This window comes from Leptosomus discolor, chromosome 6 (assembly GCF_034619465.1).
Source record: "Leptosomus discolor isolate bLepDis1 chromosome 6, bLepDis1.hap2, whole genome shotgun sequence".
NCBI lineage: Eukaryota > Metazoa > Chordata > Aves > Leptosomiformes > Leptosomidae > Leptosomus > Leptosomus discolor.
In genome coordinates, this window is record NC_141396.1 from 12,237 (window position 1) to 73,488 (window position 61,252).

General features: G+C 46.3%; 2 protein-coding genes across 4 annotated transcripts; both read right to left on the reverse strand.

Moving 5' to 3' along the window:
* Positions 1-7,673: 7,673 nt before the first annotated feature.
* On the reverse strand, positions 7,674-8,713 carry LOC147415308 (endogenous retrovirus group K member 8 Gag polyprotein-like). The gene is given in 3 exon segments (XM_086466731.1): positions 7,674-7,753; positions 7,830-8,125; positions 8,127-8,713. Coding segments are annotated over 3 exon segments (963 nt in total).
* A 15,737-nt stretch (positions 8,714-24,450) lies between these two features.
* On the reverse strand, positions 24,451-60,715 carry ALDH18A1 (aldehyde dehydrogenase 18 family member A1). Of its 3 annotated transcripts, XM_086467156.1 has the most exons (18): positions 60,685-60,715; positions 57,101-57,224; positions 51,778-52,001; positions 49,972-50,121; positions 49,777-49,881; positions 48,213-48,371; positions 47,567-47,657; positions 45,870-45,994; positions 42,249-42,393; positions 39,084-39,157; positions 38,326-38,425; positions 36,984-37,204; positions 32,424-32,561; positions 32,119-32,314; positions 31,845-31,966; positions 29,386-29,572; positions 27,755-27,850; positions 24,451-25,364 (listed from the first exon to the last, which is right to left on the reverse strand). In XM_086467156.1, exons 2-18 carry the CDS (start codon positions 57,192-57,194, stop codon positions 25,183-25,185), a joined length of 2,409 nt encoding a protein of 802 aa, XP_086323282.1. In that variant the 5' UTR covers positions 57,195-57,224; positions 60,685-60,715; the 3' UTR covers positions 24,451-25,182. The 3 variants fall into 3 exon arrangements, with proteins under 3 accessions (XP_086323282.1, XP_086323281.1, XP_086323283.1); XM_086467155.1 differs by lacking the exon at positions 60,685-60,715 and having other exon boundaries at positions 57,107-57,220; XM_086467157.1 differs by lacking the exons at positions 57,101-57,224; positions 60,685-60,715 and adding an exon at positions 53,995-54,005.
* Between the last annotated feature and the right edge of the window lie 537 nt (positions 60,716-61,252).

The following is a 61,252-nucleotide window of genomic DNA, read 5'->3' on the forward strand; positions in this document are numbered from 1 at the left end:
TTAAATTACCTGGCTCCAAAATACACCGTTCCCATCTGACTAGGGGGTTTCCTGTGCATTACACCATTATGAGGGACGTCTAGCCAGCTGCACCGCCCAGAAGAGATGACACCGAACGGCCAGGGAAACGCATCATCAAGACCCAGACAGAAATAAAGTACTTCGGAGCACTCCGTCCAAACATGGGGAAAAACACCCCTAAAATTCAGCGGCCTCTCTTTTTTTGTTTTATTTAGAACAAATACCGAACTGCTTAAACACCCCTCATAAACCACACACTGCGGCTATTTGGCAGTTACAGTTTAAACAACACAAGTCCATTTGTAAGTTACACAATTTTAACTTTTTTTTTTTCCTGTCAAACTTATAAAAAGTCAGTGAGATGAGAGATCCCCCATATGGTTTCACTTTATTGGAAAAAAAAAAAATAGAATCGTGGAATCATTGTGGTTGGAAAAGACCTTTAAGGTCATCACGTCCAACCGTTATCCTAACACTGCCAAGCCCACCACTGAACCATGTCCCTCAGCACCACACCTATAAGTCTTTGAACACCTCCAGGGATGGTGACTCCACCACCTCCCTGGGCAGCCTGTTCCCATGTCTAACCACTCTTTCGGTAAAGAAATTCTTCCTAATATCCAGTCTAAATCTCCCCTGGTGCAGCTTGAGGCCATTACCTCTTGTCCTGTCATTAGTTACTTGGGAGAAGAGACCAACACCAGCCTCACTACAACTTCCTTTGAGGTAGCTGTAGAGAACAATAGGGTCTCCTCTCAGCCCCCTCTTCTCTCGGCTAATCAATCCCAGTTCCCTCAGGAGCCCCTCATAACACACGTTTTCATGACCCCTCTGCTTCATTCCCCTTCTCTGGGCCTGCTCCAGGACCTCAACGTCTTTCCTACACGGTGGTGCCCAAAATTGCACGCAGCACTCAAGGTGGGGTCTCACCAGTGCTGAGTACAGGGGCACGATCACTCCCCTGCTCCTGCTGGCCACACCATTGCTGATACAGGCCAGAATGCTGTTGGCCTTCTCGGCCACCCGGGCACACTGACAGCTCACGTTCAGCCGACTGTCAACTAGCACCCCTGAGTCCTTTTCTGCTGGGCAGCTTTCCAGCCACACTTTCCAAAGCCTGTAGCGCTGCATGGGGCTGTTGTGACCGAAGCGCAGGACCCGGCACTTAGACTTGTAAACTTCATGCAACTGATCTCAGCCCATCGATCCAGCCTGTCCAGATCCCTCTGCAGAGCCTCTCTACCCTCAAGCAGATCAACAGCCCCTTAAATTCGTCATCTGCAAACTTGCTGAGGTTGCACTCGATCCCCTCATCCAGGTCGTTGATAAAGATATTAAACAAGACCAGCCCAATACTGTGCAAGTTCCTCCACCAGCTCCCTCAGCACTCTCGAGTGTATTTCATCCGGCCCCATAGACTTGTGAGTGTCCAAATGGCAGAGCAGTTCATTAACTACTACTTCCTGGATTATGACGGAATTCTCCTGGTCTCCATCCCTGTCCTCCTGCTCAGGGGAATGATTACCTTGAGGGTAACTACTCTGACTATTAAAGACTGAGGCAAAGAAGGCTTTAAGTACCTCAGCCTTTTCCTCACCCTAATAACAAATCCCCAGTGCTGCAATACCTAAGGCTACCAAACACGACTGGCAGATGTGCCAGGAAAAAAAAATTAAAAAAAAAAAAAAAGAAAAAATAACCTTGATCATTCTTAGTATAGATGTCAGTGTCTCAGTCAGGTTTTCACATACCCCTAAAAGATATCTTAAAAGTTTGCAGACTGCAAAAGCATAAAGCTTATAATGTGAAAACAGTCCGTTTCTTCAGAACACCCGATCTCTTATGCACAGTTTTTCCTCTTTGAGAACAATACAATTCTCACAGAATCATTTCTTAGTAAGTGCACAGAAACAGAACAATACACACGCTCTCAGGAAGAGAAAATAAACAGAGGCAAGTACGTTTCTCATAGGCCTAACATGCTCCGGGATAGACATTATTTTATTTGTTCAGTCATGACGGAGCAGTGGGGAAAGCGGCAAAAGCGAAGACAAACAGCAGCAATGTTAAGTGAAATCCAGCTTTAATTCTGATCACATCTTTAAGAGACTCTCCAAGTCTACACCTCAGTCCTACGAACGACTAGTCCTTTTTTTGGAAGGACAAGCTTCTTTTTTTATGTAAAAGTCCTAGACTGAGGACTCCACAGAACAGAACGTGGACTGAACCACAGGACAAGCAGTCATCAACGCTGTAACAAAAAAAACAAATCAATTATAAACCAATTTAAACATCACTTTCCATCCTGTTTCTTTGGTTACATTTCTACGGGCATCTAGGTGCTCAAAACTTCACTGTCCTGACACCACAGGTTACTGACAATGTATTCGGGCATCTAAAAATAAAAGGCCATCTCCGTCTCATTGATAAAATTAGGGTGAACCAACAGAAGAGAAACAGACAAGGTAACAAGCAGCTCTTACTTTATCACAGATGAGTCTCTTCCTTTACCTGGAATGAAAACATTTCAAACTCCCAAAGGCCCCCTTGGGGAACAAACCGTGCTCTGTTAATGGCACTTTGTCACCAGCTTTTCTGCCCTGGCAGCAGATGGGCCGTTTTCCAGGCTTGAGTGGGGAGGGGCGGGGTGTGGTCGCGCAAGGACGGACTCTGCATACCAACCAATATGGTTTCAAGCAAAAGCCGTTTATTGAATGTTTGGCTGCGTCTTATATACTGTTTTATTTCCGTACATGTGATCATGCATTTTCAGATTGGCTATCTCGCTTTGTCCACCCGCCCAGCATGCAGTTACCTTACTTATGCGATTGGTTACAAGTTCTATGTGACAGTGTCTGTTAGTACCTACTATTCACCCCTTATTTCCTCTATGTCCATATTAAGTATGCTCTCTCTCTGCTAGATAGTCTCCTACAATTCCCCCTTCTTTTGTTTGTAAAGCAAATACAGAAGCTACAACGTGCTCGAGCACTTTTCCTACACAGCTTAAAATCACAGGTATTAATGATAATATTAAAAGTACAACGATTAATAAAACAAGCCCTCGCACCAGTAACCCTTTAAGCCAACCTGGAAGATTTATTCCCCATTTGCCCCATATTTCGTCCCACCATGTTGATTGTCCACTGTTTCGCAGATATACACTTGGAACAGTTCCCAGTTGCTTCGCCCGTCTTCAGCTGGGCCCCTCGTAGGGTTACGGAACTGCAGATCAGGACTCCACACTCGCTTCACAGTAACACTGCATCTCACTCACTCACACATTCAAATACTGATAACCGGTTTTTATGCTATCACACAAGGAGTTCCTTTACACCATTCACACAAAGGACATAAGGGGACACTTGCAACTATGATTACTACAATAGCAACTACAGCATTAAACAGACTAAAATCCAGTATCATACATGTGTCAGACAAGTTCCAATTCATGTAGTCAAATATCAATGTCAGTGATCAAAGTACATGTTAACATCAATGCCGACCCAGTTCACAGTGCGAGGACTGAGCAAATTACAGAACCAGACCAGAGCACGTTCCAGATCAAGTGCTATGCATTATCTTGCCAGATGTACGGTGCCCATCATAGGACGTCTCCTACGTTTTACGGACACCTTCCAGAGGGTATATCTGAACCAGAACCAGAAAGAATACCTTTTTCCGTAGGTGGTCCTTGTCTGCCCCTGCAGTGAGCCAGATGAGTCAGGGAGTCCCTCCGAGAAAAGGTCCCAGGGCGCACCTAGGGAGTTCCTGTCCTCAGCGGCTTCTGCAGCCGGACAGAGATTGTCGCATCTGGGTTGTCAACCGAACCTGAGAAAACTCAATAAAAACTCAGTGTTATTAAGCAGGTATTCTTTATTGCAGCATGGGGCAGCACGGGGGATAGCTCCTTCCACACATGTGCCAACCAGATAAGTATGCCTGGGATTAATTTGATGAATGGCTGAGCTACCAACTACTCCTAAAATGCCCCATATTACAAACTTTAAGATCCTCATCTTTGATAGACCTGTTGTTGCTTCTCGCATTTTCGTTGTTTTTCCTTCTGTTTCTGCTCCTGCCTATGCTTCCAAACAAGCCATCTTTCCTTTTCTACCTTTTCCCACTGTTAAGGTCACACCGACCATAATAGCGGAACCTTGATATGACTTCCACACTCTACCCCACACAGTCCACATGCAACCAATACCCAAGGTCAACACTGTCCTTTATGTTCGGGGCATGTAGATGGCTTTGTCAATGGTGACCAATGGTGTTGAACCGCCGGGTTGTTCTTCTTCTGAATTTGATTCTTTCTCCATGCGATTCTTCCACGGCCGGACGCACTTAGCAGGTATCCATCGTGGACCGCTATTTGTAGAAACACAAGCATATCCCCTTCCCCACGTCAATAAATCATCAGGTCCTTGCCAAGCATTCGTGTTAACGTCCTTCCACAAGACTTTCAGTTTCTCCTGACCCCAATGCTGCTTTTCTCCCATTAACCCTTGTATATGTATTATTGCTGGTGGAAATTCCCTCTCATTTGCTAATCTTAAATAATTTAATACATATAACGCCTTATCTATTCGAGCTAATGGCGATAATCCTCCACCCTTCCCCTTCTTTTGTTTTTCGAGGAGGGATTTCAAGGTTTTATGGGCTCTCTCTTAATTGCCTGTCCAGTTGAATTACCTGGTATGCCAGTAATGTGTTTAACTCCCGAAGTTTGCAAAAAACATTGCGCAGATACAGCAACATAACCTGTCCCATTATCAGTCTTTATAGCCTGCGGGACGCCCATCACCACAAAGCATTGTCGCCAGTGTCTTATAACTGCTTTAACATTCGTGGATGTTAAAGGGGTAGCCCAAATCATTGCTGAGAAGGTGTCAACAGTAACACGCACATGGTGCAAACGGCCAAATTCTGGGACAACAGTGATGTCAGATTGCCATAATTGTAATGAGTGTAATCCCCGCGGGTTAACTCCTGGGCCTGCTAGGACTGATCGTCCTTGGCAGTCAGGGCACATGGTCACTATTGCCCGTGCATCAGACAAAGGAATCTTATATTGCCGGGATAGTACTTTAGCAGACTGATGAAAAAAGGCATGTGAACTTTTGGCTTGAGTGAGAACATCTACTGATGGAGATACCGTTGCCCATGCTGGTGCTACTAGTTGGTCGGCTTGCTCATTTCCTTCTGCCAAACCCTCCATGATGCCAGAGTGACTGCGAATATGCACTACATAATACAACTGTTTTCTCTGAGCCAAAAGCTCCCATAGTGTTGTTAACAAGTCCCAAAGATTCACATTAAGCACTGCTCGTAATAAAGAACCCTCAAGTTGGGAAATTACTCCCGCCACATAAGTGGAGTCTGTAACAATATTGAGTGGATGGTGAGGCCATTTTTGAATAGCTCGAACCACAGCTCGCAATTCCAATGTTTGCAAAGAACCTTCCCCCACCACCAGCTCCTGATGCCATTGTTCCTCAAACCATACTAGACCCGCACGTTGTCGTCAGCGGCAGGCGTCTGTAAAAATTGTGAGTCCAGAGACAGGTATTGGAGATAGCCGCGGTGATCGCTGGATAATAAGGTTAATATTGAACAGGTGGTGTTTAGGATAATGGTTATCTATGTGTCCAGAAAATCCTGCCAACGCTATTTGAAAGCTTTTTTCATGTTGCAATAATTGTGACAATTGTTCCATGTCATATGGGCAATTAATACATGCGGGATCATTTCCACTGATATCTACAAGGTGCTTGGGGCCTTTAGCGATACACATTGCGATGGCTGCTATTCTGGTGGTAACAGTTCGAGGGAGCTGAGTTAGTAAAAAGACCCATTTCAGGACTACCAAAGGCTCTGATAGCTCACTATTCCATTGATATAATATTCCTGTAATGAACTTAGCCGAATTTAATACATCCAATTTTATTGACAAATCTGGATAAACTCGACCAGAATAAGCCACCGCAATTTTTTCACTAATAATTTGTATTGCTTGGTCCTGTTCCTTTGTTAAACTCCTTGGCTCATTAGCTTGAGTGCCTCCCTTCAACAAACTCAACAATGGTTCTATATCTTCGTTCATGATACCACACAAAGAACGCACCCATTGTATATCTCCCACTAATTTCTGTGCATCAGCTAACGTTTTAATGTCTGTCTTTATTTGAAGTTTCTGAGGGCGGACCTTAGCGTCCGTAATCGTCATGCCAAGATATCGATATGGTGCCTGGCGTTGAATTTTTTTGGGCGCAATTATCAAACCACCGCGACCTAATTCACGTTGTAAGATGACGATCCTTTCATTTATATCCATACGCTTTCCAGCTATCAAGATATCATCCATATAATGATAAATTATCATGTTCGGTAACTGAGCCCTAATTGGTTTCAAAGCCCATGCCACATAAAGTTGACATATGGTAGGTGAGCTTTTCAGCCCTTGAGGTAGCACACGCCACTGAAACCTTAGCGCTGGTGCTTGCTTATTCCTAGAGGAAATTTCTCCTTATCATCAGGATGTAATGGGACAGTAAAAAAGCAATCCTTTAAATCTATTATCAAAAGTTCCCAATGAGCCGGCAGCATGACAGGCGATGGCAACTCCAGTTGTAAGGGTCCCATATCCTGCATGACTGCGTTGATTGCTCTTAAGTCATGTAAAAGCTGCCACTTCCCTGATTTTTTCGGGATTGCAAAAATAGGTGTGTTCCACGGACTAACAGAGGATTCTATATGGCCCTGATCCAATTGTTCCTGTACCAATTCTTCTACACGGGCGAGCTTTTCATCTGATAGTGGCCATTGATCAATCCAGACTAGCTTTTTAGACACCCATGATAATTTCAGGATTGGTCGCCTCTCAATGGCCGCCCCACAAAACCCTCATTAGACATTTGAATGCCCCATTGCAACAACACATCGCGCCCAATTAACCATATTGAAGTGTTCATAATGTAAGGGCGAACCTTAGCCCTGTTCGAGGGTTCCTCTCAGGCCATACCATTACAAACTCATCACTGATGCAAGTCAGCTGTGCTCTGCCCACTCCCGTTATTGGTGTATTCAAACTGGCCAGGGGCCAATTATGGGGCCATGCCAACCTGGGAACAATGGCTACATCTGCCCTGGTATCCAGTAAAGCCGCATTACAGTGCATGGTGTTTCCATCCGGCCCCTTAAATGCTACCGCTTTTACAGGCCTCTTTTCGGTAATTGGCACGGTCAAATATACCTGAGGAGATCCCATCGAACCAAATGCTCCATCCCCTCTAGTGTCCACTCCCGGGTGAGGCACACAAGTGCAGAAAGGCACAAGTTGCGCTAGTCTCGTCTGCTCGGGAACGTGAACTGGAGGTTGTATCGCCTGTACTATGATTCCTATATTTCCGGTATAGTCTGCATCGATTACACCGGGGATTACTAAGATACCTTGCCTGGAAGTAGAAGATCGTCCCAATAACAAAGCGCTCAATCCATTACCTAATGGCCCATTAGCTGTGGATGGAACTACATGAACTTGTTTGTCTTCTATGGTGATTGGGACGGCAGTGACCACGTCCACTCCGGCACTTCCGGCCGTTGCGGATCGCATACCGGCCAGGCAGCCTGCCCTTGAGAGGGTATTGGTGTCATCGCACTCCCTCTCCCTGCGCTCGTTTTCCAGTTTCCCGCCCCCGAAGCTCGCGGGGCGAAGGGGGTCCCATCCCTTCTAAAACGCGACCAACATTCATTCTCCCTATGCTCAAGTCTTTGACACGGATGACACGCCCCAGCAAGGCCTGTACCTGCCGATGGTCCCCCGTTGTTGCTGTTAATTGTTGGTTCCTTTTTCTCTTTATTATTGGGACACTCTCGCCTAAAATGACCTCTTTGTCCACAAAGAAAGCGATTTGGTGACCTCAGTCCCTTATCCCCTTTTTCTTTCATTATAAACTGCTTGAGAGCAATGGCCAATGCCTGCGCCTGAGCCTTCACATGCACCATTGCTCTTCCTTCCTCTTCTACCAATGAAGCCTTAGAGCAGGCTTCTATCATGTCTATTAATGTAGCAGTTTTGGGAAGGGCCGCAATTAACTTTCGACGTGCTATTTGCATTGTGGGTTGCAAATTCCATGTCAAGTGTAGCCTTCATGTCTGCAGTTAGCCCAGGCACCGCATCTAATGCTGCCCTCAAGCGATCCAAAAATTCTACAAATGACTCCTGATCCCCCTGTTTAACGGTTGTATATGGTGGCCGTGGTTTTCCCATTTGTGGGACCTGTTTTATCGCAGCTGTGGCCAGAGCTTGTGACTGTTGCAAAATGGCAGGGTCGAGTTGTGCCTGTATCTGGGGGTCAGTAAATGGACCCTTTCCTAACAGCATATCCTTTGTGGCTACAAACAAGGGGTCGTTTGGATTGCGGTCAAGATTTCATAATATTGTAAGATCGACTCGAGACTCCCAATCTGCCTGCCACAACAACCGTTGCGTAGGGGTTAAGAGCATTTCAGTCAGCTTATTACAGTCAAAGGGTGTCAACAACTGGCCTGAAAATATAGAATCCACTATGGCTTGTACATATGGATTTTGTAAACCCCACTGTTGAATTGACTTTTGTGCCTCGCGAACAAGTTTCCAATCCAACGGAGCCCACTGCCGATGTTGAGAGCGAGCTCTCCGGGAAAGCATTAGGAACAAATTCGCCCTCAATTATGGCTTCTCTTATTATCCCTTGCCATTTCTGAGCAGGATCATGGTTCAGGAGGGCCACTCCTGCTTTCCGTGTCATGTCCCCCCCCATCCCCCCGGTGTGTCGGTGTGTTGTCCCGTCGTCATCCGTCCGTGTGTCGTGTCCCCCCCCCCCCCGCCAACCCTCTGGCTGCTCTTTCCTGGGCGGAGCAGTTAAGCGGCACATTCCTGAGAACTTAGTTGTTTCTAAATCTAAGTGTCTGCTTGTCGCTCTCCCCACACCTTTCCCAGACAGATCAGTTAAGCGGCACATTTCTGAAAACTTAGTTATTTCTAAATCTAAAGGTCTGCTTGTCGCTCCCCCCGCACCTCCCGCTCCCCCAACTAATTGTTGCACCATCTGCATTATATGCTTTAGTTGTTCCTTCTGCTGTAAAAACTCCTCATGTAGCTCATGGTTAGTAGGAGAAGCAGGAGAAGACAATTCAGGCTCCTCTCGTATCAGTGGTAGCTTAAACTCCTCAGGCTTTGTTTCCATCGGTGCATTCTCCACGGGGGAGTCGTCTAGCAGCGGCACGAATGGTAAAGGTGGTGCAGGCGCGGACGGTAAAGGTGGTGCAGTAGGAATTATTTCATAACCCTCCCCCCCCCCACCCCAACCGAAAAATCATCAAGCATCCACAGGATACGCTCGCAACTCATTAGGACCCTCGGCTTCTGGGGTCAAAGCCTGCTGGGCCGAAAGCACTACTCGTTTTTCTGTTTTAATATCCTCCAAAACGGTCTTAATCTGTCTCCAGATGGGAGCGAGATTAGCTGCTTCCTTCGAGCCAGCACTGACAGAGTCCCACAAGTCCCAACCCATATCGGCCCATATTCCAGATTCAAAGACATTGTTCGGGGTTTTGAAAAATCTTTGTCTTTGTCCCCAATGCAACAATTTAGTCACAGTTTGTTTATCAATCTTCACATCTCTCTTAGAGAGTATAAGTAGCAGTATTTCCCGAACTTTATCTTCCTCTTTACTTAGAGGGATTCCCATTCTTGCCGGTCACCCACCTGAAATTTCCCAGGTGATTCGTGTGCACACTTCCCATCTCTCGGATGCCCGGAGAAGTTCGTCTTCTCCCGGCTGACCGGCCCCTTGCCTGCTTCCGATGTGCAATCAAGCCTCCTTAATCGTTATCACGTCGTGGTCACCAATTGTGGTCGCGCAAGGACGGACTCTGCATACCAACCAATATGGTTTCAAGCAAAAGCCGTTTATTGAACGTTTGGCTGCGTCTTATATACTGTTTTATTTCCATATATGTGATCATGCATTTTCAGATTGGCTATCTCACTTTGTACACCGGCCCAGCATGCAGTTACCTTACTTATGCGATTGGTTACAAGTTCTATGCGACACTGTCTGTTAGTACCTACTATTCACCCCTTATTTCCTCTATGTCCATATTAAGTATGCTCTCTCTCTGCTAGATAGTCTCCTACAGCAAGGGAACCCTTCCACTCGCCCCGGTGCCTCCACACACACTCTCCCAGCCCCACATGGGCCATCGCCCGAGCAACAACCGCAGCCGCTTGCACAGGATTTCCCTTGTGGGACGTGGAAGGTGACACTGGGAAGAGGCGGTGGAACAGGAACCTCTTAGTCAGGATGCCCGGCCAGCAGCGAGAAGACCAGGCAGGGGAAAAGCCTCACATGGGCAAAAACCTCACGGAGGCATGGACAGGTGGATAGGGAGGGGTGCGGAGACGGGAGTTGGAGAATTCACAAATGACTCAATATGAGTTATATCAGGAAAACTCCTTTTATTGTGCAGATGCACTTCCTTATATAGCATAATTTTCCAAAGTCATCATGACTTGCAGTTTTTAATAAACTCCAATTGTGCTATACATACATCAGTCATCTGCTTCTACCTATCACTTTACTATTAATACTAATGCATTCCGCCTCATATGGATGTTAGCTTCTAATTCTTCTATTCTGACCCTCAAGGTCGAAGCGTCCTTGAGGCCTACTATATTAGTTTAGACAAACTGTTCAACAGAGTTTTCCCTGTGCAGGCCCTCTAGCATTCCATGCCTGTTTTCAGCGAGCTACGCTCCCACAGAGGGGCATATACAGGTGCATACATGTTGCACTTTCTAATACCTAATAATCTCACCTTCAGTCATATTAAGGGAAAAGCTGTCAGCCAAACTAGGGAAAAAAACAAGGTTCCATCCTGCATGAAGTCCAGAGTTCCAGGAAAATCCAGTGCAGCTAGAAAAAAAAAAAATTCAGTTAACAAAAATTCTGTGTTTTTAAAGTATCTTGCCACCCCTGAACACTCAGTATAAAATTGCTGACATCAAAAACAACAAACCAGCATCCAATGGCACTCTCTATGTGCTGCTGGACCTTGCCCAGTCCCACGACTCTTACCTCACTCAGATGCTTCCGCTTCTCTCCATGACCAAACCCTAATACCCACACAGCCCAGCCAGCTCCTGAGCTGCCACCACTGACAGCACCAACAGAGCACGCACACCACAGCAACCCCAGAGCAGAATGAGCTCCCTGAGCAGAGCCCAGGACACAAATAACCCAGACCCCGACCACCACCCTTCCCACAATCACAGGGAACTGGTTAAACAGAGACACGGGAAGGGGGAGACCTAGAAATGCCATTGTCACAAGCAACGAGGAAGAATGAAATCAGAGCTGGTGGGGTGCCAGAAAGGAAGAGACATAGAAAGGAAAGGTAGAAGGTGACACTTTACAGGGTAATGCTAGCAGAAGAGCAAAAAGCCTTGGGGAACCAGACAGCCTGAAAGGCAGACAGAGGCAGGGAAAGGCAAGGAGGCAGGCAGAGATCTGGAGAACCAGGGCAGGGATGGGCCCGGACACACACGAGGGGACACGTGGCTCCTGGTGCCAACGGCAGACCTTCACCGCCCCAAGGCTTTTCTCTCTGTCTCTGCCCCTTCCTCCTCCACAGTACCAGCTGCCTGACCTTAGGAGTAGGCAGTGGGTGACTCAACACACTTCTCCCTCGAGGTTTCCTGGACATGCAGCAGCTCACACTTGCAGCCAACAGAGCTGCCAAGGTCCTGGTGCCATGTGCTGGTGGCATGCTCTGTTGGGGACGGCTGGGAGGGATCCTTCCTTGCCACAGGGACCATCTGGAGACAGCTGCCTGTGGAAGCCCCTTGGTTTGACTCCTCAGCCAGCTCCTGCAGTTGGGCATGCCCAGGCAGCCCCCTTCATAGCCCAAAGCAGGGCCAGCCCCATCATTAGCCTCACTGGCCACACCTGCCCCAGCTGGAGCCCGTCAGGAACAGGGGCCTGGCCAGAGCCCCACAGCATATGGCCCCCTCCCTGGCACCTGCCCACAGCCACGAGCTCTGCACCCAGGGGCTTGAATACCATCCAGGGGCACAGAGGAGGCAGGAAAAGTTTACTTACTCCTGCCCAGAACAAGTCCTGGCACTGAGCTGGCTACCAGGCTCAGTGCCCAAACGCAGCAGGACAGCAGGAGACAAAGGAAGAGAAAAGCAGGAGGAAGGTAGAGAAGAGATGGGGGACAGGCAGTAAGCAAACAGGATGCTGTGAACAGGAGAGGGACAGGGAGCAGAACAATGGTGTAGAGAGAGAAGAGATGAAAGACTTAGCAAAAAACCCAGGGAGAGATGGAGGAATACATAAGAGAGAGAGGGGGAGCAGGAGAGAGACATAGAAGGGACCAGCAGGACAACAAGACAAGGGACAAAGAAAGATTCTACAGCAGTAAGGGAAAAGAATCAGAAGCAAGAACTAACACATAGGGTCAGGAAGATAGAAAGACGGTGACTTAGAAAGAAAATGTAGAAAAACGTGACACTACTTTTCCACCCTTCCACCCCATCTTGACTGCCACATTTTCCCCGATTTTGCACTCCATCCCAGACTCCCCTTTTTTCCAGCCCTACTATCCCCTCCTCGACTTGAGCAGAAGCCCCAGCACCCTCAGGAAAGTGGCAGGGTGCCTGGCAGGCTCCAGCACCAAAGGGGGCAGGACAGAAAGCCATTGCTGGCCCTCCCCATCCCTGGGCAGCCCTTTCCCAGGCAGGGTGGAAGAGATAGACCAGGATGCACATGGGAGAACCCTCAACTCACCCCAACCTCTGGCACCAGCTCAGACCTTCACCTCCTCGAAGCTTTTCTCTCAACACCCCTCCACTGCCGGGCTCACCAGTAGCTCATATGCATGGCCGACACAGGCACTGAGCTCCCAGCACCACGTGCTGGTGGTCTGCTCCATCATGGACAGCTCAGGGGGATCCTTCCTCACCACAGGGATCAGCCATTCCATGCTGGAGGCACCTCCAGTTCCCTCCTCAGACAGTTCCCCTTTACCAGCTCCCTCGGGCAGCCCCTTTACAGTCCACAGCAGGGCCAGCCCTGTCATTAGCCCCACTGGCCACACCTGGGCCCATCGGGAACAGGGGCCACAGGCAAGAACAAACACCCAGGGACAAGGAGCTCAGAAGAGGGAGATGTAGGAAGAAAATTAAAAAAAGTAATGCTGCTTTTCCATTCTCCCACGCACCCCTGCTCTTGGGAAAGCCAAATGAAAGCCATGAGACTTCAGGGTATCCCTGCTGGGTGCCCCCCATTCCCCCTGACATCTACTGGTGATGGCATTTTGGGGTAATCTTAGGGATTTGGGGCCCAAGGAAGTGCCAGAGCAAAGTTCTGAATGCAAACAGTTTATTGGTGCTGTGCATCTGGAGCAGCAGTACTTGGAGAGGTGGGGGCAAGGCAGGTGCATGGAGAAGGGACAAGGGGGGGCACAAAGCACGCTCATGGGAGGCAGGTGCAAGGCACACCCATGGGGGGGGGGGCAAGGCAGGTGCACAGGGCGAGGACAAGGGCTTGAGGTATGTACACCCAGAAAGTGGGTACAAAAAGCTGTCGGGGATAACCTGACTGAGGAAGATGAAGTTGACCTTGACAGCATTCCAGTATACCCTTGAAAAGATGGAAGAAGTGGATGAAGAATGTTGTAAACAAGTTTGAGGAAGTGATAAGAGACTGAGCAAGAAGTGACTGAACAAGTAAGTACCACACAGCAGAAACTTGGCAAGAGAATAGTAGATACAGTGGGAAATACAGCAAGAGCTCCAGCCAATCAGTATGCGAATAGAGGCAAATGGACAGAGGTATTGAGTGAATCATTTTAGCAGCCGTAGTGCGTGAACCGGTAGACAGATAAGAAAGGTTATAAAAGGGTATGTTTTTTCTGCTGCGCCATCTTGGCCATCTTGGCTTTTGCAACTTAATAAAGACTGCCTTCTTACATATACTCTTGTCATTGTCTGTCCCTACCGCAACAAAAAGCAGGCAAGGCACACCCATGGGAGGCAGGGACACGAGAAGTAGGGCCAGGCACACCCACCCTTGGCAAGGCCACCAAGTTGGGGGTGGCATGGGAAAAACCCCACCTGGAGGCACGGACAGGGGGATGGGGGGGCATAGACAGAGGCAGATGTGGTGCACATCCTCACGGCTGCTCAATAATCTCTCCTTCAGTCCTAGGAAGGGAAATGGGGTCACAAACACTCCTCACAAAAAGCAAGTTGCCATTCTGCAGGAAGTTCAGAGTTTCAGGAAAATCCAGTGCACCTAGAACAAAACAACAGCAAAACTATCAGTTAAAAAAGCTGTGTGCTTTAAAAACCTCTTGTCACCCCTGAACACCCCCTAGGAAACTGATGTCAAAAAAAAAAAAAAAAAAAGCCCAAGCTGCATCCCAGGGCGCTCTCTACTGTGGGTGCTGCTGGACCCTGCCCAGTCCCACAGCTCTCGCCTCGCCCAGAAGGAGCTCCCTGGGCAGAACCCGGGGCTCATCTACACCATCCCCCGGGAAAGGGTCGGCCACGGGGCACTAGGGAGAGAGCGTGCAGCGCGCAGCCCACCCACTGTAGGCGGTAGCAGGAGAGAGCGCGGCGCCTGGGCTGCAGTACCGCAGTTCGGTCACAGGGTGACAGCAGGGAGCTCGGCAGCGCCGCCAGGGCTGAAGTACCGCTTTTCGGTCACACGGCGGCAGCAGCGAGGGCGACAGCGCCGGCGGGGCTGCAGTACCGCTTTTCGGTCACAGGGTGGCAGCAGAGGACGCGGCAGCAGAGAGCGCAGCAGCGCCACTGGGGCTGCAGTACCACTTTTCGGTCACAGGGTGGCAGCAAAGAGCGGGACAGCGCCGCCGGGGCTGCAGTACCGCTTCTCGGTCACACGATGGTAGCAGAGAGCGCGGAAAGCGCCGCCGGGGATGCAGTACCGCTTTTCGGTCACAGGGTGGCAGCAGGGAGCCCGACCGCGCCGGCGGGGCTGCAGTACCGCTTCTCGGTCACAGGGTGACAGCAGAGAGAGCGTAAAGCGCCGTCGGGGCTGCAGTACCGCATTTTGGCCACACGACGGCAGCAGAGAACGCGGCAGCGCCGTCGGGGGTGCAGTACCGCTTTTCGGTCACAGGGTGGCAGCAGAGAGCGCGGCAGCAGAGAGCGCGGCAGCAGAGAGCGCGGCAGCAGAGAGCGCGGCAGCAGAGAGCGCGGCAGCAGAGAGCGCGGCAGCGCCGCCGGGGCTGCAGTACCGCTTTTCGGCCACACGGCGGCAGCAGAGAGCTGGACAGCGCCACCAGGGCTGCAGTACCACTTTTCGGTCACAGGGTGGCAGCAGAGAGCAGCACAAATCAGCGCCACGGCACACGCGCGTGTAACGAAGCTCCAGCACCCAATCCTAGTTAACTGGTGACAGCAGAGCGCCGCAACGGGCCGCCAGCGCGCATGCGCGTATCCCGGGCTGCAATACTGCAGCCCCCCACGCGGAGGCAGCACAAAGCACCGTTTAACGCAGCACCCCTGGGCGGTCACAGCGGGGCAGCAGCACCTGGGTCTTTCTCTGCCGCTGGGGTTACAAGGGGACCCGGAGAGGAGTTGGGGGATTACCGACAGCCAGAGCTCCCCCCGGCCTAACCCACAGCCGAGCACTCACCTGCCACAGCCCGCGAGACAGAATCCACGCTCGATGCCTGACCCACGCCGGATCATTGACGCCAGCTGCTGCATAGCAGAGGGGAGGGGGGCATCCGCCAAAGGACGGTGCCCTGGCTCTTGCTGGTGCTTGGCTCTACCACGTTCCCCTCCCAGACGAGCCCCCCGGAGCAGCAACTGCCCCTTTCCCAACTGTACAGCCACGGCTGCTGCACTTGCGGGACAGCCCCAGGATGGAGGCAGAGCTGGCCCCACAGGGCGAGAGCGCTGAGTGACTGGCGGGCAAACCTGGGGGGGGGGGAGCTGCTGCACAGCACTGGACACTCACAGCAAGACATCGGGAAACAAAGAGCCTCAACCATAGTTCAGCACATGAGAAGAACAACACAGAAGAAAGGAGAGGAATTCAATAGAACGAGGGACAGGAGAGCTGTCGAACTGAAGGAGACCAGCCCAAAATAGACACATCCTCTACAAACCAGTGATTTGAATACTTACACTCCATAGTAAGACAAACAGATACGTTTTCCAACACACTCTTAGCAGAAAAGCAAACGCTCTTGCTCGTGTTTGATGCCCTTCCTTACAGTGCTGCTGCAGGACAAGGCTGTACACCCTCATCTAAATCTATGCTTACACCTTTCTCCAAAATACACAGTTGTTATTTGACTCTGCTCCTCCCCTCCTTGTTCTATTCTGTCACATAATTAGAAACAAAAGTACTTCAGAGCGCTCTGTCAAAACATGGGGAAGAAACCCAGTAACAATGCAGCTGGAAGAGTCAGAGAAACCCCTGACCGCTTAAGTACACCTCATAAATTACACGCTGTACTGATTCGGCAGCAAGTTTAAACTGCGTTAGTCATTCTGCCAATTATACAATTTTAACTTTCTCTAGAGTTTCATGTATGATAGGAAGAGACCAGTGAAATAATAGATCCCCCACATGGTTTTACTCATTAAAAAGAGATTCAAATCCCCAGGGCTGCAATAGGTAAGGCTACCAAACAGGACTGGCAGATGTGCTAAGGCTTCTGGCTGTACCAAAGCACGCAGAGGAACATTTTTTAATCATATCTTGACCGCTGCAACCAAGAATGCAAAGACCAGCGACGCCATCCACTTTTGGAACACCTGCAGTGCTTCGGTCTTCGGAAACAAACTGACTTCTCTGTTGTTTTGTTTTTCAAAAGAGGGCAAAAAGTCTCGCTGCTGACAACTTCTACGGCCAAGCACACAGACTCTGACAGGCAGCTCGTACAACGCAATTTCTTTGAAGGAGAAAGATTTCCATTCCGGGAAAATCTCTTTTCCAACTGAAATCAAAGTTATGCACTGCATGACAACAGTCCCTGGTCCCTCAGCTTCGCTTCCAGAAGACGGCCGGGGACCCGCGTCCATCCTCAACAGAAACCACATCAACTAACCCGATTACTCCTGCAGTTGCCACATTCCTCCTCGCCACCTGCAGAAAAAAACAACCCCACACACCGCTGACAGCGGTAGTTGTCACACGGGTCAACACAGACCTCCTCCAAACACCCTCCTCCTCAAAAGGAATGTGGTCTTCCGCTCAACTGCTCCGCACCAATTCCCGTGTTGGACTCTGCAGCCGTCATCGCTTGTGGCACCTAAGACAGAGAAATACCGTCACGCTTGGGAGAAATCACCAGCCCCACGCTCCTCCTTGTTGCTCCTTAGCTCACCACCTCAAAAGCTCACCCAACTCCAAAGGCAGCTGCGTAACACCTGGACAACCAAACAGAAATGCTTGACCGAGCTGCCGCAAGACGCTCTGCTCTCGGACGCCAGCCCGGCTGACAACCACCTCGCCTCCTCAGGCCGCTGGTTGGCGCGTGGCTTTGCCCCTCCAAGGCTACGTGCGTGACCCACGAAAGCCAGAACAAAAGGCACGTGCTGAGATACCGCCCGAAACCACAGCCTGCCCGGGCCCATTCCCCTCTCCTCCTCCTCCTTTACCTCAGCCGCCCACCCACCCTACCTCTGCCGGCTGCCGTGTTGAGGCTCGGGTACCACCTGTAAAACACAAACAGTAAGGGATGCTTATAAACTTCACTTTGTGCCTTCGGGATACAACAAACCTACCAAGACCTGTCAGCTGCTCACACAGCCACCGGCCACACCTGTCTGCCGACACCGCGCACCGACCCACCTTCTTACAGCCGCTCTCCCGCCCCTCCTCTAACCCTTTTGCACGTGGCTCGTCTCTCCGCATCTGAAAACGGCATCGAACAAGGCGTGAAGCGGCGAGTGAAGCGGGGTATCGGCACTGCAGGTGGCTGGCGTGAGGCGAGCTGGCAGTGGTGGGCTGCAGCAGAGCAGTTACTTTTCAGGCATTGTGTTGTTCGTGAAGTTTATAAGCATCCCTTATTGTTTGTGTTTTACAGACACAGTCAGCAACATCCCCAGGGGAGGAACCGGCAACCAAGTCCTCAGCACTGCCCCCAGGAGACATAAAGAACGGCCAACTGTTGTCCCCAGCAACGGCCACCCCTCTCCCCAGGCAGGAACCCCTCCTTCTGCAGGAGCTCCTGGGGACGCTCCCAGTGTGACACACGCAAGAAGCACAGCAACAGCTGGAGGGCAGAGAGGGAAGAATTAAAACACAGGGACAGGGCGCCAGAGGTGGGGTGGGGAGACAGATAAAGGGGGGGAAGGGGCGGACAGAAAGACAGGCTACACGGAGAAGCAGGAGGAATTAAAAAACTGGGATCCAGAGCCGGACAAAGAGATGGAGAAAGCAGCACAATCACCACAGGCTATAGGGCCAATGTCCTGGTTTGGACTAAATCAGAACTAATTCTGTTTTAGTGCTTGTGGTGGGTTGACCCTGGCCAAAATGCCAGGTGCCCACCAAAGCCACTCTATCACTCCTCCTCCTTAACTGGACAGGAGAGAGAAAAAAAAAATAACAACAGGCTTGTGGGGTTGAGATAAGGACAGGGAGATCACTCAGCATTTACCGTCACGTGCAAAACAGACTCAACTGAAAGGAAATGTGATTTATTACCAATTAACTCAGAGAGGAGTAATGAGAAATAAAACCAAATCTTAAAACACCTTCCCCCCACCCCTCCTTCCTTTCCCGGGCGTAACTTTGATCCCGATTTTCCTCCCTCCTCCCCCCAGCGGCACAGGGGGAAAACAGGGAATGGGGGTTGGGGTCAGTTCATCACACTGTTGTTTTCTGCCGCTTCTTCCTCCTCAGGGGGAGGACTCCTCACACGTTTCCCCTGCTCCAATGTGGGGACCCCCTCACGGGAGAAAGTCCTCCATGACTTCTCCAACGTGCGTCTTCCCACGGGTTCAGTCCTTCATGAACCGCTCCAGTGTGGGTCTCCTCCATGGGGTGCAGTCCTTCAGGAACCGACTGCTCCAGCGTGAGCCCCCCTCATGGGGTCTCTGGCAGCAAACCTGCTCCAGCGTGGGCTTCTCTCTCTCCACAAGCCACAGGTCCTGCCAGGAGCCTGCTCTGGTGCAGGCTTCCCATGGGGTCACAGCTTCCTTCAGGTATCCACCTACTCCAGCGTGGGGGCCCTACACAGGGTGTAGGCAGTCATCTGCTCCACTGCCCATGGGCTGCAGGGCGACAGCCTGCCTCACCATGGTCTTCACCACAGGCTGTAGGGGAATCGCTGCTCCGGCGCCTGGAGCATCTCCTCCCCCTCCTTCTTCACTGACCTTGGTGTCTGCGGGACGTTTCTCTCACATATTCTCACTCCTCTCACTCGCTGCAATTACTGCTGCACAAGAACTTTTTTCACTCTCTTAAATACATTATCACAGAGGTGAAAAATGCTGTCGCTGATTGGCTCAGCCTTGGCCAGCGGCAGGTCCGTCTTAAAGCCGGCTGGCATTGGCTATATCTGACATAGGGGAAACTTCTAGCAGCTTCATACAGAAGCCACCCCTGTAACACCCCCGCTACCAAAACCTTGCCACGCAGACCTGTTACAGTGCTTTAACTTCTCAGTTAAGTCTCCTCTAACTAAATGGCATTTTCTGAAATAGCAGCATGTTTTTCCAGACAGTGACTGCTTCTAGCAGTGCTAAGGCCTGATGTTTATAGTTCATACCAAGGAATGGGATGCAGAGAGGCCCTTGCTTGTACTTGTTCTTGTAGCGACCAAGGTCACTGCTAAATCTTGTACCCAGTGTTGGGGTGCCGGGAGTGAAAAGGGTGACAAGCACGAAAAAGGTCGCCCCTGCAGGGAGGAGCAAACTGGACAGGTGACCGAAACCTGACCAACAGAGTGTTCCATCCCATGTACATCATATCCAGTAGAAAGCTGAGGGATCACAAGGGTCAATCTCTCTTCTTTGATGGCCGATATCTGAGAAGGACTGTCTGTTCTTCTGTTGTCGATCCCGATCCGTGCATCCCTGAATCCAGTGCCTGAGTCCAACTCCTGCATCCCGTCCCTGTCTGCTGCCCAGTCCAGCCTGGGACTGCCCCAGTGCCAGCCCTGCAGTGTGGTGGTGACGTGTCGTCATCAGGGTGGGGGGAGTTGGGTTCAGTATTGTTGCTGTATCTATTTGTACATATTGTATCTATTTCATTATTTCCTTATTATTATCTTTTCTTTTATTGTTATTATTTCATTAAAGCTGTTTTAGTTTTGTTTTCCAAAGTGGAAAGTCTCTCTCCCTTGTTCTCTCTCCCTTGTTCTCTCTCCTTTTTCCTTTTGGGAGGGGAGAAGGGTTAATAGAGAGCCTCTGTCATTTGTCAGTGGCCGGCCCAGCCTCAAACTGTGACAGCCCAGAAGGAAGAAATTGAAAAACAGGGAAGCGGGAGCCATCCAGAGAGAGAGATGCAGAAGGGGAAGATAGCGGGGAGCTGCCACACGGCAGCAAGGGAAGAATTAAAAAGGTGGGGCAGGGAGCCGGACAGGGAGCAATGGAGAAAGAAACAAAGACCCGCGATGGGCTACAGGACAGAGAGGGAGCAGGAAGCAACTGAAGACTTGGGAAAAGAAGCGGGACAGAGAATGGAAAAACAGCGATGGGCCACAGGGCACAGAGGGAGGAACCACATATGTGGGGAGAGGGAACCGGCCAGAGAGAGATGAGGATAGACAGATAACAGCACTGGGCTACAGGCCAAGAGGGAGAAAATGAAAAACGGGGACCGAGAGCCAGGAACAGGAGAGATGCAGAAACACCAAATCGCAACAGGCCACAGGACAGAGAGGGAAGAAATAAACATCTGGGACCAGGAGTAATCTACAGAGAGACGTCAGGAAACAGAAGTTTCAAGAACAATGTGTACGAGGCAGAGAGGAAGGCATTTTTAAAAGTGGGTAAAGACAGGGACAGGGAGCCCGACAGAGACAGAGAGAATGAGAAAGCAACGATGGGCTGTGAGACAGACAGGGAGGAATTGAAAAATCCCAGCAGGGAGCCGGAAAGGGAGAGACGGCAAAAGGAATGAAATCGCGACGCGAACTTCGAAAGTGACAGGCTGCAGGGCAGAGAGGGAGGACTTTTAAAAAATCCGGATCTTCTGCTGGACCGAGAGAGACTGAGCAAATAAAAATGGTGAGGCCTAAGAGGGCACAGAGGAAGGAATTAAACAACAGGGACAGAGAGCCAGACAAAGTCCCGACAGGCTTCCAGAGAGAGGGGGTGGAACTGAAAACTAGAGACCAGGAGCTGGACAGAGAGAGACCAAGAAAGAAAAAAAAAAAAAAAAGACGGGGGGCGGGGGGGGAATCACAGCAGCACGTGAAAGACAGGGGGCCAAGGGAGGGACAGGGAGGGCCTGGGACACACAAGTGGGACGACAGGGCCCCGAGGGCCCAGGACTCACCGCATCTCTCACTCTCAGTGCTGCCGAGAGAATTTGCCCGTTCAGATGCTTCCTTCTCTTCCTCTCCTCCCTTCCTCTTCTGTAGCTCTGGTCACATGGTGGTTCTCCACCTAAAAGATTACATGGCTGTCTCAACTCTTGCAAGACAAGGCTTCCTAGACATGTAGCCTCGCTCCCTCGTGCATCACATGGCCGTGCCTCGGGTTACGCACACGGACCCTCCGGTGCACACTGGCAGGCTTGGTCTTGCCTGCAGCAGGAGGCAGTTGCCGGCCAGATGGCCTTCGATTTCTTCTTTACCTTTCTCTGGCCTCTCCAGCTTCAGCTGCAGCAGCTCCTGTCCACTGCCCACAGCCAGCAAGCGCTCCGCCCGTCCCTTTTCGCTGCAACGAGAGCGAGGCCACGCAGAGACAACACACGCAAGCCTGAGGCGGGTGCATACAACAGCATCCTCAGGGGAGGAAAGGACACCTGTGCCCTCAGTGCAGCCTCTGGGAGACAGAAAGAAGAAGCAGTGACCATTATGACCGTAGATCATCCCCGGCCAAATCCCCTCCTTCCACAGCAGCTTCTGGAGATGCCGCTTTTTCCCCGCACTGCAGCTAACGGCACCCACGTTAAAGCAGAATCAAGTGCAACCGAGGGCCAGATTGCTGCCATCACAACAGGGTGACCTGGGGCTGCGAGACAGGCTGCAGGGGAGGTGCTGGAGCTGGGGGCAGCTGCGCGGGGCGAGCAGGGCCAGGGGAAGCTCAGGGGGAGCTCTGGCGAGTTGGGGGGGCACCCGGCGCCTGCGCCTGGAGGGGCGTCCGCCTCCTTCCCCTCTTCCCTCCCACCAGCTCCCGGGAGCTCCCCGGGGCTGCCCTGACCCGGCTCGCCCCGAGCAGACCGGCAGCCCGCCGCAGCACGGGCTTTGAGGCTTCCCGTCCCGCCACCCCCGGCGGCCAGCGGCCAGCAGAGACCCCCCGCACGCGCCGAAGGGGCTCACTCGCCTCACCGTCAGCCTCGGTCCTCACCCGCCACCATGCTGCTCCCGCGCACCGCGCATGCGCCGGCCGCCGACGGCGCGCCGGAACAGCCACAGCCGCCACGCGGTTGCAGGACCGCGCTTCAGCCGCGCGGCAGCAGCGCCCGCCGGGCGGCGCATGCGCGGCGCGTGCCCGGGGCAGCCCCCGGCGCTGCAGCCCCGCGAGCTGCGCGCCGAGCGCCCGCAGGCCCCGCGCCCCTAGGGCGGCAGCGGCGCGACCCGACCGGGAGGCAGCGGCCAGCGCCGGGCACCGCCCCGCGGGCACCGCAGCATCGCAGTGCCGTTACCTGCGGGCGGCACCGTGGACAATGGGGGCGCCACGGCGCATGCGCCGCGCCCAGGCGGCAGTACTGACGCTTTGTCGGCGGCCGGCAGCAGCTGCCCCGGCCGCAGCTGCGCGCGCCCGCCGCTCCCGGCCCGCAGCACTGGATTTGGGCCTCCGGGCGGCGGCGTCCTCTCGGCGATCGTTTTCTGAGCATTCGTAGGACGGGAAAGGGCCGGTATCTCAGCCCAGTTTGTACCATCCAAAGACGGCAACTACTTACTCGGGGCTCGGGGCTTACATTTTCCTGCTTGCTGCACCGGCAGCGATACTCATTGCCTTGTAGCAAAAAACATCCTCGAGCATTTGAGTGCTTTAAACGTCTGGTGGCTGTTTCTGTCCATCTCTCCACCCCCCCCCACCCCCCCCCATTACCTAAGGAGAAGAAGCACAGGGAACTTACGGCACAGGTTTTTCCCCCAGAGTGAGCCCCTGGGATCGCTATATTGGTTTGCACGTGGCATCAGGGTTGCAGCAGTGACAGCAGTGGGTCAACAGACGCTGGCAAGAGGTTTAAGAAACGTAACACAAAAAAGATGACATCCTCAAGGCAGGAGACTGAAAGCTGCTTTGTGTGAGGGGCAGTGATGTGTACCAGGAACTAGTGTCTGAGCAGACCAGGCACAAGGAGCTGATCTGCAAATAAGCGATACACAAGTGCTCCTTAGGCTCTGTTGTGGTGTTTGTACCTTTCCTCGCCTCCGTGGTGCTTCTACTCTGCTCTCCTGCATGCACACAACGCTTCCTTTGCTGGCCTTGGCACTCTGAGACAGGACACTGCACGATGCTACTTACCACCCTGCCCTCCAGTAGGCAAAGTAATCGGACAGGAAGCATGGAAAGCAAAGAGGTGTGTTACTGTATTAGGTGTCCTTAGCAGATGAGTGCCGCACCACCACCTTGCTCCAGGACCTGCCCACTGCTCCCGGCTGTGTCCCCCCGTGGCTGAGGCACGAACGGGCAGCCACCAAGGTGACACCAGGGCCTGTGCAGCACAAGTGCCCCCCATTGTGCTCCCAGCAGGGTCTGTGTCGTGGCCCCCCTGGTGCTGTGCTGAGTTCCCTGCTGTGACGCCTTCGGCAACCATGCGAGCATCTGGCTCACCTCACCGCTGTCCGTGGGCCCTTGGCATCCACAGGGAGGGGAACGGTGCCGTCCACATACACCAACTGGAAGAGAGGAGCGCACTGGAGTGAATGCTCCCGAGCCCCGTGGGCATGCTGGACCCTGAGGGCGTGGGAGGAGCTCGACCAGTGGCTGTGAGAAGCAGAAAAAATGGCCCCCCACCAGCAGGCGCCGCCCCGGCCCTGCCCAGGGACCTGCGGCACAGCCAGCTCACACATGCCTGCGCTGGGGCCGGCCACATCACTGAACTGGTGCATGCAGCACGTCGCGGGACGGTGGTGTGAGTCACGCAGGGCAGCACTGAGCGGCTGCGGCAGCACGAGGCTGCGTTTGGGCCTCGCTGCAGTCGAGGGGTAGCTGCACCGGGCATTTCCCCGCAGGGCGCATGAACCCACTTGCTGCAATGACGAAGGGAAGAGTTTCTTCAGAGCTTTATTCAGGAAAAGCCAATGTCAAAGGAGTATTGATTTTGGAGGAGGGGTTGTGGAAGGTTAAGTTTTATATAAAAGCAAAGAAAAATAAACCTTCAGTACAAAATTCACGTAGTAGACAGCTGTGTTATTTATCTACAATAGTCAACAGCACCAAGAAATTAGATACAAAAGGTTTCTTGGTCAAAAGCCTACTATGCATTTGGAACATCTACTCTCTTATCACAAGAGCAATGAAATAACAAAGAAAGTAAGTATAAAGCTTTCCGGCTTTCAAGAGCTGCCATGATCATAAGAGTGAAGAAAAAAAACCCCAAACTATCAAGTATGTTCTCCAGAACAGATATTTGAATAAAACAAAGACTTCTGAAAAAAAAAAAAATTATGCTCCACCACCAAGCATATTTGCTATAGGGAGCATTGGGATAAAAAAAGAACGCAGCAGTTATTTAAATCTTTCCGTATGTTACCTGTATGTTTTGAAGAAGCCTGTCTCCGGGAAAAGTAAGGTCAGTTTGCAGACACTATCTAAGGAAACAGAAAGAGGCAGGAAAAAAAAATCTCACAGATGGGATAATTTTGTATTCATTGTACTGCACAGTGACCAAGAACAATGTTCCTGAAGATGATAAACAGTCTCCCCAGAAAGCACCCTGAAGCCTGAACATGTTCAGGAAATATTTATACCCCTGGGTTTTCCCCCCCACCCCAATGTTCTTAGTTGGTATTTCTCTGAGGGACAGGGAGGCTCTCATGAAGATACTTCATGCTCCCATGCTCTGAGAAGTCAGAAACAATATGATTGTCCCCCCTCAGCAACCACTTCGTAGTTAAGAGTCCTTCAATTCCCACTGGTCCACGTGCATGGATTCGAGAAGTACTAATTCCCACTTCAGCACCTGCAGGAAACACACAAGATAAAGGTAGTTAATCCTCAGAAGACATTAATTTCATGCTAAGCAGTTTTGCACCTTCATGTAAAAACAGCTGCCTCCCTTTCAGTGACCTGCCTTTCTTTCAGTGACCTGCCTTTCTCTGCTCCTCTCCAAATGCCAGACATTATGTTTATTTGATTTAAAAGTTAGAAGAGTTTAACTATTACATTATAAATTGCAATGTTTATACTTCTGGCTGCTACGGAGTTACTTTTAGGTCTTGCAGCCTTTCCTCATAGGAGAGATACTCCAGTCCCCTCATCGTCTTTTAGCCCTCTGCTGGACTCTGTCCAGTAGTTCCATGTCTCTCTTGAGCTGGCTGAGCCCAGAACTGGACACAGCACTCCAGATGTGGCCTCACCAGGGCAGAGTAGAGGGGGAGGATGACCTCCCTCGACCTGCTGGCCACACTCTTCTTCATGCACCCCAGGATATTGCTGGCCGCCTTGGCCACAAGGGCACATGGCTGGCTCAACTTGTTGTCAACCACAACTCCCATGTCCTTCTCCGCAGAGCTACTCTCCAGCAGGTTGACACCCAGCCTATGCTGGTGTGTGGGGTTATTCCTCCCCAGGGGCAGGACCCTACACTTGCCCTTGTTGAACCTCATGAGGTTCCTCTCCGCCCAGCCCTCCAGCCTGTCCAGGTCTCACTGAATGGCAGCACAGCCCTCTGGTGTGTCGGCCACTCCCCCCAGTTTTGTGTCATCAGCAAACTGGCTGAGGGTGCACTCTGTCCCTTCATCCAGGTCATTGATGAATATGTTGAACAGGACTGGATCCAGTACTGACCCCCGGGGAACACCACTAGCCACAGGCCTCCAACTGAACTCTGCGATGCTGATCACAACTCTGAGCTCTGCCATTCAGGCAGTTCTCAATCCACCTCGCTGTCCACTTGTCTATCCCACACTTCCTAAGCTTCCCTATGAGGATGTGATGAGAGAGTGTCAAAAGCCTTACTGAAGTCGAGGCAGCCAACACCCACTGCTCTCCCCTCATCTACCCAGCCAGTCATGCCATCGTAGAAGGCTATCAGATTGGTCAAGCATGATTTCCCCTTGGTGAATCCACGCTGACTACTCCTGATAACCCTCTTTTCCTCCACATACTTAGAGATGATGTCCAGAATGAGATGTTCCATCACCTTTCCAGGGATGGAGATAAGGCTGACTGGCCTGTAGTTTCCCGGATCCTCCTTCTTGCCCTTTTTTGAAGACTGGAGTGACATTGGATTTCCTCCAGTCCTCAGGCACCTCTCCTGTCCTCCATGACCTTTCAAAGATGATGGAGCGTGGCTCAGCAATAACATCTGCCAGCTCGCTCAGCACGCGTGGATGCGTCCCATCAGGGCCTATGGATTTGTGAGTGTCCAGTTTGCCTAAATGATCTCTAACTCAATCCTCCTTGACCAAGTCTTCCTTTCTCCAGACCTTCTCTCTTACCTCCAGGGTCTGGGATTCCTGAGGGCCAGCCTTAGCAGTAAAGACTGAAGCAAAGGAGGCATACAGTAACTCCACCTTCTCTGTATCCTGTCACCAGGGTACCCACTTCATTCAGCAGTGGGCCCACACTTTCCCTAGTCTTCCTTTTACTACTGATGTACTTGAAGAAGCCCTTCTCTTGTTGTCCTTGACATTCCTTGCCAGATTTTAATTCCAAGCGGAATATGTCCTTTTTTATCACATTGCAGAGATATTGCAAGACCCTAACTAGAATTTTTTAATCACATGGAACACTCAGTGTTCCAGCTGACACAGTAACAGCCTGCTACAGAGATTTCCCAGTTTCTACCTCAGGAAAAGAAAGTTTCCCTTGTCTTCTGCAATTCACAGTAGGTGTACCTGTTTATTTAGGCAACTGATGTTCAGTTTGGTTCCTGCCTTTTATTCCTCAACACTGCAGGGCTGGCACACTGGACAGCAGCTCAGTCTGCCCAGCAGGAATGTGGCATGGCATTCTTTACAGCATCATTAGAAAGATAAACAAAAGAAGAACTGCTCACCAATTTCAGATCCTGTATTTGCATTGTTCTATCATTACATGCATGCAGCACGCATTATATTATATTCTGATTGAATACAACTTCAAAGGATCCAAAACCATCTTTGCCCCCTACTGCTAAATTAAATCTACATAGTCTGTATAGCAGTATTAGCTAGTTCTGGCAGGAAAGAGATATTAAACTATCTGCTCTTCTGCATGGATGCAACACCCAGGCTTCAACTTTTCTTACAGTACCTTTCCTGAAAGCCTTATATTAGACAGTAAGATCAGAGACTAATCCTATCTTCCAGGATCCAGACTGCCACTCTTTTTATACAATAGCAAATCCCGCAGTATTTTCTCTCTTACCAAGACCAAATCTATAGCCATCAGAGAATCGGGTACTGGCATTCCAGAAAACACAAGCGCTGTCCACATGCTGGAGGAAGAACTCTGCTGTTTTCTCTAGGAAAGAGACAGAAAGAAAAATAAAATTCAGTACATACAGAATGACCATGCACTCCAATAAACACAACAAAAAAATACAGAGAACAGATACAACAATACAGCTTTCACATGCAACCATATCAGGCAGTGTTTAAACAGCCTAGGACAAGACATTTTAATTTATACTTCTCCCTAGTATGCTTATCAAGTAGACACAGCTGCAAATTATAAGAAGCTTGAAAAGGTTAGAAGAAAGCAGAAAGATGTCTAATTCTAAATACATCCAGTCTAGAACTTGCAGACAAGGATAGCTGTATGACTGGTGAGAAAGGACAGCTACCCCAAACAACATTTTGCAGTCAGACTGAGACAGTTAAACTACACAGTCAGCTCTCCATTAATCTCAAACATGGAATTGTTCCAGATAATGAAAAACTCAAAACTAAATCGTATTGAAGGTAATATTTGGAAAATACAATGCAGAAATACTATGTGAAATCAGCTAACTAACCCAGTTTAACACAGAACATGCAAGATCTGAGCAAGCTCAGGCAGAGTTATGCAAGTCAGTCCTCTGGAGAACTCTATTCTCTGTAAGGCTGTGAGCTGCAGGTCAGTCGCCCTTAGCGACAAGATGAAAGATCAGCTCTATTTCCAGTACACTCCCTAGCAAATCACTAGTGTACCAGGTCCCATGGCAGTAGGTTATGGTATCAAATGCATGCCTTTTAGTGACACTCATTTAAGGTTGTCAGGAGGCACAGAAACAGAAGGCTGCCTGACTTACACACTGATCAGCCGCAGATCAACATCACCTTACTGCAGCTGATCCTCAGGAGTTTCAGGCTTGGTTTGGTTGGAGAGTCGACCTCTGCCTGGGCGTAGCTCTAGCTAGGTTTTGAACTGGCACAGTGTTCCAACTGCACACAGGACAGGGATGGGAGCAGCACAGAGCTGCACAAAGGAGCACAGGCTCACAACAAAGAGGCAAGAAACTGCAAATTAAGATAAATGCAGCTTTTATACTAGGGATGCTAAGTGGGAAGTAAAGGACTGGGATAGGTAGGGGGAAAAGTTTGTGGTCCTTCTTTGCAAGACATAAAAATGACATGGGAAGACAAAGTGGATAAAGTCTGATCTTCCCTACAATACCTATTCCCCTCCATCAAGGTACTATAGAAGCTCACCTGATCAGCATTCAGAGGCCTAAGGACATCTCCAGGAATCCGGAGATGTTCCTACAAAACCCACTGACCCGGTAAGTCTGCACAATACAGGAACACAAAGCAATTTGCCTGGCAAGAGCATGTGCTGACGTGCCATTGGCCAATTGCTAACGCACATTCCTTAACATCCTGGAATAAGGGCCACATAACATGTTTTCTCTGAGCTAAACATAACTGTAGGTACATTTAGCTCACAGGCCTCCGGTTGGTAATGCCTAATACAGACCCAGGAGAAGAACAACTGCTGCAATGTACATAGTTACACTAACACCAAGAATTGGCAGTCAAACCAAAACAGTAGCTTAAGGAAGCAGACTGATCACTAACCGTTCTCTGTGATGATAACGTCCGTGTGAGAGCTTCCATACTTGTGGATATGTTCAACAGCCTCTTGGACACTGTCTACTATCTCAATGCAGCACTCCAGGTCCCCATATTCTGTGCGGAGAGATTTCACTTCTGAAGGGCTGAATGTCAAGTAAGATGCAAACTTTGGGCCAGCATGAATCTTCACCTGTAATACCAGAAACATTTTCTGCTGCTGACCATCCAATGCTTTCCAGGTGAAAGTGTGGCTTCTTGCAGTCTGTCTGTGATAGAGTTAATTTTCTTCATAGCAGTCCCTATGGTGCAATGTTTTGGACTTGTGACTAAAACAGTGTTGAAAACACACCAGTGTTTTGGCTGTTGCTGAACACAGCTTGCACAGTGTCACAGCTTTCTCTTTTCCCCCTGCTCAGTCCCCCTAGCAAGAAGGTTGGGAGTGTGCAGGAATAGCTGACCTGAACTGACTAAAAGGATATTCCATGCCATATGATGTCATGCACAGCCATACAAACTGAGGGGAGGAAGTTTTTGAAGAAGGTAGGCACTGCTCGGACACTGGCTAGGCATTAGTCTACTTGTGGCAGATGGCGAGTAATTAGCTTTGCCTCACTTATGTGGGTTTTTTGGGGTTCTTTTGTGTCATTCCCCCCACCTTCTTCTTCCTCTTCCCTTTGCTTATCAAACTATCTTTCTTTCAACCCACAAGGTTCTTTGCTTTTGCTCCTCTTATTCTCTCCCCCCATCCCTCCTGGGGCAGGGGAGAGTGAGCAACGGCGATTAGCTGCCAACTGTGGTTAACCCACAACATTTGTGAATTAAATGTTCACTGCATGCAGTGTAAGAGAAATACGCCTACACTTTGGGAAACTTAGCAGACTGGTGAACTAGCAATAAGGTACAACAGCTGACATGCTAGGCTGGCTGCCTGCCACGACACGCTCACGGTTCAGGACTCATTTCAAATTATTTAAAGCAATCGCATCAAAGTTATCAGGCAGGAGCTCCTGGGAAAGGAGCTATAATATTGCAGCCATACCTTGTTTTAAGAAAGTTTAACTGCAGTCCAGAAAGTAACTACAGGAATGCTTCCAAGTTTGCACCTACAGAAGGCTTAAGATCTTGAACAGCTTTTAGCCTTTTGTTTTGTAAACTGACACCAGCCCTCTCTGAAGCCTGTGTTTCAGACACAAAGGAGTTACTGGGTCCAAAACAAGAAAACTGATGCAGGTATCTTTTATTTGTTATAAAGGAGATCTAATGCATCATCAACCTCTCAGTTTAATCATAGCCACTGAGACACCTCAACATGAGAGAAAATTTAGAACTCATACAGCAGAGAAATTCCCATGCAAATGAAACACAGGGAATTTTGACAAGACAAACATAAACAGGAAATAAGGCACAAGTCTGCAAAATTTGGAATGGGAAGGCTTTTAAGAAACTATCTGTAAACCAGCATTTTCTTGTGCAACTATAAATTACTTTAATTGCATAATCCTGCCCAATATTTGCATGTTTCTTATTGTCAGGTCAGATTAGACAGAGGTAACATCCTCCCCACTGTATTAGGAACTGGGTGGGTGGTGGTGGAAATGCACTAGTCCTCACATTCCTCCCATCCAAAATCCAGAGATCTACCCTTCACTCTACTCTTCCCAAGAAACAACCAAACAAGACATGAAAGGAATCCATCAAGTGAGGACGTGTTCCTACCTATCAGCTTCTTTTACTATGACCCTTTCGACATCATCAAACTAAATGGCCCATTTTATCTGCATTAATCTCTACCTGCACACTGTATTTGCCAAATACATGCTGCCGTGTGAAAATCATTGACTATGTGCAATTCACGCTACTCCATGGATGTTTCTCTCCTGATGCATTTCTGCTACCTTTACTGAGAAAACATTACCCATGGCAAGACAACTAATTAGTATTCTGACCTTTTGCTGATCCTTTGACATACTAGGAGGGAAAATGGGTGAGGATAAAGAGCATGAAAGGTTTAAAAATATGTGGATGAAGCAGATTCAGAAAGGAGAAAAACACAAAGAGAATTCACTTGGGTAAGAAGCTAAATGAATACATTCAAGAAGAGGAGGCTTTGCGTCTGGGAGGTTAACAGCAATTAAGTTAGAATTAAAAAGGGTAGAGAAAGGTTTGTGTATATGCTCTTCTAAGGCAGAAGATGACTTTTGCTATATCAAAGGAGGTATTTGTATCCCAATAATGGCACGTGGCTGTCCTGAAGAAGCTGCTTTCAGACCATTTCTATGGAAAAACTTGGGGTTGTGTGGAGAAGCAGAGAAAGTTCTCTGTAAGTTCATTTATGTGTAGAGACATATAGATAACTTAAGTGTAACACCATCATAAAACTAAGCAGGGTTACACCAGCCACACGAAATATTTCTAAAGTGTTAGAAACAAAACAAAACAAAACACAAGTATGAGTGACTAACCTGTTCTACTCTCAACATGTCTATGATCTGATCAAACAACGGGGTTCTCAGCAAGTCTCGATGAATTAAGAGAGTTTCCAGAGCATTACAGGCAGCAGGATATTCACACTTTGAGTCTCTGACTGAGGTTTAAGAGTAGATATTTGGTTACATAACATTTATGACAAAGGTTTTGAACAGCATATGAATTATCAATTACCGTTACCGTATCGCATACTCCAAATACGAAATTTAATTACACCAATGAGATTCAAGTCACTCTCTCCCAGCTTACTTATTCGTGTGACCTTCTCAACACTGGCATCCGTGTCCACATACACATGACAGATCCCTTCGCTGTGTCCCATCACTGGGATTCCCTTAGCAGCTTTCTGGATATTCCTGACTAGCTGTGATGAACCACGTGGAATGATTAGATCTATCAGCTTATCCAAACGGCAGAGATCTTCTACTTCCTCTCTTGTGTTCACCTGTGGTAGTTGCAATACAAACAGCCTATGGTTTAAATTCTCAAGTTTCGCCCATATTTTTTATACACACCATAGCAAAGAAATTATTGATTTAATTCTAGGCACTTACCAGTTGCACCGCATCTTTGACACCGTGAATAGAGAGTGCTTCTTGTGCCAGATGATGAAGGATTTGATTGCTATGTGCTGCCTCTTTCCCTCCTTTAAGTAGTAAGCCATTTCCACTGGCTATGGCCAAAGCAGACACCTGTCAGAAAAGCATTTAAAAAAAAAAAAAAAAAAAAAAAAAAAGAGAGAGAAAACTAAACTGTCTCTTCTGTTGGAATAACACCCACAAAATAGATTAAGAACAGGGTTATTAATCCTGTTGACTTACTCAACATTAATCTAGAGTTTTGATTTTATGGCACTAAAAAAATCATTACTCCAGAAATGAAATGTGTTAGTGTTTTAGGAACAAATTTGAGTTTTCAGGGTACTATTGCCAGGGGCAGAACGCAGTGGACAAGTCAGAGGAAACCCTGGACATAGGCTGTGGTATTAGATTGGTAGCTGTGTAGGCAATCATCCTAAGGAGAATAGTTATAGGTGCAAGAACTCTTGTTCGTAACTATTCGGGCAGTAAGTGGCTAATGAGCTCTTCCTATGAGCAGGAAGAACATTTTCATCGTGCTGTCTAAAACAGAAGTCATAAATAGACAACACTTGCTCTAAGCAGGGAAGAAAAAACCTTCTAGACCACAGACCCAGCATCACCTGTATCATTTTTCTTTCATGTTTATAACCAGAAGGAACAGATTCATATTGTTGCCTTTCTGTTTAAGGTGATAGATTTCACCCATTTGAGTCCAGCAACACAACCAGACCACATTTCAAAAAAATGCTCCAAAGAAGCCACTGCTTTTTGGAAGATAGATAAAAAATTACTTCTGCTGTTGAAAACACACACCAAATTCGTTCAGTCTCCAGATACTAGTTCTTACTGGTGTTTTCCTCACTAAATGGAAAACCTCTTTAACAGAGCGGTGGTGGTAGGTTTTTTATTGTTTATTTCAGTTTTTTGTTCTTTTCTACCAAGGAGTATGTCAGACTTGATAAAGGTCTCTTCCCAGACTTATTTTACTTTTGCATCCCTTTTTGTCTTCCTCACCACAATCCCATTCACAATGGCTTCATAATTTGTCCACCTATTTGAAAAAAAAAAAAAAAATAGCATATACTCCTTTAGAAAACAAAATCACCTTCTCTCCAGAACCTTTTAGAATAAACAAATTAAGCATTTGAAGTTATTTGACTGTATTACTATCTTCTGGGAAAGATCATATGTATCATTATCATCATCTGCACGTATCATCACCAAACCTGCACTCATTAGTATAACAGTTGTACGCTGTTGAGATGTGGATGCCAGAATTAGCCAGGCTCACACCTAACAAGCAGTTTGTTTAGTGGCTGTCCTGGTTTGGGCTAAACCAGAACTAATTCTAGTTTAGTGCTTTAACTTTTCAGTTAAGTCTCCTCTAACTAACGGCACTTTCTGAAACAGCAGCATGTTTTTCCAGACAGTGACTGCTTCTTGCAGTGCTAAGGCCTGATGTTTACAGTCAGTACCAAGGAATGGTGTGCAGAGAAGCCCTTGCTTGTACCTGTTCTTATAGCGACCAAGGTCACTGCTAAATCTTGTACTCCATGTTGGGGTGCTGGGAGTGAAAAGGTTGACAAGCACGAAAAAGGTCGCCCCTGCAGGGAGGAGCAAACCAGACAGGTGACCGAAACCTGACCAACAGGGTATTCCATCCCATATACGTCATATTCAGTGTAAAGCTGAGGGATCACAAGGGTCAATCTCTCTCTTCTTCGATGGCTGACAACTAAGGAGGACTCTGTCTGTCCTTCTGTTGTCGATCCCGATCCGTGCATCCCTGAATCCAGTGCCTGAGTCCAGCTCCTGCATCCCGTCCCTGTCTGCTGCCCAGTCCAGCCTGGGACTGCCCCAGTGCCAGCCCTGCAGTGTGGTGGTGACGTGTCGTCATCAGGGTGGGGGGAGTTGGGTTCGGTATTGTTGCCGTATCTATTTGTATATATTTGTACATATTGTATATATTTCATTATTCCCTTATTATTATCTTTTCTTTTATTGTTATTGTTTCATTAAAGCTGTTTTAGTTTTCTTTTCCAAACCATAAAGTTTCTCTCCCTTGTTCTCTCTTCTTTTCCCTTTTGGGAGGGGAGAGGAGTTAATAGAGAGCGTCCGTCATTTGTTAGTGGCTGGCCCAGCCTCAAACCATGACAGTGGGACACTTTAGATGCTGATTCCTACAGAAAAACATTAAATCCCTCAGATATATCTCTTCAGATCACCTCCTTTCCCACTCTAATATCAAATGGATAACAACAATTACAATGTCGGACATTCTTTCTCATCCTGCTGTCAGCAATTTAAAAGGAATATTGAAAAATAAGAAATACTTCAGAAAAAATACACTGAAGTACAGTAGTCTAGGAAGCCTGTCTTACACAGATATCGTGTGTCTTTCTAACTTATAAAACTAGACAATAGAAAGCAGTCTGATTGCATTTTGAAAGTTCCAAAGGTGAGTATGACAAGGGAAAGCTCAACAAATAAGCTTATTTAAATAAAGAATTTCATTCTGCGGGCATAGGATTAAAATAAAGGTTTTGAACTGATTTGGAAAAAAAAGAAGAAAAAAATCAAGACACAAAAATAAAAACCTTTGTGATTAAAAGGAGAACAGAAGATAAGGGATCTCAATACAGTTCAGTCCCTTCAAACAGAAGAGCATGACTACACTTCAGGGCAACAATTTGATTTAGTGGAATCTATAGGAAGCAGTCTGTGAAAGATGCTTGCAATTTGGTCTTGTAGGTATGAGAGGCAAACATGCTATTTGTATATGCTCATTAGAAGCTTATTAAATCTTAACTGGTAATCTGCAATTGTTTCACCTTTACTGCAACTCAGGACTGAACTCTGAGCACTCACCTAACTCTGCGTCAGCTGTCTCCAAGGAGCAAATCAAGCACACAGTCTTCCAGGGCAAAGTCAAACTTCCCCTGTAATTGCTTACCCAAACAAGCATGAGATGTGGTGGTAAACTAAGAGGAGGGAACTGCTCCTCTGCACTCAGAGACCATTCTACTATCAGCTACAGCATGGGACAGAAACCATGCAGTTCAAATGCAGAGGTATCAAAGATGATCCTCTGAAGTTGCATCAGAGAACCTCATGCAAGTATGAGGATAGGAAGCTGGCAGGAAGGAAAGCAACTACCAAGATGAGCTATTCCAAGTCTGTAAAACAAAGCGGGGGGGGGAAAGACAGCAAGAGTCAGTCTTGTGTAAGTTTTAAGCTAAGATGAAGGGGAAGAGAAAGAGCGAGACATCAGCTACACAAGGCAAGAGACCAGGGCTGAAGTCCAGGAAGACAGAGTAGAATTCAACAAGGAAACAGAGTGGTTATCTGTGAAGAACAGAGCTATCGGCAAGGAACTAATAATGGTAGACAAGGGAGACTAGTGCCTTTTTCCCCTTCCTCACGGGAACTTTGCCTAGAGCATACTCCCTCTTAGTATGAAATAGGGACCACTCAAAATTCAGGCATGAAGTACCAAGATGTCCACTGGTTGCATCTCACTTCCTTTTAAAGTGCCTGTACCCATCACTTTCTCCTTAAACCCTTGCTCATGTTAGAGAAATTTAATTGTGGGAGAGAAAGTTAATTGTGGGAAATAGCGTTGATAATAAAGTTTGGTTTTGTTTTTGTTTTTTAAATCTACCACAGTTGCTCAGTAAAGTAGTCGGGAGTTAGCAGATAAGATCAAGGTTGCCTCTGCAACGTTAGTTCAGTCCCCACATTTTCATGCATCATAACAGCATTTACTCACAGCAATACTCCCACACAGGGCTGTGGATGAAGGTATTTGCCTTTAAGATGCCTGCCTTATTCATGGCACAAGGTAAATGACACTCACTTACAGTACACTATTCGAGATTTTCACCAGCCTTTCTAGCAACCTCAGTACTCAAGAACTTAGAACACCCATCTTCATCACACCCATCTCACTACAATCAAGTAAAAGCTATCATTCCGTCACACAGCACACAAGCAATACGAGTACAGGAGAAACCACTCAAAGCCTGGAACTTCTGTGCTCAGCATTTTCTAATTTTTTTTTTTTTTATCATTTACTCCTAACAGTTACAGTTAATTACTAGCATCTGTATGAAATAGTTCCTGTTTAATCCCAGCCTGGAGTTCAGCTGTATGCAGCATGGACAGATAAAACAAGTGGTTATTGGCGGGAGCCTCCCAAGGTGCGAGTTAGGCACCTAACATACATTTGTAAGACACATGCAGGAACAGCACCATCTGAATGTAAGATAACTCCTTCTATATGTCGGGATTTAAAACAAAAAAAAACCCCGAACAACAGCCCTGAATAACTCTGAACAATGCAGAAGCAAGTCCTGAGAATACCTCTACAGGAAAAATAGGGGTGCCAACAAAATAAATCTTAGAAGAATCCAATCCAATCTCAAATCCTTTGAGACAAGACTTCTTGCAGCCTCCCTAGTGCTCACCAACAGAAATATCCTTTCTTTTGTTGTCAAAGAATTCCCAACAGTGTAACATGCCCTCCTTACATACCTGTGGAAGACAGTCAGGACGGGACTCAAAGATCACAAGAAGGACGCCAATAGGCACTGTCACCTGCTCCAAATCCAGGTCTTTTGCTATTCGTGTTCGCCGAATTACACGGCCGACACTGTCCTGTGAGGATGCTGCAATCTGACGCAGACCAATAGCCAAGCTGTTCAGCTTTGATGTAGACAGACTTAGACGTTTCAACAAAGGAAGTGCCAATCTTCCTAAGAGAAAGAAAAAATTGTGCTGAAGATAGATTGGTCTGCCTAGGCTCAAGCAAAAGCGATGTAAAACAATTGGTGAATCTAAAGAAACTTCAGTATTTCCCATGCCCTAGCAAGAAACCTACCCAAGATGAAAAATGCACAGCATTAAGTCCAGTAGCTACCATAAAAACACTCAAATGTGACAATGATTTCACTCACCACCACATTTTAACTTGAAGTAGCGTTAAGCGATTTGTACATGAAGCAACTTCAACATCCACAAAGATAAGGTTTGTCCTGTTTCAAGTACTGCTATATGTCTGAATTTCTCACAAATTTCTACCCTTGCAGTATTTCTGGAAGGTTTGGGCAGTAATTTAACCTTTCTATTCTACAGACAGAAATCCCAAAACACAGATGCATGCATAGCATTTCTGTTCACACTGGGCAAGCACTGCCTGAATTTTCTAGTCCGAACACATTCAGACAGTTAACCCAGCAACATCCCCTCAAGCACTCAAGTCAGTAAAAAACAGTTCCCTGGCATCTTCCACAAAGTATTACAATTCATGATGTGTAATTTTCATACATTTGCTACCCCTCTATGTACACATCCCAATCCCAGCTTCTCAACGAATGCATCAGTCTAACGCAGAAGAATGGGTTTAATCCAAGCTACCAAAAGAGAACCTTTCTCCCTGAGAAGGAGACATGGTTCTTTCTAGAGAGCATCAATTTAAGTATGGAGATGACAGCCTTCCCCTCAGATGCCAAACAGTATCTTAACCAGCCCAGAAACACTCACTTTATGTATGACAATAACAGAATGACATTTGTTATATTCCATTTCTAAAGTGAGCCTCCTTTGGCAAAATGGAGCACTAATTTTTTATTTTTTTTTTTTTACAATACACTGCTTGGTGTTTTGCAAGGCTTCTCTGATGAAGGCATTTGTTTTGGGTAATTAAGGAAGCTGCAGCTAATTATGCTTACAAGCTGTCAAGGTCCTGGGTTCACTAATCTGCAACAGCCATATTACCCAATCCCAAGTGACAGAAGATTCTAGTTCTGCTCATTTCCGTCAAGGCCCAGAGAGGTTCAAGACAATAGGGATACCATGGAAGGACTTGAAATATTACCTTTATTTTCAGCATCTTCTAGGTCCTTTTTGTTTGCTGAGAGAATTTCTTCTCTCTGGTCAGTTAGTAAGTCAGCAAGACGATAAATAATCTCCGCTCTCTGAAAGAGAAAACAGTTTCTGAATTGACTTCTTACACAAAGTGCATGCTGTTTGAAGTCTGGTCCCCTTCAGTTCATTTATGCTGACCACATCCTCTCACTCTCTTGACTCCCTGAATACTTGAGGACAGATGATTTTTTCAGCTTGCATCACATTGAAAAATGAGGCTGAACACTGCTTCAACCTTCACATCACTTTTTATTACCTTGCTTTTCATGCCCAGCCTTCTTCACAAACCCCACAATGTTCTTTCTTTAAGACCACCTTGTCTTGTTCACAACAGACGCCACATTTTACCTACCCAGCTGCAGAGCAGTAATTCCTTGTCTACAGCTCCTCTTTTGCATACATACACACAGGAGTGAATGAAAGAAGTTATGCCAGTCAATTCTTCAGCAGCTCTGATCACAATTCATTTCTGTGTGATATTCAGTGCTATTAAAATTTTTATAAATGCCACATGAAAGCATATATGACTTCATAGCCCCAAGGTACATTATCTTTCTGCTTTTCTCATCTCTTTAAGCATGCTACAATCCAAATGATGGATCTGGCACACAAAGAATAGATTCTTGTGCCAAGGGGCCCATTTATGTTATAAATCTGTGTTGTAAAGTTTGACACACATTCACAAGTGAGGCCATATCGGTCTGTCACCTGCTTAGGCTGTAGAGCTGCAAGGGTCCTGCCACCAGCTCGAGCCATTTCACCCTGCTGCTCTACTGTAGGACCTGCAAAAACAAACAAAAAAAAAAGCAAAAATATGCTATGCAGACAAAGTAACAGCACATGTGGAAGTGAACACTAGCCCTTCCATCTTCAAGTTCTTTCCTCAAAGCAGGAAAGCAGGTACAGAGTCTTAAAGAGACATATTCAAGAAATCTGTTGTATGCTAAAACAGGAAAATCTGTACCTGACACAAAAATACTGCTATGGTCCCCAAACGTACAGAGTCCCCACAGAGATTCTATAAGGTCACCAGGTCAGAGGCAAGTGTGCAACATATCAAAAAGACTTGACCAACAGCAAAAGAACACCTGGATAGTTAAGTCTCAGGGCATAGGAGGCTACTGAAAGAAAGGAGGCAAACCTTGAAAAGCTCAAGTATCCAACTGAGGAAAACAGAAAGGATTACAAAATAGCATGGGAATGTACAAACAATAATATAAGCCAAAACCCAATCCAAGTAACAGCTCGCAGAAAAATTGCTTTCCCTCTGTCTCTCCCTGAATGGATTTTAGAAGGGTTCTTTCAGAAGAAAGGTGGGCTTTTTTCTTTTTTTCTGGCAGGACCTCAAAAAATCTGTCTCAAACTGAAATGATAAGGAACAGGTTACTTTTGTTTCTATTTCAAAACAAGTCACCAGGTTCAGATAGCATTTCCCCAAAGAGTTCGCAAGTAGCTCATGCATAAACTAAGTGATGATTTTTAACTCTCCTGAAATTGCCTGTAAAACAGATAACTTGAAGGTGATAAATGACCCAACTTCTGTTTAAGAAGGGTCCCATAGAAATTGCCAGAGCAGGAATTCCAATGTTATGGAAAATATCATGAGGTATAGTGGGAAGTGTAAGAAAAGAACTTGTGGACCCATGATTAGACTTACCTAAGAAGTGTTAAAAAGGCTTTTTAAAGTGAAGCCATACTTTACAAAGTATGGTATGTTTTGGTGTTCTTTGGGAAAACTGACATGTACGTAAGCAGATATAGTTAATTTTAAAAAGTTACATGAATTTCCAAAGTGTGTTCTTTGGAAGATAGAAGACAAAGAGAGGAGTGGAGTAAACACTTGCCATAGTAGCGGAAGAGTGCCAGTAAAACTCCACAGGGACTTTTGCTGTTTGCCGTATTTGTAAGCGACTCAGAACGGGGTCACAAGATGAAAAGCTTTACTGCTGATACAAATTCATTATAGCGAGCAAAAGTGTCGCTATCGTACTTTTTCCTAGAAAGCAGCTTTTCAGAGGAAGACCCGGGGGTCCTGGTGGACATCAAGATGAACGCTAGCCAGCAGCATGCCCTTGCTGCAAAGGCAGCCAACAGTGGCCCGGGCTGCCTCAGGAGAAGCACTGCCAGCAGGTCAAGGGAGGTGATCCCTCCCCTCTGCTCAGCACTGCTGAGGCCACACCTGGAGAGCTGTGCCCAGTTCTGGGCTCCCCAGTACAAGAGAGACATGGACATACTGGAGAGAGCCCAGAGCAAGATCACAAAAATGACGAAGGACTGAAGCATCTCTCCTATGAGGAAAGGCTGACAGAGCTGGGAATGTTTAGCCTGGAGAAGAAGGCTCGGGGGGGATTTCATCAGTATGTACAAATACCTGAAGAGAGGGTGTAAAGAAGATGGAGGCAGGCACTTTTCAGTGGTGCTCAGTGATAGGACAAGAGACAATGGACACAAATTGAAAGACAGAAGGTGCCACCCATGAGGAAGCACTTTTGCACTGTGAGGATAATCAAGCGCTGGCACAGGGTGCCTGGTGAGGTTTCCAAGTCTCCATTCTAGGAGATATTCAAAAGCTGTTTGGACACAGTCCTGGGCAACCTGCTTGAGCAGGACTAGGACCAGATGACCCTGTCATCTGTCATACTGCCCCTTCCAACCTCAGCCATTTGGCAATTCTGTGATTTCCTCTGCAGCCAAGTTGCTATGCCTTGAAATAGCAAGTGTAATTCAAACCAGATAAACATGAAGCAGTGTAGAGGGGAAAAGGCAAATCAGACCTTAGTATTATAACAAATAATACTATGAAAACATTATCTCAGTGAACTTCAACATCAAAAAGCAAATTAAATGTCTGGAATTATTAGAAAAGGCCTAGAAACCATAAGTCTGCCATCTCATAAATCAAAGCTTCATTAGCATCTTGAACACTATGTGAAATTCTGATTTTTGACAATCTCAAAAAGGCCACAATATAATGAAACCAGTTTCAAAGAAGAGAAACAGCGATGATCAAGTTTTTGGAACTGTATAAACTGTCTAAGACCAAACCTCTTTCACGTGCAAGAGAGGTGATAAGGGGAAAGACGATGTCTCACATCTTCAAAATTCAACAGGGGTTGATTGCCCATACAGGCAGTAAAGGCATCAAATGAAGCTTTTGGGAAGAAAATTCAAAACCTTTCCCATTTCCCCCAAACCCAAATTAAAGCAAGCAGTTCTTCATGGAGTTCTAGATCCAGAGTTTACACACAGTATCTAGTCAAGGCTCTTGACTACTGTGACACAGAGCCCTGCGGATGCTAAGTCTCCAGGTGGATTCAAAGGATGACATGACAGATTCATACAAGAAATCCACTGAGGATTATTATACACAAAGAAATTTGCTTGGCTTAAAGCGCAAGTCAAAAGTATCACCCCGTACTTGTCCTAGTCTGCCAAGATCACAGGTCTTTGGTCTGACTTTCTCCAGCAATTGTTACACGGTCTCAGCAATACTTTGGCAGGAAAACATTCCTACCTACCATGCCAGAAGACTGAGTCGTAAAAGGAATTCATTATAAGAAATAAAACTAAACACTTAGTTCATCAGCACATTCTATGTCCACATTTTCACATTGAAATCTAGATGATAACCCCTAAGACTAAAAGTGGTAAAAATTCTACACATTGCATTCTTTACATGCAGGTCTGATGCAGCAGTTTATCAGCTGGAGGGAACCAGAGCAGAGGATTCAACATTTTCTATCCCTACTGTAGAAAATACCTTTTAAAATCCATTTCTCAGGAGTGTGGTTCCCCAGTTACTGTACAAATTTCAACTCTGACCTTTCAGGAAAACTCGACAACTCTCAATGTACACGTTGCCTCTGTACTCACCTGCAGGTTTTACCTCTGAAAAGAAAGTTCCAACTTTTTTCCCTTCCACAATATCTGTGATGACGTGACCCGAGATCTTTGGGTGGGTTCCATTTGCAATCACTACAGAGGTGCCTCCTTGGAGGGCCCACAGAGCTGCTTTCACCTACAGCAAAGGATAGAGCCAGTTCCAGGAAATTCACTTGTTATTTGAATCACCACTCTCAACAAGACTTCTTGCTCCGCTTTCATCTCCAGATTGATCACTTATGCTTTCAAAGAGCATTCAACCCATTTCAGGAATTTCCATAATGTAGCACTGAATGAGAACATGTATTTGTGCTTTACTTTCCCTTCCTAACTCACTGGCACTTTATAAGCATACTTCAAATTTTCCTAACAGCCTGCTTTTTTCAAGACTTCTGCAAGGATACTTTGGTCATACATGTTTTTTCGCCGTTACCTTACGTTGCAGTTGTTCTTACCGTTTGAAGAAACTGAATTTTGATCTTTTAAAAGATTCTGTTGCCAATTTCCCTGACATTGATTAGTCATCAATAATTAATCCACTTTAAGTGACCACATGATATTAATAGTACTGTGGAGCACTGTTCTTGCTCAGGTCCTAGTCATTACCATGTAACATTAAAACATTATTCAATACCTGTAGTTGTTTGAATTACTCAAAGTTTGATCAGCCTAAGCACTTCTCATGGGTCTAGTTATGATGTAGAGGTATTCTCATTGTTCATAACCCTTTGGTGAAGAGTTACTCAGTTACTAAGTTTGATGAAGAGTAACTCAGGTTTCCACATAAGGTTTTTACCTACTTTGTTCACATTTCCTGTTCACGTTCTCATTGGAATTTTTATTCACTGGCTTCTACTTTTCGCTTGGCAGTACACCTACTGTCTTTCAGTAGGCTCTATTTGAAGACTTTGCACTTCTTCAGTTTTGAATTATATACTTTTTATTTGGCATTCTTTCCCCTTTTTGTTGTTATTTTGGAGGAGGATGCTATAAGCATAGCATTTAGGGGTCATCTTCAAAAGTCAGGACCGCATTGTACTAAGCAATGCATAGAAGCCACACGCACAAGATCAAAGGCGAGTAGCAAGTCTGAAACAAGAACAATCTGACGTCCATAGACAGATGGGAACTGAAATCAATGATACTACCAGATCACCTATGTGCTAAAGGCGGTCATGGAGGGTGGGTGGGGAGGCAGGCATCATGATCAACAAGAACTCTATGAAATTTAAGGACAGTATCTTTGTAGGCATTGCCCTAACAAAGTGCAACATGAGTTCCCTTTCTGAACTTCAGTGTTGGCATACTGAACTTTACTTAGTCCTACAGAATGTTAAGTTTACAGCAGGCTTAGCTTATTAGTAAGAGTCCTTTCAAATCCCCACATACTGATTAGTCCTAAGATTAGCCTCTTTCTACACACTTGAGGCGTTGTTTAAGGCATCACAACATGATTTCTTTAAAACTTCCCCCCCTCCAACATTTCAGTGGTTCATGACAAAATATGAAAGCACAAACCCAAAACCCAGATGTTACCTGCTGAAGAGGTACTGTCTGCAGTCTCCTTTGTTTCTTTTCCTGATCAAGGTATGGGCAGCATTATTCCACTGCTATATTTAATTACACATCATGTATTTTACTGCAGAGGCTTCTCTGCTTCCTCACTTCCACACTTTCCTGATATGGTTCTACAACTAGGTATTACACTCCATATTCACTGGGAGACACCACATGTCAGATATACCTATCACATCAAATTCTACTATCACAAGACCATCAACTGCTCCATTTTTGCACAAATTTCATGCTGATAATCAAGATTTGTACTTTGAGCTACCATCTGTTTATTCTATTATTGATGTTACACTGTTCGAAACAATTATGCCACTTCTCAACTGTAAAAAATTTTTGTTACAACTGCAGCATTGAAATTTGCCTCTGTGTGACTCAGACTTAAAGATACCAAATATCTCTAACAGATTATTATTTTCACAAGTACTCTCTGACCTTGGCAGCTTTCCCCTCAATACGTGGATTTGCTTATACTATTCCAGAAGCCAGATCAAGTGAAAGTTGTTTCTAAATAAACTCTGTGTATCCCATAGTTACAAACAGAACACTCAAATGCCTCCTCCTTTTGCCACCTTCCAGCCTGTGCTCTGATACTGAAGTACACTTTACCTGATTATTCACAGAAGGAAATAAAACATAAGATAACTGGTGAGGAATTTCACTTTAGTCTTTCCCTGCTTAGTCAAAATCTACTGCAGTTTTTACAGACAACCTTCCAGAAGTGTCCTTAGGAAACCCACATGAACATCCCAGCATCATGAGAGACATATGCTGAAGTCTCACAACACACCCATGTTTATGCACTCACAGCAATGAATACTGAGGGCATCCAGCTGTACACAGCACTAAAAACCATCAGCCCTCCTACCTCTACTAATCTTGTACTCAAGAACTAAAGTATCTTGGTCTCCACCAATATATCCTTCAGAAGCAAACAGTACATGTACAAACTCAGAAAGGAGACAGGGATATCATATCAGATGCAAGTGACAGGGATTCTGAAAGTCTTTGGATTATCACACAAGAAAGAAGTGAGGACTGATTCTTACTTTAATTTAAGATGCCAACTTAATACAGTTCAAATGCCACATTTTACAAACTACTGGAATGTAATTCATAAGTTGCTCTTTTCAATTCACATGGACCTAAGAGAAAAGCTAAAGGAACCCATATACTGTTCCAGGGTACTCACAGAATAGCTGAGGCTGGAAAGGATCTCTAGAGATCATATAGTCCAACTACCTGCTCAAAGAAAGGGCAACTAGAGTAAGTTACTCAAGACACTGTCCAGTCAGGTTTTGAACCACTTCAAACATTTTGATTCCACAGGCTCTCTTGGCAGCCTGCTCCAGTGCTTCAGCAACTTCATCATAAAATTCATACATTTGAATTTAATTTCTTGTATTTCCGTCTGTGCCCACTGCCTCTTGTCCGCTCCCTGGATACCACTGACAAGAGTCTGGCTCTGTCTTCTCTTCACTTTCCCTTCAGGTATTAATACACAAACCTTCTCTTCTCTGGGGTAAACAGTCCTAGCTCTCAGTCTCTCCTAGAGTCACAGATGCTCCGATTCTTTAATCATATTCATGGCTTTCCCTTGGGTTCACTGTAGTATGCCATGTCCTTGTACTGTAGTGTTCAGAACCAGACACAATTCTACAGATGTGGTCTCACTAGTGCTGAGTAAAGGGAAATAATAATTTCCCTTAACCTGATGGCTATGTTCTTTCTAATGCAACTCAAGATGCTGTCAGCCTGCTTTGCCCAAAGGGCATACTACTGGCTCACGTTCCACTTGGTGTCTACCAGGACCCCTACATCCTTTTCAGTGAACCTGCCTTCCAGCCAGTCAACTCCCCAGCCCATACTCGTCAATGGAGTTGTTCCTCCCTAGGGGTAGTATTTGGCATTTCCCCTTACTGAACTCCGTAAGGTTCCTTTCTGCAGCACCTGAATGGCAGCACAATCATCTCATCTATCTCCCTTTCCCAAATCTCCCTTTTCCTTCCCAATAATAAAACAAATGCTCCATATTTCTACCTTGGCTTCCATGCCTCCCATTCCCACTCGGGATTTTGTTCCAAACGTTACAGACTGCTGGTCTCCTGGGTAGAATATGTCAATGAGCTTTGCATCATCAGATCCAGGAGGGCTGTCAAAGAGTCCTGAAATAAATAATAAAAACTTGTTAGTGTAGTATACTCTCATCTCCAAGGCTCCCCAATGAAAAAAAGAAAAAAAAAAAAAAAAATGAGGCTGAAAAGCTGTGTTCCACTTTACAGGATTGAAAACTCAGTGAACGCTGCCTTTTGTGGGACTGAAAGCATCGAACACTTAACAGGCAGACTCAAGAAGTATAGCTTTACCGAAAGCATAATGAGTAAGAAACCAAAACCCCACATACTGAATAACAGCATGCAAGCTAGGAGGTAGTGACATCTGGTTGAGGTTACAGAGACAGCTTACAGCTTTTATATGTTCAAAATCAGGGCTTACATATACAAGCCCACAACTGAAGAGGTAAAGGATAGTACTCTTCACCAAAATCTCAGGTGATATTCTTGAATGCTGGGTTGGACAGTGATAAACTAGGCAATTGAGAAATACTAAAAAGGGTAATTATCGAATTCTGCTAAGAAGGGACACAACACCACAGAGACATACTCTAATGAATTTTTTTTTTAAAAAATCTAGTCATTTTATGTAACTATGTTTGGAGTACAATGATGCCTTGGTTTATCGAACATGTTAAACCTAAACTCTACCACATTTCCCAGAAATTCTATGTGAACAAATACTGGTATTACAAATTAGAGAGCACAAGTCCAGAATATATGTGTCCTTCCTTGATAGCCTGGGAAGGAGAGGACACACATCTTTCCATAAACAAGATGTCACATTGGATGTTAATTTTTTTTACATGTTGTTTTGACTATTGCTTTTGCGAGTTGTCCTCAGACAGTCATTTCAACTAGAATCAATCACGAAATCCAGCTGAATCTGCTAAAAGAAACTATGTTTATGGAAAGGCACCTCCTTCCTCCTCATGGTCTACAATATGTGCCAAAGTCCAGGCTCCACTGAAAGAAACCCACCTGAGAAGATGAAAAAACTACATGACTTGGGTCATTTGGACTGCACTTATCTGAAATTGCACCCCTACCCTCCCCTCTCTAGAAAAGGAACTTCGACATCCATAGGTGAGGACTTATGTCACAGCAGTACAGCTGAGAAGACTAGAGCAGGTGAGCCAAAAGTCTAGGAGACAGAAAAAGCTAGCAAGTTCCATGTATCTGGAAGGCAATGACCAGGACTTGTAATGTACATCTAACTTGCTGAAAGACAGAACCTGCTGCCAGAACAAACTACTGTAGAATAGTATTTGGCTTATGTTCCTGATTCTAAACACATAGCCTTTATCCTGCGTGTTACTCATGACTGTATCACACGATTCTGAGAAGCCAGCAGAAGTACCATAGCAGATACGGTATTCTGCGGTTTGGAACAAGTCTCAAGTTCATATGCATTCTCACCCACCCAGCTTCAACAGTGTGGCAGACAGTCTTTGGCTTATGCAACAGCATCAGCACTGGGTATATGCCTTAAGGAGTTACATGTCACGTTGTAATTGTCCCTGTAAAAGATATGAACTAAAGAGATCAGTAAAACCCAAACATAGGTTGGCTTGACTACCTGATGTACCTCAGTGAAACAAGAAAGTGACATAACTCACAAACCTTCTACGTCTGAGAGAACAATCAGGAGATCAGTTTTCATTTCCACAGCCAGTCGTGCTGCCAGACTGTCGTTATCCTTCACGCTAATCACCTGCAATGCACATGCATATCAGCAGCACTGAATAGCAGAAGGAACTAGGAAATATTTGGCTGCAACATCCAAAAGCAAGCTACCTCAGCACTACCAAGTCCTTCTGAGCTATTTTGTTCACATTCACTTAGAAGGTGATCTTTGTGTGAAAGTACATAGGCTTTTGGAATGCAGTGAAGTGGTATCAAAATGACAAGCAGTGTGATAGTACCTGCATTCTGTCCACTGACAATAAGTACTAACTGACCTTGCTTTAAGCAGCAGTGCTGAACTAGACAACCCACAGAAGTCCTGTCCAACTTCAACTATTCAGTGAAAACCAAATTGGGCATGATTGCTTTTGGCAGAGCAGACATCATCTGCCCTGCTTTCACCCCACAGCACTGTATCATGCCAGAAACAGACAGGTCAGGATAGTCTTCCAGTACCCTTTGTCCACATTACTAATTCTATATGTTTTTTTCCCTGCTGCAGGCTTCAGAGGTCCCCAATTATGGTATTAGTGTACTGTACCATCTACAAGTAGGATCCACCCTCTTGCAATACTTTACCCACATTTACCCCCTGCAGATCACTATTCGGCTCTGGAGGTGGAACAACAGCATCATTGGTGTTAATTATAGGGACAATATTCATTCTTAAAAGCTCATGCAACGTTCCATTTAAGTTCCGACGCTTTTGTTCATCATGGAAATCCAGGTTGGTGACTAAAATCTAAAAGGAGGAAATTAATATGTACTTAGCCTACAAATTTTCTGGAGAACGAGATCATAAACATACGTATTAACATATCATAACAGATCAGTCATGCCCTTCAGGTCACTAAACAAACACAAGCCACATTTAAAGGATAAAGAATACAAGTGAGAATTACTCTTTCCATAACATTTTCAGTGCCTTAACTTCCACTGGAGCCTATAATGGCTTTTCTTAAGCTGACAGACCACAGGCTTCAGGAATCAAGTTGGAAAAAAAACCCTAAGCAGAACATAGATGCTGATGATAACTACTAAGACCCTACACAATTCGATAGATTACTCAAAGACACTGCCTTTCCTGTTTTCTCTCCCATTGCAATGTTTCTACTATTGCAAGCAGAAGGGATGCTTTGTCTCAAGACTTCTTTTCAGCTCTAGAACTCACTTGCTTTTCTGAAAGAAACTTGGTCTTAAAACCTCCTACAGGCAGACGCCACCCTCTTTGGTATTTTAAGACAAAAAAACCCTCAATGTCTGCTTTGAAGAGACTTTTTTTAAAAATTTTTACCCTGCCATTGCACATTTGAGAACCAAGCAAACAACTCTACCACACAAATGTTATAACAGCACTTGGAATCGACGTACGCACTGACTTTTTTGGCATGGGCAATTAATTCTTTTAAATCGAAGGAATGATAGTTGCCTAAAGACTTGAACCTAGCACAACGTATGGTGATGGTTAGCTATACTGTAAACATTTTAGCGATACCAGCTATACTGTATTACAGAAAGAAGTTCCTCCAAGCGAGACTTCGTACTAGGCTCCTAAATCCGTTAAAACTGTCTAAACAGACATGCCCTTACAGATGATGCAATTCTGTATTCTCAGAGTATTTAAGATATGTAAAGCCTGTTTAAGAGCAGTTCAATTAATACAGTTGCAGCGTTCAGTATAGGTAGAAGATTCAGGCCAGGGATACCATCACCCAACAAGTTAAAAAGGTTTGAGGAGCAGATGGATGGCAAGTTCTGAAGTGTAGATACGCACTTCTGTCAGCTTTACAGAGTTCAGCTGCTTGTGATTTTTAAACCCTCACTCTGGATCACGAACTCTACGTTTTATGAAGAGACCTTAACAGACTGCCCCCCTGTACATAAGAGCAGGACACACACAAACTCCAAAAATAAAAAGCGTATTTGCTTCACCTTGACAATAGATAACTCCATTTCAGAAACACTCAGCAAGGCACTCCTGTATAAGCTTCCATTTACATGACAATAATAAGCCCCAAAAGTAGGATGGCAATAGAAATGCAAGACTACAGTAAAGATAGCAGCATATAAAACATGGAAAAAATCCAAGAACAATGCCATCACTGAATGAAGCAGCAAGTCAGTCTAGGAAAGAAGGAATCCCTTACTTGAGCTGCACAGATGCTGTACTGCGTGAACATGGCCTCATACAGAGCCATTAGTCCACTCTGGCCAGCTGCTGCACAGGCTCGGGCCTCCAAGACTGGAATAGCCTACAAAGACAAAGAACAGCTGTCAGGCAGTGGATTGAGCAGGTACTACCCAACATTCAAGGAAAAGTGGGAGTGTTGCCAGCCGCTCACCATGTCTTTTAGCTGATTCTGGCCTGAATGAAGTGCTTGCCTCACACTCTGAGAAAGCAAGATCTCATGGCGCAACCGTTGCTTTCCAAAAGCTACAGCACCACTGGTAACAATCATCATCTCTCGGCCCTGATTCTGCAGCATTGACACCTGTAAGCAAGAACACAAGAAACAGGGCCTGGAGCATGACCATTGCTCAGACAACAGCTCTGGCTGTTAGAAATAACCTTATGCTCAACAGTTCCTGCTGACACAAGCGTTTCACTTTATCCATGGATGCGCAAACCAAGGCAACTACCCTCTAAGATACTCCTGCACACCTTCCTAGCCACTTAGGAGCTATGTGAAGGACTGCATGCAATCTATAGCTCCTGCTAAACTTCCTTTTCACAATACCAGTTTTTATGACAGTCATGCTTGAAATTTTCACAATACGTATTACATGGTAACACTTCCACACCCCTCACCCCTTCACCTCCATTGCTACAGATAAAGAAAGATAAGATATGAAAAAGCTGTAAACTAGCAGCTGTAACTTCCACCAACCTTCTTATTCATGATCCATTCCCAGAGCTGACATTATACAGTAACTTTCAATTCTAGAAGTGAAGAAGCTAACTCTGAGAGTACAGCTTTTAATTACTTCTTCCTTACATGCATCTGGACAGATTCCTTTCAAAGCTCTAAAGCTAAATGTCTCATATGAATTTCATTTATTATATTAACTTTACTTCCCAGAGAAGACACGTCCAATCCCCTGCAAAGTCATAATTTCATTTTGCAGAGCCAATCCATGAGTTGATCCCATCAGTTTTTCCTACAAGTAATGAGCTTTCTCCTGAAGGAAATCTGCAAATGCTTAGGTAATCAAGAAGGGTCTACTCTTTCTGCAGATTTCACAAACTTCAGTGCCACCTTCCCACGAGATCCAACTAACACCCCAGTCATGTCTTATCTACTGCATAAAAGTCTCACTGTGAAAATCTCTCCCTCTATACTGGGTCTGGCTGAGATGCAGTTAACTTTCTTCACAGGGGTCATATGGTGCTGTGTTTTGGATTTCAAGACTAAAACAGCATTGATAACATTCTCACGTTTTGCCTACCGTTAAACAGCACCTGCGCAGCATCAAAGCCTTCTGTTTTTCCCATGCTGAGCAGTACTTGCACAGCATCAAGGCTTTCTTTTCCCTGCTATGTCCCATCACAGCAGGCAGGCTAGGGCTGGGCAAGAAGTTTGGAGAAGACACATTTAGGACAACTGACATGAACTGGCCAAAGGGACATTCCATACCATATAACATCGCGCTCAGTAATAAAACCAGGGTAGCAGAAAAGGGAAGAGCAGGAGCTTGTCTTCCAAGGTCGCTGTCACTCAGGGACTAGCTGGGCATTGGTCTGCTTGTGTGAGGTAGTGAGTGACTGCCTTAGCATCACTTGTTTCTTTTCCCTTTTCCTTCACTTATTATACTGTCTTTACTTCAACCCATGAGTTTTCTTACTTTTGCTGTTCCTATTTTCTTGCCAGTCTGACCGCTGGGGGGGCAGAGGCATGAGGAGAGAACAAGCATCTATGTGGGTCCTTAGCTGCTGGACAGGGTCAACCCACTGCATCTTCAAACATCGATTTACTGAGTTACATGGCTTATGCTACCACAGCACAGGGGGATGAAAAAGGGAAAGGGCAACACATTGCTTTAAAGGGCCATCACTGTTTTATGAGTTTTTCCTACAGTCTTCTGTGCCATCCAACAATCGACGAGTATCTGAAGTTAAAACAAACATTTCACTTCAGTCACAGAATTACCTGCTCTACAATAGATGCCAGCCTCCCAAGGGCCAAGCCACACTCATCCCCTCGAGTCACAACAGCACTACCCAGCTTCACTACAATCCGCTTTGCATGCTTCAGCTCACTGCGGTGTGCAAATGATTTTCCATGTGCACGGCTGAGTGGCATGGTGATAAATGGGATGTTGCTCCAATAACAGATGGATTCGTTCCTTAATCTTTGGTTATGGAGAGGGAGATCTGTGATTAAAGAAAAAAGAGAAGGGAAAAAAAAAATGCAGTTTTAAGTGTTTCGTTGAGACTTTAAGACCCTGAAGTCATGTACCATTTCCTCCCTTTCCAAGGCTAAAGCTCACAAGACACACTTCTCTGACTGGGAATGAGAAGCTAGCTTTCAAGTCACCAACATAAAGTGAGAACCAGTAATATCTGAGCAGCACTAATGATCCCTAAGGTGTATAAGGCAATATCCCACGTGTCACAGAGCTTTGACTCTGGGAATCTAGAAGACCAAACTGAAGGACACTGTAAAAGAGCCCATACAGCCGACATCAGAAGTAAAAGTAGTAGTTTTAAAAATAACCTCCTTTGCCTTGCCTAATTAGATACAGCTAGAGATTTTTCCCATCTGTAGTAGCGCAGAAAGTATGACTGTTAGGAAAGAAAAGAGAGAGCTTTCACAGCATCTCCAAGTCAGGTACTTTTGTGTGTTGCTCAACTAGGGGCAGCAGAAGGGGGATGACAGACACACAAACTCTTCCTACAGGATCAATAGGTGTTGGAGGGAGAAAAGACAGTCACAGCACTACTCAGGTAAGATGCAACATAGGTAAGGCTGGCACTTTGCCCAAGTCAATAAGCTGGGAAACATTCCTCAGCAAAATCTTTCGTTTTCAAAGTGCCTAAAAAAGACAGTAAGACCACTATCAGCACAGGAGATTAAAGCCAATAATGACTATTAAGGCACGATCACAAGGAACAGTCTGGATCCTTTCTAATGGACAAAGAGGTAGACCCAAACACATAAAGTCACAAAGTTAAGCTGAAGGAATGAAGGCAGATGGAAAGCTCCTCCAGCATACTTCATATGAAGTTTTGCAGAGCCATAGTCAATTGCGTCTGAAGGAGCCACACAGATAAGAATACTTGCAGTCCAAGTGTGTCAGACGAATAATTAATATAACATGGATAAGCCATATTACTTGAAAAAAAGTTTGAAACCACATTTCCTTATCCTCCATCTAGTTCTTGCATTACTATTCAGAAACTGCATTAAACCAGGTCAACTTTTAGACAGTCTCAAAAATACCAGTATAGCAAAAAAGAGGGGGAACACATCTGATGTAATCACAGAAAAAATGGCTACCGACACTACACTCTGGGACCAAAAGCGCAACTTAGTCAGAAGATGCCAGACATTCATGGAAAAATTATGGAGAACATCATACTGGATGTTATTGAAAGGCATTTAAAGAACAATGCAATTACCAGGTACAGTCAACATGGGTTCACGAAGGGAAAGTCCTGTTTAATTAATTTGATATCCTTCTATGATAACGTCATCTGCCCAGTGAATGAAGGGAAGGTGGTGGATGTTGTTGTTCTGGATTTTAGTGAGGTTTTTGATACTGTTCCTCACAGCACCCTTCTGGACAAGTTGCCCAACTGTGAGATAAGCAGGTTCATGATGTGCTGGGTGAAGAACTGGCTGGACAGCAGGGCTCAAAGTGTTGTATGAATGGGGCTACAGCTGGCTGGCAAACGCTCACCAGCGGTGCTCCTCAGGGCTCAATCCTAAGGCCAGTGCTGTTCAATATTTTTATCAGTGATCTGGATGCAGGAGTTGTCTGCACCATTAGCAAGTTTGCTGATCCTACTAAACTGGGAGGCGCTGTTGATTCTCTCGAGGGACAGAAGATCTTGCAGAGGGATGTAGATAGATTGAGGCATTGGGCAGTCATCCATGGCATGAAATTTAACAAGTCCTAATGCCTGATTCTGCACTGGGGACAGAGTAACAGTGCTCACAAGTATAAACTGGGACACGAGTGGCTGCAGAGCAGCCCCGCGGAAAGGGACCTGGGGGTACTGGTTGGCAGCAGCTCAGTAGGAGCCAGTAGCGTGCCCTGGCACCAAGAGGGCAAACGGCATCCTGGAGCGTGTCAAACACAGCATGACCAGATGGCTGAAAGACTTGATTGTCCCGATGTATTTATTGTTGGTGTGGCCTCACCTGGAATACTGTGTGCAGCGCTGGGCCTCACCATTTCAGAAGGATGTTAAGGTCCTTGAATGCGTCCAGAGGAGGGCAACAAAGCTGGTGGCAGGACTGGGAGGCATGTCATCCTGGGAGCAGCTAAGAACTCGGGGTTTGTCTAGTCTGGAGAGAAGGAGGCTGAGGGGCGACCTGATTGCTTTCTACAGCTTCCCAAGGAGGGGATGTGGAGAGGGAGGTGCTGGTCTCTTCTCCCTGGGATCCAGGGACAGGATGCCTGGGAATGGCTCAAAGCTCTGTCAGGGGAGGTTCAGGCTGGACATTAGGAAGTATTTCTTTACCGAGAGGGTGTTCAAACATCAGAACAGGCTTCCTGGAGGGGTGGTCGATGCCTCGAGCCTGTCAAGGTTTGAGAGGCTTTTGGACAATGCCCTTAATAACACGCTTCAACTTTTGGCCAGCCCTGGAGTGGTCTAGATGATCATTATAGGTCCCTTCCAACTGAGCTATTCTAGTCAATCCTAACCCATATCTCATCTGAAGATGTAGAGGCTTCTTTACAGATCAGTGAACAGAATCCTATGCCATGGTCAAAGTTATCTGACTACAGTTTATTTAATCTGTTCAGTGTCTCTCATTTTGATGGTCTATAATACAAATTTTATAATATTTATAATAAACACTATAACTTAAAGTGACTATTCTAGGTGCTAATTCTGCTGGAGAAAGACAGGAATGAACACAGTGCTACAGAAAATAGAAACTTGTCATTTAACAATGTTTTAAGTAAAACTTTTGTTCATTATACACACAGAAGAAGCCTAAAAGATTAATCATAACTGTGGGCTGCACTAACATGTTACGCATATAAAAGCGGAAAATAGAATCTGGAGATGAGTTTCTTTTGCCCCTCATTTTCATGAAGGAATACTTGTGCATGTAAATAAGGCCTACAACATATATGAAAGAACAGGTGAAGGAGTCAAATTTAACTGTTCTTTCCAGCATTATACATTACTATACAGTATTTGCGCATCCCACACAGTATGACCAGAAAGGAGTAAAAACAATTTATTTCCAGTTCTCTTGGCTAAAGCTTCAGGGTTTAGAAGGTTCCAAGAAGGCAGCTGTTGAGGGATAACCAGCTTCTGAAAAGAAACCACTTTTTTTTTTTTTTTTTTTTTCAGAAAAGCAAGGAAAAAAGACAACGATTCTAGAACAAGCAGAGAAGTTCATTCATCTCCACTAAAGTCCTAATTGCTAACCTTGCTCTATGACTGCATAAACCTATCTTAGTTATTTTAGACTGGACCAAGATGCAAAATCAACTCCCATGTTACGTATGCAAAATATTTCTGGCGATGCAAGCCCATTAACTCACTTCATATGCACTTATGGAGAAACTGATACAGCCATCCGGTCAACTTTTTGGGCAAATAAGTTTCCACTGGCCTCACCACAAGTTCCTTTTGGGTAGCTGTAGAGAGCAATAAGGTCTCCTCTCAGTGTTCTCTTCACTAGGCTAAACAACCCTGGTTCCCTCAGGCGCTCCTCATAAGACATGTTTTCCAGACCCAACTCATCAGTTGCCCTTCTCTGGACCTGCTCCAGCACCTCAATGTCCTTCCTATACTCTGGCACTGAAAACTGCACCCAGCATTCGAGGTGTGGCCTCACCAGTGCCGAGCACAGGGGCACAATCACCTCCCTAGTCCTGCTGGCCACACCATGGCTAACACAGGCCAGGATGCTGTTGGCCTTCTAGGCCACCTGGGCACACTGCCAGCTCATATTAAGCCGGCTGTCGACCAGCACCCCCACGGCCTTTCCCACCGGGCAGCTTTCTAGCTGCTCATCCCCAGCCTGTAGAACTGTGGGGGGTTGTTGTGACCGAAGTCAGGACCCGGCACTTGGCCTTGTTGAACCTCACAGCATTGGCCTCAGCCCATCGATGCAGCCTGTCCAGATCCCTCTGCAGAGCCTTCCTGCCCTCCAGCAGATCAACACTCCTGCTTAAGCACGTGGCTTAGTGGTGGGCTTAGTAGTGTTAGGATAATGGTTGGACTTGATGATCTTAAAGGTCCTTTCCAACTAAAATTATTCTAGTCTAGATATTCCAGTTTTTATATCCAGTACCTTTGTCAACAGTTTCACTTTCTTAATAAAGAAGGGGAAACATGAAAAAGACTTAAGTAGTTGGCACTACAGATCCTTTTACGTAATCTGCATGCGGCTCGCTTCTCAGGAGTAAAGAAGCAGAATTTCAAAATACACACGAGCTGAATAGAGTCACAGCAGAAACTGTGAAGAACAAAAGAAAACTGTGATAAATGCTGAATCCAACTTTCGAATGCAACTGATGAAGTAACCAGAGTTGCTCCAATACTGGATACTGTCAATACTAAGGAATAATTTTCAGTGTTAACTATGAATAGTTTACTGACTTTGGAAAACGTGGAATATTTAGAAATATGACAAATGCAAAAGTCAACAGAGCTATAGTTCAGAAAAAAAGCAAGTTTAAGTTTAGCATTTTCAAGATTTCAACATTTATTAATTCATATAAATATCAACAAAAGAGAACTGTTAACACACAGAGCAATGGGAAATTAACCTTGCATGATACTGTAAACAGTTAATCTCTTGATCTAATAGTCTATCTATCCTCACCTTCTCTACATCAGACTACTAATCAAGTAGTACTGCAAGCATCTTTCCACTTTTTCCTAATCTGGATAAATTTGAGCTTCACACCTTGCTTTACTCAAGATGTATGTGGGCTGAAAATGCAGGGAGCAGGCATAATCAGATTCTTGTTTTCCAGGAATGTATGAGGATGAAATAAAGAACTTTTACAGTAGCAGCACTTTCACAACAGATTTTTCTGCTTGAAATGCCCATCAGAATGAAAAACACACCCTCTCAGACATCCAGCTGAATATTACTGAGTTAAGGGAGAAAGTAACATTAAGAAAGTAGAGCTTCAAGTGCAGTTCACTCCAGAGGTTATAAGTTGAGTGACGTTACTGAGGCAATTTTCCTTTCAACGTAGGAAAGAGCATAGGCATGCCCAAACACACACTGACTAACATTATTAGAAACGTGTGCTTTCTCTCATACATACATAAACGGGAAATGGCTGCGATAGCATGTGGCCGTAACACAAAGCACCATCCAGGGGAACGGACAAGAGGCCTCAGAGCAGCTCGACACAACATTTTGAGATGCCTTCTGCAAATCAAGGATACCTGTAAATTAAAAGGAAAGGAGAAGGGGGAAAAACTGGTTAAATATCAGCGAATTTCCAGACATATTTCTCTCCTCACCCACCCCCCCACCCCACCTCCTCTTTGTCCTGTACACTCTCAACATAATTTCCTTGTGCAAGAGACAAGACAGCCCACTCTCTCCATTTGCAGCATTCTCAGGCTGCGTCTTAGAAGAACTGAAGGCCTCTGTTTCCTACCTGCTGGCAGGTCATTATTAAAGGTCAAGAACAAAACATGGCTCCCCAAAGAGAGAAAGACTTTTAGTAAGCATACCTAGAATGGAAAAAAAGCCATAACAGGAAGAAAAAAAAAAAAAAATGTGGAGAGGCTGTATCATCCAGACTTCTCCGTACACCCCACAACAGAGCATCTACTATATTTCTCATGAATCTCAGCCCTATTCAATAGAGAAGACACGCCGATTCACTTTTCTCTGAGCGCTACCAAATGACAAGATGTTAACCATGATTACAAGTAAGGACACCAGTTTCCAAGGTATTTGGCACTAGTTTCCCTTGACTGAACTTGTAAACACTCAGGATTCTTGTAACTCAAAATCTACTACAGCAAGTACCCAGCAAACAAGGGGTACATAATAAGCAATTTCCTACGACAGGTCTAGCTGAAGTAACGCATCTAGTATCACAAAGGAAACAAATCAGATTAACAAGAATCCAGTTCTCCCAAACAGTGCTTAAGCCATGAAAACTCTCCTTCCCCTTTTACAAAATTCTGATTCCTTTACTTGCTTTCAATGCATCCCTCTGCACCACTGGGATACAGCAAATGACATTGCACCAGATGTGGTGAGGAGAATGTATTGAAGAGAAGCCAATGAGAGCTCATAGTAACTGCAGTAGAAGACTGCTATTACAAATACCGTGACAATTATAGCACCTGGCAGTTCCGGCATACGTGTACATGAACACTTGAAATTGCTTCATTATGCTGCCATCAGTGTACTGTTATTATACATCATTATAATCCTTACCAAAACATACACATCTACATAAGACAAGGCAGCCACCAGCAGATAATGGCTCTCCTGTTTTGTCTAGTAAAGATCACATAGCATGGCATTTTAACAATATTAATCTGCAATGACCCTCGAGTTCTGTATTTCATCTGAAATGGCAGTCTTGGCCACTGCCAGGATGAGGCAGAGCAGACAAAGGACTCGGGGCAGATGATACTACTGAGCAAGCAGTCCAAGTTTTCTTCTCATAACAGGGCCCAAGCTTAAAGGAGCTAGTGAACAGTACCAACTAGACATTCCGTTTTTGAACTCTTACCAGGCACCTGATGTACCTGCCTCTGGTGGGGACACAACAATTCCCACTGGTCGTATGTCTGGCTGTTTAACCGTTCCACCTTAGAGTTCACCCTGGCATCTGTCAGCTATCATCTTCCCAGTAGGGTCTTAGTTGCGTCTGAGAAGGATGCTCAAAGTCCAGCAGCTCCTGACAACCTGAACTGGCAAACAGCAGGTCCTTTAACCAGAACTCTTTCCACCACAGTTATCCTGAGTGGAACTGCCTGTTCCTCTTCAGCTCCCTTACGGAACAGAACCAGGCACTCTACCTGAAGTTTCACCTGCAGACATTTCCCGTCACAACCTCTCCTGTCAGGCCTTCGACCCCCATTACAGTAATAATCTTCACCTGCTGTTGCCCTGTCACCAGAACACAGACCCATACTTGCTAGATCAAGCTCCTACTGATCTGCCAAAGAACCACTTCACATTCTCACTACAGGCCTGCTTGCAACTAAGAGAAACCTTGTCCTTCTGGAAGACATGCCTCCTGTTTCCCTTTGTCAGGGACAACTTTGCTAAGAGCGAGCAGACAACGAGGAGTGAGAAGTGGCAGACAGAGTGGATCTACTAAAGGAAAATTATTAGAAAGAAATAGCATGATTTTGAAACTAGCTTGTGAGAAAAGGCACGGAGACTAAGTTAACAAGAAGACAGAAATGGAAATTTTAAAGCAGCAGCAATCAAGAAAATAAAGAGATACGTGAAAAGGGAATGATGGTGCCAGAAAGCACAGATAGAGCAGAGACTATGCTGTAAATTATAACCTTTCTTTTAGGCCAGTCCGAGGCTGCAGAACAACCCCTTTCTCTATTCTCATTCAGTGAAGGATCTAAAGTTAATTTCAATCTTCATTTTCTATTCCACTCCCATTCCCACCTTTTCGATACCTGGAATGGTTCTGGTCTTCAATAGCAAAACAAAAAAAAGGTACATAATTTTTAAAAGCGCTTTTTTTTTTTTTCATTACCAAGAAAACCTACTCATTCCAAACTAGTCTCCCAACGTGACTTTTAAAAATATCATTCTCCCATCATCTCTTTAAATAATAAAAGTTAACCTTACATTATTTCTCATAGAAAGCAATACCATTGGCTAGTTTTCATTAATTTATTATCTTCATAACAGCTGTTAAGTAGCACAGTACATTCAGACTCTGTTCCAGATCAGTGCAAAGAGACTTAGTCACCTTCCCAAGCAGAGGTCTCAAATCCTAAAACTGGTGCCTTTTGGCAACAACAATCTCTAACACTGATTTTTCAGTCTGTTGCCTGCAAGCCCACGGGATGTCAATTATTTTATCAATTCACTGAAAAAGTAAATAAACTCTTTTCACAGTTTTATACATAAAGAACAAAATCTCCACCAAGCGTTAGGCCATTCCACAAGTGAAAAAAGAAATCTGGAAACCAAACTCCTCTAGAAAGAGCTGTACTGTAGTACAGCTAAGCAATTAAGCAGAGATAAACCAAGTTCCAAGGAAATGCACACCATTTTTAGGAAGTAAGTCTTCACCGTAGCACAAATAAGTCCTCTGTAGCATTCAGGGTTTTTTTTGTTATTTAAACAGCTTTGTTATCTTACCGACTGAAACCTTTGTGAGAAAAAAAAAAATAAAAAAATCTGCAGCTCAGCGCAAACTCAAAACCAAGAAACCTCCCCAGAGGGAAGCCCGTTGAGAAGAACTGGCTAAAATAAAGAAAGGCTTCAAACAAACGGTCTTTAGCACAGTTTGCAAATAGCGTTGTCCGGGTTCTACAGAAGGCGCGCACACCGAGAACAGGCAGCTTAAGGTAACGTGCACCGCGAATCCTGTTCTACCAAGAGCCCGTTCCAGCCGGACGCCGCGGTCACAGATCTACCAGCACCGACTCCCGCAGCGGAACAAAAGCCTGCCACCTGCCTGACAGAGCCGCGGAAGCTCGGTGCCGTCCCGCTCCGCGGCGCCCCGGCCATCAGCAAGCTCGGCGGCAGGGGCAGGGCTGAGCAGCCGCAGCCCCGGCGCAGGACGAGGCCCTCCCGGCAGCGCGCGACAGAGCCCACCGGGCGCGGGCAGGGCGCTCAGCCGAACGGCCGCCGCGCAGGCGCCGACCCCTGCCCAGCCCCGGACCCGCCGGACGCCCGTACCTGCGCGCTCCCGCCGAAGCCGCGGCCCAGCCTCCGCCCGGCGCCGCACCGCAGGGCCGCCGGCGGACGGGCCGGCCCGCGCTCCCGCGGCCGACCAGCTGACCCGCCGCAGCCAATCCCGGCGCCCGGAGCAGCAGCCGCACCAGCGCCGCCACCTGACGCAAGCTCGGCGGCTGCAGCCTCCCCCCCCGCCGGCCGGCCAGCCCTGCTGGCGCGGGGGTGATGTAACTTCGCTCCACGTTGCAGCACAAACTCCAGGGCCTTACGCGTTACAGCGCCAACAGCCGTTCTCTGTCTGGGCCCAGGCGGGTCCAGACGGCCCTGCGCACGGCGCGGGCCGCCCAGCCATCGCCGCGCCCTCTTCCCTCGACCTCGGTTCTCCCCGTTCTCAGGCACTCGCTCCTGATGCAGACAGCAGGCGAAGGAGATCTGTAGCCAAACCTCTGGGGGCGGCTTTACCTCCTTACACCCTTTAACTCCTTTGTTTTCTCCACTGCAGCCCAAAATCCTCCACAAGAACAAGAGCACTGGCTTTGCTCTTCACTTGTCTCCCATATCCCATTTGCAT

Coding starts and splice junctions, on each gene's coding strand:
- ALDH18A1 (XM_086467156.1), bottom strand. CDS start 57,194: ATGTTGTGTCGAGCTGCTCTGAGGCCTCTTGTCCGTTCCCCTGGATGG. Junction 52,002..57,100: donor CGCAGCCATTTCCCGTTTAT/GTATGTATGAGA, acceptor CTTTAATCACAG/ATCTCCCTCTCCATAACCAA. Junction 32,315..32,423: donor TCAAAGATGCGGTGCAACTG/GTAAGTGCCTAG, acceptor CAACTACCACAG/GTGAACACAAGAGAGGAAGT.